Source organism: Lonchura striata, chromosome 36 (assembly GCF_050655825.1).
Source record: "Lonchura striata isolate lonStrDom1 chromosome 36, ASM5065582v1, whole genome shotgun sequence".
In the NCBI taxonomy this organism is placed as follows: domain Eukaryota; kingdom Metazoa; phylum Chordata; class Aves; order Passeriformes; family Estrildidae; genus Lonchura; species Lonchura striata.
In genome coordinates, this window is record NC_140738.1 from 9,871,932 (window position 1) to 9,943,142 (window position 71,211).

Below are 71,211 nucleotides of genomic sequence, written 5' to 3' on the forward strand. Positions count from 1 at the left end.
GGCTCTGATTCCGAGGTGGTGCGGGGCGGAGCGAGGCCAAAGCATAGCCAGGGTCGGAGCAGGAGCGTTCACTCCCCTGAGATGACACAGGCAGGGATGGGGCGTGGCCAGGAGGTAAACATTCCTCAGGGCACCGTTCCATCACAGTTCCCATGGCAACAGACAGCCCAAGCCCACGGCCAATCCCTGTCAGCTTCTGACATGACCAAATTTGAACAGTTATTACAAGAGTCAGTTTCACCAACTGCAGGGATCGCAAACGTGAATCGGTTATTAGGAGAAATGCTCAAAGGTTTATCGGGAATTAGTGCGGGATTTGCAAATGTAAATCAATTGTCAGAAGAAATGCTCAAATGTTTATCGAAGTGCAGATTGAAGAGCAGAGTGCGGTTCCCACCTCAGCTGGTCAGGCGGCAGCGCCATCTAGCGGCGGAACCACAACATTGCAACAGGCGGCACAGAACTTGTCCGGTGAAGGCACTGCGCCACCCAGTGGTGGGACTGTGACATTGCAGGACTTTTTTCCAGTCTCTTATAAGAAAAACTCCAGGGTGAAAAAGGTCACATCTGCACGGCAGCAGGAACCTCCACTGACACCGGAACCGTGCGGGACTCAGGACACTTCTGCTGAGGCGCAGCAACGGGAGGAAACGATACGCATCACCGCGTCGGAGGGTGTTCCAGCTTGGACAATTCCAAAATCAAGGTCTGCCAAACTTTCAGGGCAGGGAGAGTTAATCTTAATATCAAAGGGGGTTGTTGAATTTCTTTTACGATATTGAAGCACAGCCTTGGAGTCACAGCCAGAACTGTTGGTTCATCTTCCAAAAATTTTCCAAATAATGCAGGGCAGTCTTGTGTTCTCCTCCACAGCAGATGCTTCACTTTTCTCCAGAGGCTTCCAGCCTTCATCTTCTCAGATGCTGCAGACGCCGTTGGTATCGGTGAGTGCTGCTGCACCAGAACTGCAGCCACAGCAGATGACTCCACTCTACAGGCAAGTACCCACTGAATTTACAGCTTTGCAGAGCACAAAAGTGGACTGGCAGGACATTCGAGCAGAGTTGGAGAAAGAGAAAGGTTTATTGCAGGGCTCGGGAAACATAATAATGCCAGTGAGCTATGACGCTCAGGGCCAAAACCCGAGATGGGAATGCCTGGATCGTGGAGCAATCAAAGATTTATCTAAGGCCATTCAGGACAATGGGTTGTCATCACCATATTTCAAGCAGATGTTAAAAAGCATTTTTGGCATGTATGATTTAACACCATATGATCCTAAATATCTTGCAACATCAGTTCTTACAGACACCCAAGCTCTTGTGTGGCAGAAGGTGTGGAGGAGATCCCTGGAGGAGCTGAGAGCCAGATACCAGGGCGGGCCGAATGCGAACCTCACCATGGCACAGCTTGCTGGTGATCCTCCTGAGGATGATCCAACTCAACAGGCGGTGAGGCTCCCGCGTCACGTGCTCAGCGACATCAAAGAGGCATCACGGAGGGCAATTCTTCAAATTGCTCCAGCGGGGGTCCAGGACACCATCTACACCGAGATCAAACAGGGTCCTTTGGAGCCGTTTTCTTCATTCGTGGATTGTCTTTCTCAGGCGGTGGAGCGGCAGGTGACTGAGGAGGAAGCGAAACCACACCTGGTCAAAAGCCTCGCGTTCTCCAATGCCAATCCGGAGTGCAGACGGATCATCAGCATGATGCTGCACCAGGCCACCTTGGCAGATATGATCGAGGCGTGCAGCAAGGTGGGGACACCACAACATGTTGCTTCCATCATGGAGGAACACTTGGGGGATCGAATTGAAAAACGTGTTAGGGAAGCTCTTGCAAATTATACAAAGGGCAACTCCAATGCAGAGAGACGGTGCTTTGGGTGTGGGGCACAAGGACATATTAAAAGGAATTGCCCACAACTTGCAAAGCCCAACGAGCCACCAGACCTTTGCCCTTGATGCAGGAGGGGGAAACATCTCACAAGTGAGTGTCACTCACAAACAGATGTGGATGGGAAACTTCTTCCTATTCTGGGAATCGGAAAAAAGAGCACGAATCAACGCCAGCGCGCTCAGACACAAATCCTGGCAGTGACACAGAACCAACAGGGACAATCCTCGGGGAGCAACAAACAGAACCCCTCAGCAGAGCAATCTCCAAAATCCCCAGCGACCCAGACTTGGTACCACCCGGATTCCAATGCGTCTTGGCAACCTCCAAATTGACGTGTCTTTTGGACAATAGCCATGCAGTGATACCTACAGGTGTCACAGGGACTTCTTGGAAAAGACAGGATTTTTTAATAATGGCCAGGGACAGGAGCAGTATCCTTGGACTTGTTGTTTATCCATCTTTGATTTCAACAAACCATAATGAGGAGTTGATGGTCACGGCAAAAGCCCTGCGACCACCTCTGACAATTCCACAAAACACACCGATTGCTCGAGCCATGGCTTTGCCATCTCACCCAGAAAGGCAAGCCATGCCGGTGTTCAACAAACGGGACTCTTTCCCTGGTGATCAAGCAGAAGTGCATGCATCTTGGGTGAAACATTTGAGCCGGGATCGGCCCATTGTTACTTGTCAGTTGACTTGTAACGAGAAGACAATTGCTATTACAGGGATGCTTGACACAGGAGCGGATGTTACAGTTATTTCATACATTTTTTGGCCTTGGGAATGGGGCTTGGTTGCACCTTTGGGTTCTCTCACAGGCATAGGGGGGAGTTCCCTGTGCATGCAGAGTGAGAACGCAATTGTTGTCACAGGTCCAGGAAAAAAGACAGCAGTTATCCATCCTTTCATCGTGCAAAAGCCCATCACAGTATGGGGAAGGGACCTTTTGGCACAATGGGGACTGAAATTAGAATTGGATTTTTAACAGGGGTCACTGTGGCACTCGCCACTCTGAAATTGACCTGAAAAACAAATGATCCTGTTTGGGTGGATCAGTGGCCCCTGGAGCGGAAAAAATTGAGTGCATTGAAAAAGTTGGTCCAGGAACAGCTGCAGAAGGGACACATCAAACCAACAGACAGCCCATGGAATTCCCCGGTGTTTGTCATTCACAAGAAAACTTCAGGGTCTTGGAGACTGCTTCATGATCTCAGGAAAATCAACGAGGTCATCAGGACATGGGGCCACTGCAGCTTGGGCTTCCATCTCTCTCGATGATCCCGAGGGACTGGTCGCTTGTGATCATTGATCTCAAGGACTGTTTTTTCAGCATTCCACTTCATCCAGATGATGCTCCACGCTTTGCATTTTCTGTCCCAAGCATCAACAGAGAAGAACCTCTGCAAAGATACCATTGGACGCTTCTTCCTCAGGGACTCAAAAATTCTCCAAGTATTTGCCAATGGTACGTGGCCCAAGCTTTGCATCCAGCACGAGAAAAACATCCAAAACCAAAAATTATCCATTATATGGATGATTTGCTCATTGCGGCACCAACAAAACAAGAAGTGCAAGAAATTCGTGACTGTGTGATTGCGCAGGTGCAAAAATCAGGACTGGAAATTAGTACACCAAAAATACAGGAAATTGCACCTTGGAAATACCTGGGATGGAAGATCACAAAGCAAATGATAAGGCCACAGAAACTGGAAATCAACACAAAGGTCACCAATCTCCAGGACTTGCAACAGCTTTTGGGGGAGATCAACTGGATGAGACCGATCCTGGGAATCACCAATGATGACATCTCGTCGTTGCTCGACCTTTTGAGAGGGGACAACAACATCAAATCTCCCAGAACTCTGACGCCTGAAGCAAAAAGGGACCTTGAAAAGATCACAGACATGATTCAGCAGAGACAAGCACATCACTTTGTAGAATCATTGCCTTTTCATTTAGCAGTGTTGGGGGAAACAGCACAGTTATATGAGTTGATTTTTCAATGGGATTTGTCTCAAATGGACCCTCTTTTGTTGTTAGAGTGGGTTTTCTTAGCTTACAGGCCTTCAAAAACAATTCTTACAGATTTAGAAATGGTAGCACAAATTATTATTAAGGCGAGAACCAGGTTGCTGACAATGTCAAGCAGAGATTTCTCACTTACTCATGTACCTTTAAAGAAAGTGTATTTTGAATGGGTGATGCAAAAATCACAGGATTTTGCAATTGCTTTTTTAGGATATCCAGGAGTTTGTACAGTTCATTTCCCAGTTCACAGGATGTTGAATGCAAAAGTAAGTTTCAGGGAAAAACCAAAAATAAGCCAGGAACTGGTGGAAGGGGTGACAGTGTTCACTGATGGTTCGGGAAAAACTCACAAATCAGTGGTCACATGGCAAAATTCAAAAACAGGGGAGTGGGAATCAGATATTAAAATAGTACAGGGTTCACCACAAATTGTGGAATTGGCAGCAGTGGTCAGGGTTTTTCAATTGTTTCAGGAACCATCAATCTGATCACAGATTCAGCATAGGTTGCAAATGTGGTCAAACGGCTAGAGGGATCACTTTTGAAACACACTGACAATGAAATTTTATATTCATATTTGTCATGCATGAGGACAATCCTAGAAAGTAGAGAACATGCATATCAGGGCACATTCATCACTCCTAGGGTTCTTAGCAGAAGAAAATGCTAATGCAGACAGACTCACAATGACTATGTCACAGACATTGCTGGATATTTTTGAGCAGGCAAAATTGAGCCACGCATTTTTCCATCAGAATGCACAGGCATTGATGAAATCCTTTCGCCTTTCTAAAAGTCAGGCAAAGGAGATCATCAGTGCTTGTCCAGACTGTCAGCTTGTGCAGCCTCCTGCGTCTACAGGAGCTGTCAATCCAAGGGGATTGCAGAGTCTTCAGCTCTGGCAAGCTGATGTCACAAAATACCCATCCTTTGGTGCTGCATCTCTCCCTCGAATCCACGGGGATAAAACCCCTGTGGAGCCCGGCCAGCTGGGCAGTGGGGCGAGGCGGGCAGAGGGAAGGAACTTCTCCTTGGATCCCGGGGGGTTTGGAGAAGCTCCCTCATGAGTCCAAAGACGAGCTGGTCCCACAAGCAAAGGAAAGAGGCACTCCCCCTCAGGATTAGTTCCAAAGTTTAATGAGAGCCTGGATATGTACCAGGCCACATGTGGCTTCGAAGGACCTCCCGAGAAAGAGAGGGAGCCCCGCCCAGAGCAGCCAGGTATAGGGGTGTGGGGAAAACCAAACAGCCAATGGGGGAAGGACATGGGAGCGGCTCTCGGGGGGCAAAGGAGGGGAAAACTGGGGTGGACTACACAGGTACAAAGAGGGGATATGGAGGGATAAACCAATATGAGGGGATATACATTGGAAACACAACTCAACACTTTGGTAGGCTCAAAAATATCCATGTCTCAGCTGACACATTTTCAGGAGCGATTTTTGCATCATTACATACAGGGGAGACCGCAGAACATGCCTGCAGACACTTTCTACAAGCATTTGTGTCACTCGGGGTACCACAAGAAATATAAACAGATAATGGTCCAACTTATACAGGCAAGGTGCTTGACAAATTTCTGAAAAAAATGGGGAGTGAAACACATTTTTGGTATTCCTTATTCTCCCTCAGGTCAAGCAATCATTGAAAGAACACATCACACCCTGAAATCCCTTTTTGATAAACAGAAAAGGGGAGAGGCAGACTCAACACCGTATATGCGGCTGAACAAAGCTCTGTATGTATTAAATTTTCTAAATGGTTCTTTCTCAGAGCCCACACCACCAATTGTCAGGCATTTTACAAATAGTGCACAAGCAAAGTTAAGGGAAAATCCTTTAGTTTTGATCAGAAATCCAGAATCAGGACAAATTGAAGGTCCATTTACATTAATAACTTGGGGCAAGGGTTTCACTTGTGTTTCCACAGAGTGAGGACCGAAGTGGGTGTCGGCGAGGCACGTGAAACCTTTTCGAGTGCAGACGCAGGTGGACGCAGACCCGAGGAGCAAAGAAGAGAGCACGCAGACGGAGGCAGACAAGGACGCTGCAGATGTCTCATCAGACAATGATTGATTACCCAAAGACTTGGGTTTTTTTGGGGGAAATTAAGTGTTTTTTGAGTGTTGCTGTATTGCAGGGTTTCTCGCAAGAGGTTGGGGACATGGACATGGGGTTCAGACAGGCAGTGTTCATGTGCTTCATTCTCTCACCTGTTGCTTTGGGCAATGAGACAGACTTTCCCATGAAACAACAAAGGGAAAATGTGTGGGAAACTCTGGCAAAGGCAGCGGGTCTGGACAGTATTTGTCTGACTCATTTAAAACCGGGGAAACCATTTTCAACATGTTTGGTAGGGATCTTTTTTCCCTCAAACAATATAGTCCGAATTGTGATGATGATGTTTATACCTGGGACAAGGCTCAGAGAATTGCAGTTGCAATTTTCTCACCCCAAACAGCATCAGGGGTGGCCTTGACAGAATTGGACCACATAGCTTGCTGGATTGAGCAAACACAGTCATGCCATTTCGTCTGCATTGAGTGACATGTTAACAGACATCAGCAGTGCAAGACAGGCAGTGCTTCAAAACAGGGCAGCAATTGATTATTTGCTGCTGTCACATGGGCACGGATGTGAAGAATTTAAGGGGATGTGTTGCATGAACTTGTCAGATCATTCAAAATCTATTCATGAATATATAAAACAGATAGAAAGTAGTATCACCAAGTTGAAAAAGGTAACAGGATCCTGGTGGGATGATTTCTTTAACCTTTTTGATCTCTCACCAGTGTGGAAAGAAATTTTAAAAATAATATTTTACATTCTTATAGGGCTTGCAGTTCTTCTGCTTGTTCTGCCATGCATTTTCATGTGCATTCGAAGGACCTTGAACAAAGTGGCAAGGCAGGTGTTTTTGGTTCAAACAGGGAGGGGAGATGTGGGAACTCAAAATGTCTCTCAGACATTTTTAGAGGTTCCAGGCCTTGGTCAGAAGCATTTTAGATCACAGCAGGCAGCTGGAAACAGCTGTGATTTTGAGTTTGAGCCATGGAATGAATTACCAACTTTGAAGGTGGAAAAAGCAGTCACAAAGGGTTAGATAGTATAGTAAAAGTAGCTACAAAGCAGAGGGGAATTTTTTTTTAGTATTGTACAGGGGGTTTTTTGCACATGTACAGGGGGGTTGTTATTTTGTACATGGGGGTCAGAAGTTCTAAGATGGAGGAAAGTGGGATGATCCTGTTCTTCCTCCTTCTTCATCCTTGCCTCCATGTTCTTGGTGATGTTGGCACTCACAGATTGGATTAGATTAGAAAAGCACTTGGTAATATAGGTAGTAGGTATTGGGGAATAACTGTAAACATGTTATACATAATATATCTTATAAAAGATAGCAGCAGCCCTGGGCGGGGAGGGAGAAGAAGAAGACACCAGACAGTGAGGGTGTCAGGAGTGTGTGCTTCTCTGCCTGGGCCGCTGACCAAAGGGCTGCAAACAGAGAACCTAATCTGTTAGATAACTAGCAATAAATCGTTTTGAGACCGAACAAGAAGAGGCTGCGGAGTTCTTCTTTGGACGCACGGGTTGGAGGAGAGACTTTACTACCACATGAGACCCCAAACTAAACCCGGGGTTCTCACAATGAAGTTCTTCAGTGTCACAATGGCCACCTCGCTCCATGAGCTTCCACAGAAGCACAACAGAAAGGCAGCAGATCTATAGAAAGACACGCACACAGGCACAAACTTCTCGGGTTCCAGTGTTGCCAACAGAGGAACCCCAGGAGAAGGCAGGATCCAGACCATGGGCTGGCCTCGTGCTCCGGCTTTTAACCCCCTGGGCCTCCATGGGCCCGCCCCTGGGGTGGGACTGCCAGGTGATTGACCAATCAGAGTCAGGGTAGGCACCAGCTGCTGGTGTGTGATTGGTTGACAGCTCAGCCAATCAGCACCGTCCCTGCTGTGTGATTGACAGCTCTGCCAGAACAGGCTGGGGGCGGGGCTCTGTCCCACCACAAACCAAGGCTGGACCCGCCCCCGGCCCCACACGGGCATTCCGAGCATCCCAAGGTGTCTCGGGACATGGATCTCATCCAGCCTCTGACAGCGACCACGGGGACACTGGGGAACCTCATGGAACCAAGGGTCAGTTGTGACAGTCCAGGTCCAAGGACACCACGGTGACACTGCAGAAATTCATGGAACCAAGGAGCCATGGTGACACCATGCTCCATCATGGAATCAAGGAGACCATTGTGGAACTCAGAGACCCCAAGGTACGAAGGGTCCATGGTGACCTTGTGCAGTCGCAGTGTCACAGTGAGGGTACACGGAGCTGAGGGGCCATTGTGACACATCAGGGCTTTGTGGAACCATGAAGCCATTGTGATATTGCAAGGGCTCATGGAATTATGGGGCCATTGTGACACTGCAGAAGCAAGGGGAACATTGTGACACTCCAGGTTGTCATGGAACCAAGGAGATCATTGTGACATTGTGGGGTCCCACAGAACCAATGGAACATAGAACAGGTCTGGCTGCCTGGACCACCCAGGGGCCAATTCTCATCTGCCTATGAAACACTGGGACCATGTAGTTTTCTTTCTTATGGGAAAAAAACATTCACCTCAACTAGGCGCACATGGCCAAAATTGGGCATCTGACACCAGAATTCCCTATATCTAAGGATAGCTCTCAGAAAAAAGGTGCCAGGACTGACAAGTTTGGCTGGCCTTGTCTTCCTGAGGGCTGGCACCTATTTGCTTCAGAAACACGGGGGCTCTGTGCTTTCCTTCCTAATGAAATGGCCAAAATTGAGATTCCACCTCCAAAATGCCTTATGTCCAAGGATAGCCTCTAAACAAAAGGGGCCAGGAGAGCCAGATCTCGCTGGCTTGGCCTAAGGCAACCTCTCATCTTCTTCCAGAACACTTGGACTTCACGCTTCTCTTACCCATAGGAAAAAACCCATCCATCTTGACCAGGCGCGCATGGCCAAAACTGGGATTCCACCTCCAAAACTACATACCGCCAAGGATTTCTCCCAAGTGAAATGCCAGGAAAGACAATTCTGTCTGCTTTTGAACCCTTGGGGGCTGCCTCTCACCTGCCTCAAAACAGTGGGGCTTGCTGCTTTCCTTCCTATGGAAAAGAGCTGTCCTTATGTATGAAGAAATGACCAAAAATGGAATTCAACCTCCAAAATTCCTTCTATCCAAGAGTTGCTTTCAGAAAAAAGCTACCAGGACAGAGAGGTCTGGCTGCCTTAGGCCTCTAGTGGCTACCTTTCATCTGCCCCACAAACACCGGTGTTCTGTGCTTTTTTTCCCTTGCAAAGAACAGCCCTTCTCCTCCGGGTGTCCATGTCTGAAACTAGGATGCCACCTCTAAATATCCCTATATCCAAGGGTTGCTCCCAGACAAAATCTGCCAGTACCATCAAGTCTGGCTGCCCTTGGCCTCTGGTGGCTGCCCCTGCCACACTGGGGCTCGGTTCTTTCATTCCGATGGAGATCACTGTGACACTGTGGGCACCTCATGGAACCAAGGGGATCCTTGTGGCACCACTGGAGCCCATGGAACCAAGGGGCCATGGTGACACCATGGGGCTTCATGGACCCAGAGACCATTATGACTCTGTGGGGCCTGGTGGAACCATGGGGACCTTTCTGACCCTTCAGGGCCTGGTGTCACCAAGGGGGCATTGTGACACCTCAGAGCCTCCTGGAAGCAAGGGACCATTGGGACACTGTGGGGCCCCATGGGATAGGAGAACATGGACCAGGTCTGGCTGGCTTGGCCTCCCAGGGGCCACCTGACAGGTCTGGCTGATCTTGGAATGTCAAGGCCTGCCCCTCATCAGCTCCTGGAGCACTGGGGCTCAGTGCTCTTCTCTGTATGGAAATAACTGTCTGCTATTTCAGATGTCCATTGCCAAAATTGGTACCCTCTCTAAAAAATTTCCTATTTGTAAGGGTATCTCTTAGAACACAATCAGGCAGCTCTGGATGGCCTTTGCCTCTGGTGGTCAACTCTCATCCACCCCTAAAACAGTGGCACTCTGTTTCTTCATTCATATGGAAAAGAACTGGTCTTCATGTCCAGGGACCATGGCCAAAATTAGAATTGGCCACCAAGCTCAGCCGGGCTCACGGAACCATCTGCAGCCCCGGGAGATATTGACTCTGCCAGTGCTGCCATCCTCCCTCCCGTGAGAGAAAAGGACACAGGGCAGGCACACAGAGGAGCAACATGGACACACCGAGGGCAGGGAAGAGGAAGTTGAGACCCACATGGGAGGGATGAGGAGATGCCTTGATCTTGGTGCTGAAATCCTCTGCTAAAGCTGTGGAGAAGGATGTCATTGATACATCAGACTCTCTTTTTGGCTATAAGGCATTGAAAACTATGGGGAGATGACTTGCTCAGCAAAGGCCGCCATGCTAAAGTAAGCAAATGTTGCAGTAGCTGTGATCCCACGAGAAGTTTGAACAGAGAAAGAGAGCACAGTGATGAGACACTGTGCCCTCAGGGAGAGAAGAAGACCTCTGTTCCCAGAGATGAAGATGATTTTAGAAATAGAAGGAGAGAACTTTTGCTTTTAACAGCTCTTCTTTAAACTAATACCCCATAAACTGACATGGCCCATAAACACAGCTGTGAGAAAGCCTGTGAGAAAATTGGAGGGACTTCACAATTGCAGATTTTTCTGAGCAGCTGCTATTTGTGGAAGCTAAAAGCCATGCGATAACTGTTTTCTTGTGGAGATGCCTCCATAACATAAACAAGAGGAACTTCTCTACCTAAGTGAACAGAAGAAAGACAATTCTAGAGATGGTAAACTGACTGAAAATATTTGGTTTTTTCTCTTTACATTTTCAGGTTGTCAGGAGAGAGGAAGTGTTCTGAAAGTTTTGTTCTGGTCCTTAATGTTCCTTCTTTTATTTACTGTTAGTAAACTTTTCTTTTTACTCTAAAAGTTTGACCATTGCCTTTCTCCTAATCCTACCTCACAGCAGGAATTGAGTAAGTATATTCTAGTGTGTGCACTGATAATTAGCCAACACTGAACCCACTACACTAGTCGATGCATTAGCCAGGAAATCTCAAATTGGTGAAGCAAAACCAGTAAAGGAATGTTCATGATGAACTACATTACAACAGTGGCAAATCAAGGCAGAAGCGTGGTTTGTCAGGACTTGCTTGATCCTAATGAGCCCCGTGGTGCACTTGGAGCTGAGCCTTGGAACCTCAGGGCCTGAGAGGAGATTGCAAAAAACCTTCCAGAAGTTAAAATCAAGAGGAAAAACCCCAAGTGTCACGAGGTACTAATGGGACTTACTTAGGTCCATCCCCAACACAGGCTCCTCATGGACTCCTTGGAGGAGAGAACTGGAGGCCAGGATGGCACAAAAACTTCTCAGTCTGGAAATGAAAATTCCAAAGTAGCTTACAAAAGTTAAGTATCTCAAAGCATTAAAGAGCTCCTCTGAGTGTCAGTGCCAAGCTCTCAAGGGACTCCTTAAAGCAGATAATTGGGGCCATGATTCCACAAACCTCCCACAGAGTCTGTATCAAAAGGGAAACACCAAGTACCTTAAAAGAACTGAAGTACCTTGAAGCATTAATGAGTGTTGTTCCTGACAAAGCCTCTCCAGGGACTAATTACAGCAGATAATTGGAGGCCATGATTGCACAAAGCTCTCAGAGACTCCAAGGCAAAAGGAAAAGCCAAAGTCCTTTGAAAAGCCTGCAGTCCCTGGGAGCATGAAGGAGCCCCCAGGGACATTCTTGACCAGGGCTCCCCAGGGACTCCTTCCAGCAGATCCTTGAGGCCACTGGGATGTGGGCTAGGGGGGGATGCTGAGGGCAGGACCAGGGGCTGACAGTGCCCAGCCTGGCTGGGGCTGTGCCAGGAGGCCCCAGGGCCTCAGGACAAGGTGTCTCCTCACAGCCCTTGGTGGCACAGACCCTGCTATGCCCCAGGGCACCAAGACTTGGCTTCTCTTTGTCCCCACCTGGTATCAGTGCCTCCAGTTCTCTGCTCTGCCTGGGGCCTGGGGACACTTTCTCAGTCGTTTCTCTCAGTGGGACCCATTAAAAGTCAGAGAAACTTTGGAGTTGGATTCTGACATGGAGTTCTCCAGAGGTTTCTGCAGCTCCATCTCAGGGCCTGATGTTCAGGGCTGAGCACAAAGCCCCAGAGGGTCATTAAAGTCCTTGTGCTGTGTCTGTGCTGCTGAGCTGGGCCGGGCTCCTGGCACAGAGGGAGATCCTGGTAACCAAGCAGAGCTTCAAAAGCACATTTCTCATGCTGAGCAGCTCTTCTCCCAGCCCAGCAGGGCTGGGGCACTGCCTGCAGCCAGCCCGGGCACAGCACAGAGGCACAGAGAGCTTCAATCAGTCAGGGCTGGGAAGGGGCTGAGAAGTGCCTGGGGCAGAATCACTGCCAGCCCTTGGCACAGGAACCTCTGGCTGCAGGACAATGCAGCTGCAGCTCCTGGAGAGATCTCCTAAAGCTGGAACATCCCAATGCCCACAGACCCTGTGAGTGCATTCTCTGCTCATCTCCTGTGCAGAGCAGCCAGGGGTGCCCAGGGCTGTCCTGCAGAGCAGGGTCCTGCAGCCCAGGGCGCTGTGCTGGGCCAGGGACTCTGCTGCCTGCCAGGGACAGCTCTCAGCTGGCCCTGGAGCTGCTCCCAGCGCTGGCCAGGAGCTGTGGGGGGAAGGAGCCACCCTGAGCAGGGCAGGTGCTGCTGCTGAGAGGGGCTGGCTGGGGCAGGACTGCTCCAGCTCCAGACCAGCTCCAGAGGGCACTTCCCAAAGAAGGTAAGCCTGGGTTTGCTGTAAAGGTCAGGAGCTTTCCTGAGAGTATTTTCAATTTTCTGCTTGGAGAAAGATGATGAAGTTGTGATGATGATAAAAATATTTTTGCTTTTATATATTTTTCATATATTCATAGTTCTGTAAATTACTGTTATGTAGTTTTAAAATTATAATCCTTAACTAACTCTATTAAACTCTTAAATAACTCTTTTTAACTACTATTATATATTTAATGTATTTATGATCCTTAATTAACTCTAGTATGTTTCCTTACCTTCTCTTGGATTTTAGAACTATAACCTGTCTAAATACATTTTTAAAGTGCTATATAATCTTTTTATCAGAGAAAGAACCCACAAGAAGAGTATTTTGGGATTTGAATGTGAGCAGTGATAAGAAAAACTGGGACAAAGAAGGCCCTGGACTTATTCCAGTGGGTTGAGCCAGGGGTGTGTAACTGGGTACTGAATCTCCCATTGGATGTTCCTGTTAAATATCCTAAATAATCAACATTAACAAATTGTTGAAATCAGGGGCTGGGTGTGCCTCATCCCCACTGGGACACCTGGAAGCTTCCAATAAAGGTCTGGTTTTTACTTTACTGTTCTAATACTGTTGCAAGGTCTTTTTTTCTCCTTCAATTATAGACAAGAGGGGGTTGAGAGAAGCAGAACAGGAATTGAAATCCCAGAATAACAGAATATTCCGAGTTGAAAGGGATACACAGGATCATCAAAGGAATGTTCGAACATGTCCAGAGACTCCAGAACTGTGACTTTGGGTGGTCAGTGTCTCTGCTGGGAGCCTCCCAAAGGGCCTTCAGCCACTCCTCAGCCCTGGGCAGCAGCAGCATCACCTCTGCAGGGCCCAGCAGGGCTCTCCTGAGCTGCCCTTGCCCAGCTGCACACAGAGCCTGCCCCAGCCAGGGCCCTGCACACAGGCAGGTTTCTGTAGGGACGGGCCAAGGGCACACAGGGTGGGATGGGCTCTGTGAGCGCTGGCAGGGACAAGGCACCTCTCAGGAGGGGATGTCCAGGCCCAGGGAGATGCTCAGGGAAGCAGAGGGGGCTGAACAGAGCAGTGCTGGGGGAACAAGCCCATCCAGCCCCTCACCTTCCCTCAGCCACAGGGAATCCTTTGCCTCTCACATCTCTCTGTGGCAAACTCTGAGTGCAGCAGGAAAGCTGGGGATTTCTGACCTCAGAGGGCCAGGAATGGTGAGTGGGTAAGAAAACAATTCCTAAAACCAGCTCCTGCCATCTATTTCCTATAGAAATAAAGTGAAATTCCTTTAGAAGTCTGAATGCAGATGGTACCAAGCCTTTCTGCATCAGGAGTTATTCCCCTGACAAATCCTGAATATCCAGCCTTGTCCCTCTGCCACATGGCCACAAACCCAGGGCAGCAGGGCAGGGATGGCTCCTCGAGAGCCCCCACGCACAGCCCTGGCTGCTCCTGGCACACTCAGCCAGCACAACTGGAGCTCAGGCAGGGACCTGGGTGAAGGTTTTCCCAGAGCAGGAACAAGGGTGGGTGAGTCCCAGCAGGACAGGCTGCAGGGAATGGCCCAGGTTCGGCTCCAAGCAGCCTCTCCTGACTTGTCCCTGTCCTTTCTCCATGAACAGGTGCCCATGTGCAGCCACAGCAAATGTCCAACAGCAGCTCCATCAGCCACTTCCTCCTGCTGGCACTGGCAGACACGCGGCAGCTGCAGCTCCTGCACTTCTGCCTCTTCCTGGGCATCTCCCTGGCTGCCCTCCTGGGCAACGGCCTCATCATCAGCGCCATAGCCTGTGGCCACCACCTGCACAGGCCCATGTTCTTCTTCCTGCTCAACCTGGCCCTCAGCGACCTGGGCTCCATCTGCACCACTGTCCCCAAAGCCATGCACAATTCCCTCTGGGACACCAGGAACATCTCCTACACAGGATGTGCTGCTCAGGTTTCTCTGCTTATCTTCTTCCTTGGATCAGAGTATTCCCTCCTGACCATTATGTGCTATGACCGCTACGTGTCCATCTGCAAACCCCTGCACTACGGGACCCTCCTGGGCAGCAGAGCTTGTGCCCACATGGCAGCAGCTGCCTGGGCCAGTGCCTTTCTCAATGCTCTCATGCACACAGACAATACATTTTCCCTGCCCCTGTGCCATGGCAATGCCCTGGGCCAGTTCTTCTGTGATATCCCACAGATCCTCAAGCTCTCCTGCGCCAATTCACACCTCAGGGAACTTGAGCTTCTTGTGGTTACTAGCAGTTTATCTTTTTGTTGTTTTTTGTTCATTGTTTTCTCCTATGTACAGATCGTCAGGGCTGTGCTGAGGATCCCTTCTGAGCAGGGACGGCACAAAGCCTTTCCCACCTGCCTCCCTCACCTGGCTGTAGTCTCTCTCTTTGTTAGCACTGCAGAATTTGCTCACCTGAAGCCTGCCTCGATGTCCTCCCCATCCCTGGATCTGGCCCTGTCAGTTCTGCGCGATGAAATCCTGCTCAGCGTGGGCAACTGAGCCCTTGAAGGGCTTAGTGTCAGGTCAAGGCTTGCTTTCCCTCCCAAAGCCTTCCCTTGTCAGCCTTGGGCAGGGGATTCATCCTCCCTCCCTCCTCCTTCCCACAGACCTGCTCGAAACCACTCCGTGGGCACTTTCCATTCTCTGTGTCTGTCCTCAAGTGCAGTGCCAACCTGGGTCAGTCCTGGCTCTGTCCTGAGCTCCCAGGAGCTCACAGGCTGAGATGGCAACGCTCAGCCAAACCAGGGCCCTGCCCCTGCCAGCAGCACCCCGACAAGCAGCAGCAGCAGCGGCAGCAGCAGCAGAAGCAGCAGCAGCAGCAGCAGCTGCTGCAGTCGCCTCTCAGCTGATGGTGCCCCTGCACTGCAGCCCCTCCCGCTGGCACCAACGTTCCCTTGTGGCCTTGGAGACAGTCCTGAATCCATCCATGGGGTCACAGAGCCATGGAACGCCAGAGTTCCAGGTTCCTGGAATTCTAGAGTCATTGAATCTTGAGAACCACACACAGACGAGGAGGAGGAGGAGGAGGAGGACGAGGAGGAGGAGGAGGAGGAGAGGGAGGAGGAAGAGGAGGAGGACAAGGAGGAGGAGGACGAGGGGGAGGAGGAGGAGAAGGAGGACGAGGAGGAGGAGGATAAGGAGGAGGAGGAGGAGGAGGAGGAGGAAGAGGAGGAGGAAGAGGAGGAGGAGGAGGAGGAGAAGGAGGAGGAGGAGGAGGAGGAGGAGGACAAGGAGGATGAGGAGGACGAGGAGGAGGACGAGGAAAACGACGAGGAGGAGGACGAGGAGGACGAGGACGAAGAGAAGGACGAGGATGAGGAGGACGAGGAGGAGGAGGAAGAGGAGGAGGCGGACGAGGACGAGTAGGACGAGGATGAGGAGGACGACTAGGTGGAGGAGGAGGAGGAGGAGGACGAGGAGGAGGAGGATGAGGATGACAAGGACGAGGAGGAGGAGGAGGAGGAGGAGGAGGAGGACGAGGAGGACGAAGAGGACGAAGAGGACGAGGTGGAGGACGAGGAGGATGAGGAGGAGGACGAGGAGGAGGACGAGGAGGAGAAAGAGGAGGAGGAGGATGACGACGACGACGACGACGAAGAGGAGGTGGAAGATGAGGAGGAGGAATAGGAGGAGGAAGAGAGAGAACAAAAACATGAGGATGATGAGGACGAGGAGGAGAACAAAGAGGAAGAGGAGAATGAGGATGAGGAGGAGGATGATGAGGAGGAGGACGAGGAGGACGACGAGGAGGACGACGACCACGACAATGACGACGAAGAGGAGGTGGAAGCTGAGAAGGAGGAATAGGAGGAGGAAAAGAGAGAACGAGGACAAGGAGGATGATGAGGAGGAGGAGGAGAACGAGGAGGAAGAGGAGAATGAGGATGAGGAGGAGGAGGAGAAGGGGGAAAATGACAAGGAGGATGAGGATGAGGAAAAGGATTAAGATGCAGAGGACATGGAGGAGGAGGAGGAGGAGGAGGAGGAAAAGGAAGATGAACAGGAGGAGGAGGAGGACAAGGTGTGAAGAGAGCCTGACAGAGGAATGGTTGAACGACAAGGGACATGATACTGTAAAATTAATCCAAATAGGGAGGGCTACGTGGCTGCTGCAAAGTTCGCATGGCCCTGAAGAGTAGATGGTGTGCAGAAAGCAGGATATTGAAACTGCTTGGTATGTAGAAGTAGATAGAGAAGAACAAAGGGGGTACTAAGCTGTTCTAACTGCAAGGCCAGCCGGACAGGCATGTATCGATCATAAAGATACTTTTAAGATAATAGTACAAGTCACATAGCAACCAATCATGAGCTTGGCTTTTGCAATATGTATGAGCTAATTAACGAACATATATAAACTGTGTAATCTGTTACAATAAACTGAGACTTGATGATCATGATATCATGAGTCTTGTCTCCCGCGGCATTCCCTCTAACACCAAAGAGCTAATTTTTATCTGCCTTTGAAACACTGGGGCTTTGTGCTTTCCTTTCTGACGAAAAGAACTCTTCTTCCGGCCAAGGTGCCCATGGCCAGAACTGAGATTCCACCTTCAAAATTCTGAATATCCAAGGATTTCCCCCAGATGAAAGGTGCCAGGAGAGACAGGTCTGGCTCTCTTGGCCTATGGTGACCACCTCTCATCTTCTTCCAAAACACCTGGGCTCCACGCTTCTCTTTCCTGTGGGAAAAACCATCCATCTTGACCAGATGCCATGGCCAAAGTTTGGAATCCTCCTCCAGAATTCCCTAGGTCCAAGGATTTCTCAATGACAAAGCTGCCAGGACAAACAGGTCTGGCTGGCTCGGCCTCCCAGGAGCCTTCTCTCTCTGCTTCTGCCCCTGCAACACGGGGGCTCTGGGCTTTCCTTCCTATGGAAAAGAACCATCCTTCTTAACAATGCAGAAATGGCTGAAATTGGGGTTCCACCTCCCAAATTCCTTATATCCAAGGGTTGCTTTCAGACAAAAAAATACCACAACAGAGAGGTCTGGCTGCCCTTGGCCTCTGATGGTCACCTTTCATCTGCCCCTGAAACACCGGTGTTCCGTCCTTGCCTTCCTATGGAAAAGAACCATCCTTCTCCTCCAGGCAGCCAAGTCTGAAACTGGCATTCCACCTCTAAAATTCCCTATATCCAAGGACAAAATCTGCCAGCACCATCTGATCTGGCTGCCCTTGTCCTCTGGTGGCTGTGGCTCATCTGCCCCTGCAGCACTGGGGCTGGGTTGTTCCCTTCCTGTGGAGACCATGGTGGCACGGTGAGGACCTGGTGGAACCATGGAGTCCATTGTGACACTCTGGGGCCATGGTGACACCGCGGGGCTCCATGGAACCCAGAGACCACCATGACTCTGTGGGGCCTTGTGGAACCATGGAGACCATTCCGACCCTTCAGGGCCTCGTGTCACCAAGGGGGCATTGTGACACCTCAGGGCCTCCTGGAAGCAAGGGACTACTGGGACACTGTGGGGCTCCAAGGAATGAGGGGAACAGGGAACAGGTCTGGCAGGCTTGGCCTCCCAGGGACCACCTGACAGGTCTGGTTGATCTTGAAATGTCAAGGGCTGCTTCTCATCTGCCTATGAACCACTGGGGCTCCGTGCTTTCCTTGCTATGGAAAAGAACTGTACCTCTTTTCAGACACCCATGGACAAAATTGGTACTTCCCCTCAAATTTTCCTGTATGCAAGGGTATCTGCCAGAAAAAAAACCTTCCAGCTCTGGCTGGCCTTGGCCTCTGATGGTCGCATCTCAGTTGCCTCAGAAGCACTGGGGCTCTGTGCCTTTCTTCCTGCAGAAAAGAACTGACCCTCTTGTCCAGGGGCCATGGCAGGAACTGGAATGTGGCCGCCAAAATTCCATCTATCCTAGGATTGCTCCCAGACAAAAGCTGCCAGGACAGACAGTTCTGCCTGACCTTGGCCTCTGGTGATATGAGCAGAATGTTTTCCTTTGCAAACACCTTGGAGAGGGCCCAGAGATTTCCCGAGCTGGGTTTTGCAGGCCTCAGGAACATAACCCATGTATGGAGGCTGATGTGCCTGGGCTCAGCTGTGAAGAGACTGAGGACAGATCAGGAGTGGCCTGGCAGGGCTTGAAGGGTGGATGTGGAAATGGTGGAGCTTTTCTCCATAGTGGGAATCAGGCAGGGAGAGAAATTATGCCCTAAATGCAGCTGGGGAAGTCCAGACTGGACACCAGGAGAAGGGAATTTCCCTCCCAGGGCAGGGCTGTGGTGCAACACGTCCCCAGCAGGAGCCTGGAGCAGCCCAAGGCTTTGTGTGTCCAGGCAGGGGCAGCAGGAGGCAGAGCTGCCAGCAAAGGAAGGGCCAGCGAGGTGGGGCAGCCGGGGGTGACGACAGCCTGCAGGGACAGAGGCGCAGGGCAGGGACACCGTGGGACAGCCTGGGCTGCAGAGGGCTCAGGGATGTGCAGCAGCTGCAAGGCCCTGACAGAGCCAACCTGTGCAGCCCTTTGGCCATGGCTGCTGGCCCTGGGCCTGAGGCCACGAGGGGACAAGTGACCCTTGCAGCCCTGGGGCCTCAGTGCCTCCTTGTCCCTGCTCAGCAGCCTGGCAGGGGCCGCCCCATGGTCCTGCCCTTGGCACTGCACATCCCCACATGCCAGTGCCCATCCCGGGAAGAGCTCTGAGCAATGAGGGAGGGCCAGGATCTGCCTTGCCAGGGGCTGGGGCTCAGGCCTGGGCCCTTTGCACTCCTGAAACACATCCAGGTTTGCTCAGCACCAGAGCCACCTTCCCCTTGCTTGTCCCTTGCTTTCATCTCTGCTCCAGCATTATGCTCTACTTGGGGACACTTTCTCAGTCGTGTCCCTCAGTGGGACCCATTAGAAGTCCAAGAAACTTCAGTGTTTCAATCACACTTTGAGTTCTTGAGAAGTTTTTTGAGCACACTCTCTGGGAATGAGAGTAATGAAAACAACAGCAGCCCCTGAGAGGGTCATTAAAGTCCTTGTGCTGTGTCTGTGCAGCTGAGCTGGGCCAGGCTCCTGGCACAGAGGGTGATGCTGGTAACCAAGCAGAGCTTCAAAAGCACATTTCTCATGCTGAGCAGCTCTTCTCCCAGCCCAGCAGGGCTGGGGCACTGCCTGCAGCCAGCCCGGGCACAGCACAGATGCACAGAGAGCTTCAATCAGTCAGGGCTTGGAAGGGGCTGAGAAGTGCCTGGGGCAGAATCACTGCCAGCCCTTGGCACAGGAACCTCTGGCTGCAGGACAATGCAGCTGCAGCTCCTGCAGTGATCTCCTAAAGCTGGAACATGCCAATGCCCACAGACCCTGTGAGTACAACTCTGAGTATTTCTGGTGCAGGGCAGGTGAAATGCTCATGAAGCTCTGACATGCTGAGTGGTTCGGATTAGTCACTGAATATTTCCAGGAGAAGGATTTGATAAAAATTAGATTTCCTAAGAATTTGTATTCAGTTGCCTACTATTGGAGAATGGAAGAGAGGCTGGGATAAGTATTAAAGGTTGATTATGAATTTTGACAAGTGCCTGAGATATCTGGACTGTTACTTTTGTGATCAGTAGGTTCACAGGATATCCCTAATGTTCTTGCAGCCACTCTGCCCATGGACAGCAGCAGCATCACCTTTGCTGGAGCCATCAGGTTCAGTCTGAGCTGTCCTTTCTCCCAGCTGCAAACAGAACCTGCCCCCAGCCAGTGCCCTGCAAACAGGCAGGGTTCTGTCAGGCCAAGGAGAGTGCACAGAGATTTGGGGTCTGGGAGTGCTGGCAGGGAGAGATCGGGCACAGGGAAACACCTGCAGGAGGAAAATCTCCAGGAAGCAAAGAGAAAGAGGATCAGAGAATAAAAAAACACAAAACCCAGAAATGCTGTGGCAGGGAGAGTTTAGAGATATCCAGAGGATCCCCTCCAGTGCAGCCCCTCCCTCTGCACAAGTCCCCTCCCTCCTGTGCCCCAGCCAAGCCTCTGCCCTCAGGGCCGGGGCTCCAAGGTGTGCAGCCCCTCCTGTGCAGGCAGAGCTGCAGCAGAGCCGTGGGGCAGCTCTGCAGCCCCGGGCCCAGTTCCCTCTGCAGAGCACAGGGCTGGGAGCAGCTGCCCGGCACTGGGGGCTCTGGCAGGGGCACAGCTGGCTCAGGGTGACACAGCTGTCCCCAGTGCCCAGCTCTGGGCAATGCTGGAAGTGCAGCCAGGGAAGGAGCTGCACCTCCCTTCATCCAGTGCCATCAGAAGGACACTTGGAAGTGTCCCTGAGATTTCAGTCCAGCCTCGGAGCTTCAATCCAAGGTGAAAAGCTGTCCTAGAGCATCTCTGATTTATAAGATTGATGGGAAAAGGCAGACGTGTTGTGACACTGAAAATGCTGCTGGGTGGGTGAAATGAGCATCCTCAAGTTGAGCATCCTAAGTCCCTGTCTCTAAATGCAGAGCTGGGCTGTTGTGGATCCATCTGCTCTCAGCAGTACCTGGTGATCTTTAAGGAAAACTTGGGACTGTGAACATACTTTATTTGAGAAATGTGAAAGCCCAGAGAAACTCCTAAGAGAGTAAACTGAGAGACAATCTCCCCTCACTCTCCACTCATCCTCTTGCCTCAGGGAAATCACTTTGTACTACCATGGGCAGCAGAAATGCTGATGGCTTCTGATATCCAAAAACATCAGGACAGATACAGGGAAGATTATAAAGGAAACATCAGAATTTTTAAACACAGAACTGTGTCTGTGTGTGTCACAGAGGAGAGATGTGTATGTGAAATGGCTTTGATTTTGGTTACAGCTATCTCCTCCAACACTTCACTGTCAGTTTCTCCATGAACAGGTGCCCATGTTCAGCCACAGCAAATGTCCAACAGCAGCTCCATCAGCCACTTCCTCCTGCTGGCACTGGCAGACACGCGGCAGCTGCAGCTCCTGCACTTCTGCCCCTTCCTGGGCATCTCCCTGGCTGCCCTCCTGGGCAACGGCCTCATCATCAGCGCCGTAGCCTGCGGCCACCACCTGCACATGCCCATGTTCTTCTTCCTGCTCAACCTGGCCCTCAGCGACCTGGGCTCCATCTGCACCACTGTCCCCAAAGCCATGCACAATTGCCTCGGCCCTGGGGCCCTCCAGAGCTGCTCCTGCTCCAGGCCCAGGGCCCATCCCAGAGCTGGGGCAGCCACAAAGCTGTGCCCATTCCTGCTCATTGCTGCTCTGATGGGGATGCATCCTCAGACACTTAGGGGCTGATGATGAATTTTACTGCTCCAGAGACTTCTTTCTTGAGCACAGCTGCTGTGCCAGCACTGATCTGCCCCAGCTCTGCACGCAGACATTGCTGCTGCAGCTCCAGAGAAGGCAACAAAAGGGCATCTCTGCAGAAAACTCTGCTGGGAGATCCTTTAGTTCCTTTAAAGCCACTGAGAGTACAGACCCTCATTGACACAGTCGGCGGCCACAGGGAAGGTGGAGAGAAACAAAATGAGAAATGGCACAAGGAATGACATTTATTTGTGGACAATATCAAAATGCAAAACAAAGAAAAAGAACCTAAAAGAGGAAAACAGCAAGAAGTACCAAAGATTACTTTTATTACAAGTGATTTGCAGAAATTGTCCAGCACTTTAATGTCCCTGAAAGCATCCAGTCATCAGTCTCCTCACTCTTTCTCTGGCTGTTCTCTGCTATGTCAGAAGGTTCCACCATCTCTGAAATCACCCTTCAATCCCTCCCAGGGCTCTCCTCTGCTGTCCTCAGTCTCCACCCCACTGAGCACAGAGCTCCTTTGTCCCTGTAGAGTGGTCAAGTGCCTGAGGACAAGAGCTTCTGGACAAGAGGGACAGTTCTTTTCTACAGGAAGGAAACCACAGAGCCCCAGGGCTTTGAAGGCAGATGTGAAGCTGTCACCAGAGGCCAAGGCAAGTCTGACCTGTCTGTAACTGCAGCTTTTGTCTGAAAGCAGCCTTCGGATATATGGGGAGTTTTAGGGTTGGAATTCCATTTCAGCAGTGGGTTCCTGGAATAGGAATGACAGTTCTCCACCTGAAGGAAAGGATGCAGTCTGAGTGTTTCAAAGGCTGATTAACGGCAGCCCCAAGGAGGCCAAGGCAGCCAGACCTGTTTTCAGGGAAGAATCCTTGGGCAGACAGAATCTGGGAGGCCAAACCCCACTTTTGTCTATGGCAGTCTGGATAAGGACAGTTTTTTTCCATAGGAAGGAAAGTACAGAGCCCCGGTATTTGAATGACAGAGGAGAGTTGGCCCTCAGGAGAACCTGGACAGTCCTGGCAGGTTTTGTCTGGGAGCTGTCCATGTATATAAGGAATTTTGGAGGCAGATTCTCAATTTTGGCCATGGATACCTGGACTTGAAAGATGGTTTCTTCCATGGGAAGAAAAGCACAGCCCCCAGTGTTTTGAAGGCAGATGAGAGGTGGCCCCAAAAAGGCCAAGGCCAGCCCAGAGCTGTCTGTCCTGGCAGGTTTCACATGGGAATAATCCTTGGATATAATCAAATTTGGAGGAGTAATCCTAATTTCAGCCATGAATAACTGGAAGAGAAGGACAGTTCTTTCCCACAGGAAAGAAAGCATGGAACTCTAGGGTTTAAGGCACAGATGAGAAACAACCTTCAACATGCAAAGGTCACTTGGACCAGACATGCAACCCCCCGGAGGCCCAGCCAGCCAGACCTGTTCCATGTTCTTGGATCCTTGGGGCCCTGCAGCATCACAATTTCTCCTTGGTTCCATGAGGCCCTGTAGGATCACAACAGATCTTTGTTTCCATGAGGCTAAGTGATATCACAATGGTCTCCTTGGCTCCACAGTGGCACAATGGCCCCTTGCTTCCATGAGGCCTTGCAGTGTCAAAATGGTTTCCTTTTTTCCATGGGAAAATGCCACAATGGCCCCTTGGTTCCATGAGGTCATAGAGTCTCAAAATGGCCCCTTGGTTCTGTGGGGTTCCCCAGGATCACAATGGCCCCTTGGATCCACCAGGCCTGGATGTGTTACACTGGGCCCTTGCTTCCATGGGGAAGCAGTGTCACAATGGCCCCTTGCTTCCATGAGACCTGGCAGTGTCACAGTGGTTGCCTTGGTTCTGTGAAGCCCTTTGGTGTCACAATGGCCCCTGGGTTCCATGGGGACTTGGAGTGTCAAAATGGTCTCATTGGTTCCATGGAGCCCCGCAGTGTCACAATAGTCTCTTTTGGTTCCACAGTGTCACACTGGCACCTTGGTTCCCTGAAGCCCTGCAGTACGGAATGGATCCTTGGTTCCATTGGGCTCCTCACTGTTCCACGAGTCCTCAGTGCCACGGAGCCCTGCAGTGTCACAGAGCTCTCCTGGGTTCCATGGTGCCACACAGGGTCACCACGGCCCCTCAGTTCTGCAAGGCCCCACAGTGTCACAAGGCCCCCTGCTCCCATGAGGCTGGGCCATGTCGCAATGGTCTCATTGGTTCCATGAGGCCCTGCAGTTCCACAATGGCCCTTGAAGTGTCACCATAGTCTCTGTGGGTTCACCCACTGGTTCACAATGTCCTTGGTACCATGATGCCCCATAGTGTAACAATGGTGTCCTTGGTTCCACAGTCAGAATGGCTCCATGGTCTCATGGTGCCCCACAGCCCCTTATGGAGCCCCATGGCCCCTTATGGAGCCCCACATTGTCACTGTGATCCCCTTGATTCCATGAGACCATGTCATGCTACAATGACCCCTCGGTTATACAGTATCACAATGGCCCCTTTGGTTCCAGTGAGTCATGAAATGTCATAATTTTTGGAGAATGGTTGTTGGAACAAGGCCATGAGTCTATGGAATACTTGTTTCAAAAAACCTCTGTTTAAGATTTCAGAATCAGGCTGTGTCTGACCTGGGAACAGAACTTGGGAACCAGGCTCTGTGTCTAGGCCTGGGAAACCGCATTCTGTACAAGGTCTAGGAATGAGATAATAAGGACAGGCATAGCCTTGAAGATATGCTTGTACAAGAACAGGCTGTAAGACATGTTCAACAAAGATGAAATGTCCTTGGAAGATGTGACTTAGAGATGAGAATTTACCTTGAGAAACTTAGCTGCAGTTGTAACTGCACACAGGAGAAATAAAACAAAGACCTTTGTAAATTAACTAATGAGAGCTTACTGCTGATTATGCTTGTAGAATACCTATATAAGCTAAGTGGCTTTTTGATTAAAGTTGGAGCTTGCTATCAATCATATTGATTGTGTGCCTTTTTCCCCACCGCCCATGTCACATAATGGTCTCCATGGTTCCATGAGTCCCCACAATGAACTTTTGGTTCCATGAGCTTTTGTACTGCCAACAACAGGCTCCTTGGTTCCACAGTGTCACAATGGACTCTTGGTTCCATCAGGCTCAGTAGCATAACATGGACACCCTGATTCCATGGGGTTGTGTGGTGTCACAATGATCTCCTTGGTTCTGGGCCCTGCTGTGGCTGCTGTGTAACAATGGACCTGTGGTACCATGAGGTTCCACAGTGCCACCATGGTCCCTTTGGTTCCACAGGGCCTTGCTGTGCCAATGGCCCCTTGGTTCCATGAGGTTCAGTACTGTCAGCAATGATCTCCTTGGTTCTGCAGTGTCAAAATGGACCCTTGGTTCCATGAGGTGCCTGGCCTTTCACAGCCCCTCATGGCCCCTCACAGCCCCAGTTGTGGGGCTCCTCCCCAAGGAGAAGGGGTCGGGCCCTGCTGTTCTCCTTTAATTTCAGTCCCTTCCCAGTGCCGAGCAAAGGAAGGCTGGAATGGAGCCTTTCCCAGCCTTTTGCTCTGGGCTGGCTGCGGGCTGAAGCTCTGTGCCGGCGCTGGCCGAGCACCAGCAGCCCTGCAGCCCCGGCCTTTGCTGTGCCGTGTCCGTCCCTGTCCCGACCCCGCCCGGCTCTGGCAGCAGCAGCAGCCGCAGCGCAGCGGGCGCCGGCCCGGCCCGGCCGGGGCTCCCGGCAGGAGCAGCAGCAGCGCCGGCCCCTTCCCGCCTGCTCCTGCCTCGGCTGCCGAGGGCTTTTCCAGATGGACTCTGGAGCAGAGCAACAAGCACCCGCACACAGCCCTGGCTCCCCAGGGCCCGCCTGTGCTGCCCCGAGCCAGCCCCCAGGGGAAGGAAGGATCGGGTTCCAGCGCTGTTTTCAGCGCTGTTTTACTCACCCTGAGCTGACAGCAGGAGGCTGCTGCTGCCTTCGCCTTGGGAATTGCAGATCACGGCTGCTCTTGCCCTTCTACTTACCACCTGAATTTTATCCATAAAACTGCAAGTGCCTCTTTCAGTTGGTGCTACCCACAGTGCTTTCATGACAGCAAAGTCAGTATTTTTGTTGCAGGCATAAAGATCAGCAGATACTGGAATGCCCACCAGTTCCTGAGCACTAAGGTGAGGGGAATTAAAGCCACACAGGTCACATTTGCAGTACTCGAACACAGCCCTGTTGCTGGTGCTGATGAAATAGAATAAACTGACAGAGGCCATTACAGAAATTGCCTCTGCAGTGTGGAACTAAATTTAAACATCCACCAAAAGAAACAGAAACCAGAACTTCTCAATTTGCTTCAATTATTCTTCCCAGCAGCAGGAAATGTCAATGCCCAGAGGTGTTTTCCCTGCTGGTGAGCACAGTGAGAGCCCAGCCTGTGCCCAGTCCCAGCGGGAGCCTGAGCCCAGCCCAGGGAGCTCAGCGCACGCGGGGCCAGGCCCAGAGCCCCGGGCACGGCCGCCCATTGCGGGGCAGCGGCGCAGACGGAATGTCCTGCGGCCCAAACCTCCTGCTCCTGCCACACAGCGCCAGCCTTCTCCCCTCCTCCTCCTCTCCCAGCACGGCACAAATTCCAGCTCAGAGGAGGCTTCCCCAGAGTGGGCTCTGGCTCCTGCTCCAGCCTGAGTGTCCCTGCAGAGGAACAGGGCATCTTTCAGGCACTTCCACAAGCTCAGGCTTCTCATTTCATGGTGAATCTGGGATGGAAATGTGCTTGTTAATAAAGCCAAAAGCCATGGGAATGGACTAGTAATTATTAGAAGAAAAACACCTTTCTTCCAGGCAAGGTTCACCGAGTCATTGCCTGCATTTCTCCTTTTCAGATTCTTTCAGTCGGCTACTCTGAGAGGTCCAGCTTGTTCTAGTGCTTATCAGGAACTGATTGTACTCTTGATTTATGCATCAATGCACCAGATGTGGAATCATCTACACTGAACTCAGAAACAAACTCCCTCTATCAGAGCATTTTCACATTCCAGATCATTTTCAAGATGTCCACTGACAGGCTGGAGTTATTATTATTACACAACTCTCCACTTTGGGCTGCAGGCTCGAGATTATTTCTCTGAATTCAGACAGGTTTGTATTTCCTAACAATTCCTGGTACCACCTCCTGTTTTCATAGCCTACAACAGTAACAATGAAAACGTTACCCCCAGCACAACTCCCCAGTCCACCAGTTAAAGAAAGGACAAGCTGTCAACTTATCCAAACCTTTGTCCTGCTCTGCTGCAAGAGTCCAGCAGCACACAGGGTGTGGAAAGCCAAGAGAAGCTGCAGTTGGTGGCACATCCTGTGACAGGAGCTCGACCTCATTTTCCAGGAAGGGTTCTTGAGAAGAGCAAAGAGGACTATGGAGAAGATTCCTGAAAAACTAAAACAGCTTTCCAGAAGTGAAATGAAAATGAAAAGAAACAATCTGAAATATTTTCCCCTATTTATTTCTATGCTCCCCTTTTCCATCTTGTTCTCCATCTTATAAATTCCAAATGCATGTCACCTCTAAGACTGGTGACTTACCAAGTTTTAGACACTCTAACATACCATGAGCTACACACAGTTTGCCTTCCCCTGTGTTTGTTGGAAAGCAGTGCTGGAGCCATAAGAGCAGTGCTTGGGTCGGGCACGAATCCTGCAGCCAGGGAATGTGCCCCGCCGGTGTGTGACCCTCAGCAGGGAATATGCACAGCAGCGTTGCTGGGCTGGGTCTCCATGGAGCCATCCCAGGAGCAGCTGCTGAGCTCAGAAGCCATCGCAGCCACCGCCCAGCTCCAAAGGCCCTTGGCAGGGTGGGCTCCTGGCCTGGCTCTGTGTGCCAGGAGCCGGCAGCGCTGAGTGCAGGAAGCCCAGGGAGGGCACAGAAACGCTGGGTGAGAAATGCTGGGGCACAGTGAGATGGGCGAGTGCAGCCGGCCAGGGCAGAGGAGCAGCGTGCACAGGGGGCACAGCCCCAGGACAGATGGGCAGGGCTGGGCAGGGCTGGGCAGGGCTGGGCAGGGACAGAGGCACCCAGGCCTTTGTCCCTGGGCTCGGGCAGCACCTCTGGAGGGCCCACAGAAGGAACTTTCCTCGGAGGCTGTCATGGTTTGACACTGGCACAATGCCAGTGCCCCCATGAAAATGTGATCCCTCCCTTGAATGATGTGAAGTGGAATCTAAACAGAGCAAAGCAGGCCCAAGCTTAATAACAGAAAAAAACTTTATTAAACTACTACTACAAAAGAAAAGAGAAAACTAAAGAAGGGAAAAAAAAAAGCACACAAAGATCAAATGAAAACCTTGCAAAACATTCCTCCCCCCACCACCCAACTCCAACAAACCACAGTGAGACACAATCTGGACCCCAATCAGGTTTCCACCCTCCAAACAATCGATACTCAGTCCATCGAGGGAACAGAGTCTCCCCTGTGCCACAGACCCCCCAAGAAACACACTCCACATCCTGTGTTTCCATGTCACACATGGCACCGCCCAGAGAAAAAGTTTGCCATGGTGACCCTTCTCCTTTCCATGCACAGTGCTCTCACCACCAATGCATGGATGGACAGACTGCTTTTAGGATTTTTCCTTTCAAGGATGCCCTGCCAAGAGGGGAGAAAACAACAGTTCAATTTTTCATTGTTTGGGACCACAGTCCCCCCCATTTTCCCCTGGGGCCGAGGGCTCGAGAGCAGAGATCTTCTTCTCTTCTCTTTCCTTTCCAGGACAAGGGGGCGACACCACAAACCCCCTAACATTTCTCTGTTCACTTTTGTCTTTTTCCCAGCCGAAGCAGGTCTCTTGACTCACTGGCATCCTCCCAAAACACAGTCCCTCTTGAAGGAGAAGATTGGTTCAGGTTGTGGCTAACACGGAAAAGTCCAGCCAAAAGCCACTCCTTGTCCCCCTCCCATCTAGAATTCCTCCTTCTAACATCCCAGGGTCCAAGGTGTCCCTCTTCCTCTCTTTCAAACCGAGGAGGGGAAGGAAAAATTCACAAGCTTTCATTTCTCAAGGAAGGGTTAAAAGTCCGAACTCCCAGGGATGGCTCGATGCCCGGACATCCAGCAACTCCCACGCAACTGGGCACCTTGCAGCTTCCCCCCGCCGCTGACTGCCACTGTCTCTTTTCTCTCTCCTTCTCGGGAGAGAAACTCTGGGGTGGGGGGGGGAATGGAGATATCCCAGATTTCTTCCACCCTTCCATCTGCAGGGGCCAGCCCGGTTCCAGTCCTTCCACCACCCTTGGGACCTACCTTTCAGGCCATGGGGCTTCCCCTCTCCCACCCAGCTCGTGGCTGGGCAGGGGAGAGTTTGCACTGCACGCTGACCAGAACCAAAGAGAGCGAGTTCCCCTGGGAATTCTGCTTTTAACTCCTCTGTGTTCTCAGAGGCGTGTTCAACTTCAATTGGTCAATATCTAAATTGACCTCTTCCTTCGGGAAAAAAATTCTCTTTCTGTGTCAAACCACGACAGAGGGGCTGCACCTTGGTTCTCCCGTGCCCCTCCCTGAGGAGACTGGCAGGGGTTGCAGATTTTTGGCATTTGTCCTTGCTGCCCCTCACATCCCCCTGCCCCACAAACAGCCCCGAGCCACCCGTGAGGGACAGGCCCTGCTGTGCCTGGCTGGGCTCAGGGCTTGGCCTTTCTGCTTCCCCCAGCAAGCCCAGGCCTTGCTCAGCATTGCAGTTCCCTGCTCTGAGCCTTGGGCTCCCTGCAATCCTGGCCTCAAGGATCTGCTCTCACCAGTCCCTGGGAGCCTTTGGCAGTCCCTGCCCTAATTGGGGCTCTGTGATGCTCCAAGGGACTTGGAGTTTTGCTCCTGACTTCATGAGCAGCTTCTTCAGCTTTCTCTCAGTGCCTGAGGGTCCTGGACTCAGCTGAAGATCCATTGTAGGGCTCATTAAAGTACACAAAGCCCTCGGTGGGGCGGGCTTCCTCTTCCTGCAATTGTCTACAAGTTTTCAGGCCCTGTACAGCAGATTGGAGTCAGTTTAAAGATCCTTTAAGAAAAGAGATTTAATGGAACATTAATTATTTATTTTAACAGAGTATTTTTTATTTTCCAGTTCAGAGAAGAGCTGATAGAAGTGATCTTGATGCTCACTGTCTCCTTAGGAGGTCTGGGCATGTAGAAGAATGAGCCCCCTGAGGGCTGACCCTGTTTGGACAAGCTGCTCCTCACCCCCAGCCTTACCATGTCTGACATTGCCCACCTGGCACTGACATCCCTGTGCCCTGCAGCAGAACCTTGTCCCTGAGCTCTGCAGCTCCATGTCCCAGCCCATTACACCATGTCCCACCTGCTCTCCTAAGGGCTCTGCTTGCACACACGTCCAGGAGAAGTTTTCCTGTTGAGAAAGAAAGAATGGAAAAGCTTGAGCAGGTTTCCTAAACAACAAACCCCACTCAGGAGCCACCTGCTCAGTACAGGCTGCCTGGAGTGGTGTCACCTTTCTAAAAGGGACAGTATGACCAGAGCTGATCTCTGGAAGCAGAATTCTCTGAGTCTCCCAGCTGAATTATCTGTCCCTGTCCTTTCCCTGGATCTCTGTTGCAGATGGAAGCTGCTGGTGCCAGCCTCACCTTTAACCTCTCTTTGGAATGCAAACAGATGTTCCCAGCTGTGTTAAGCAGGATTTGCTCAATGTTTCTATCAATCTTTTGTGTTCCACATGGAACAAATTGGCCATTTTGGCACTGAGGGTGTGACATGGAAGCAAGGAGTCAATTGTGACCCTGGGGACCCATGAAACCAAGGGGCCATGGTGACACAGCAGGGCCACGTGGATCCAGTGGTCCATTGTGACACTGTGGATCCAAGGAGACCATGGAGACACCCCCAGAACCTCATGGAACCAAGGAGTCCATGGTGACCCAGCGGGGCTGCATGGAGCCAATGGTCCATGGTGACACTGCTCGTCCAAGGAGCGCATTTGTACACTGCAGAAGCTCATGGAGCGAGGTGGGCATTGTGACACTGAAGAACTTCATGGCACCAAATATCCATGGGGACACAGCAGGGCATCATGGAACCCAGGAACCGCTGTTGGCAGTGCAGAAACTCCTGGAACCAGGGGCCGTTGTGGCACTTGAGCACCAACACAGCTGCTGCACCTTGTCCCCTGCCCTGCAGAGCTCCTTGGGAGGTACGGCAGGAGCAGAACCCTGGGAGCCTCGGGAATGCCCCTCTGGGATCCATGGCACACACTCCCAGGGGCTGGAATTCCAGTTCCCAGACAGGAAAAGATGTTCCTGCTCTTGAAGGCAAAGCTCTTAACTAGGAGCCACAATCCAAGTGGAGCAAGATCCTACAGTGACATTTCACTACCAGCCTTCCTAACTTCACCCATGGTTGTTGCATCTCATGGATTGGGAATGAAATCAGGGCAGGGTCTTTGGTGGGAGCTTCCCTGGCTCAAGGGAGACACTGAGAGAGAAACAGAGCAGGCAAAGGAAGGCAGGAGAGAAAGGAGGTGTTTTGGTTTGGAAAGACAGGTGTCTTCTAAGGAAGGCAGGAGCCTCCCCTGAAATGAAATAATGTAGGCTCTTTCTTTCTGAATTGTTATAAATTTGAAATTAAGGGGGGCTCTCAGGTAAAAATATGGGAGGAGGAATAACAGTTTTTTATTAGGGAAGAAGATGAAAATATGAACAATGCAGTGAACCAGAACAACACTGAGAGAGCCAGAATACAACCTGACACTCTGTTGAACAGGTTGTTGGTCACAGTCCAATTGGAATTGTGGCTGCAGTCCTCCTGGAGTGATAGGTGTGGTTCTGTTGGAGTAGTGATCCTGTAGAGAAGAGTGTCTTCTCCGGAAGAGGCAGTGCAAGAGGCAGCTGTTCCTCTGGAAAATCCAGCCCAGAAAAGCTGTGTTGGTGGGCCAGAATCTCAAGACTGGATGCAGGTAGGAATGCTTGGCTCCTCCCTCTGGGTGGAGCATCTCACAACAGTTCTTATCAGTCATGCAGTGACATTCAATAGCCCATTATCAGCAGATGTCTCCCCTGAGGGAGGATTGATTGTGGAAGAGATAAGGAAAAACTGCCCACTTAACACAGGACAACTGCCATGCAGATGGCAAATAGAACACATCTTGCTTTTCAGTCTGGGACAGGAGGTCACAAAATCAGCTGAGAAGGCAGCACTCTGAAAAGCAAACCAGAACTGACAGAAAATGAATGGGACAGAAATCAATAATTCTGATAGTTTTATTTATTATCAAAATAAATCACAACCACCCAGCCCCACACAATTCTGATCCCACAACCTCAAATTTGGATCTCACTTCTCCCAATCTCCTTCCAACCCCATCTCATCCTGGAGACTGTGAATTGAGTAATTTTGGCATGGGGCTGAGGTGGGAACCAGCCATTTTGAGGTGGGATTGAGCAATTTTGGGGTTAGATTGAGGGGTTTCCAGTGGGATTCAGTCATTTTGAGGTGACAGACAAATCCACCTTGTTATTTGGAGTGCAAAGATATGGAGAATACTACCAGATATCCCCCAAGAAGCCACAAATCCTCCAGAATATGTTCCCAAACAATAAATTCCACCTCAAATACCTCTTAAATGGTGGGACTTTTGACATCTCTGGTCAATAACAATTTTAGTTATTTTTCAAGTGCTTTTAAGTGATAAAGACAAATTGGAAGAAAATTAGGGACAAACCAAAACCAGAGACCCCTTGAGCATCCTCTGAGCACTGGACAAAACAAACTCAGCAGAAATCAAATTTAACCCTCCATAAAATGCCTTGAGGAAGATTTGCTCTTCCCACAAGTCACTTGTATTGAAAATGCAAACAAATCCCAAACATTAATAAACCAACAACAGAGGCAATTCTGTGGCAATTCCAAATTTCATCAGTTCCAGCACAGTTCCAGCTCAGATGCTGGCAGGTTCTGATTAAAGAAAAGTCGAAATTTGTCCCAATACAGATTATTAAAAGGAAGGGAAAGGTCTGTGTAGCTGTCACAAAGGTGAGAGGGACCAAGAAAATAATGCTTCTCCCCCAAAAGCCCGTGAATTCAGGAGTTATTTGGGAATTTAGCTACTTGAGCTGGGCTTCTTGTAGGACTTTAGTAGCCTTGTGTTCCTCACCGCGTGGTGAATGATCCTTGTCAGTCTCGTTGGTATCATTTGTTCCCTTTCCTCCAGTGATTTTAACAAACTTTTCAGAGAAGGACAACAAAATATTTTCTTTACAATGGCCACCCACAAAAGCAATTTTCCTCATAAGTTCTCCCAAAAGTTGCTCAGGGTGTTATGAACAAAACAGCCTGGCAGGGACACTTGGCTCGAACTAAGTACTGACATTGAAATGTTAATTAGCTAATCGCTCCTGGGAATCACCTACACCCCCACCCAAACTAGGACTAGAATGCAAAATAAGCCAGTGGAATCATGGGAGAGGGTTTTTGGGGATGAAAAACACCCCAAAATGAAAAAGAGGGGCACAGTGGAGGGGGCTGGATGGGTGTGCTGGTTGGGGAAAAGGGAACCCCATCCCTAGTCTGTGTTTAACCTGTCACTATAACCTGCAGAGAACCAGATTGGACTGGGCTGTGGGAAGCAGGCACAAGGAATCAGACACTCTTCCTGGTGTTACCAGGAGGGAAGGAGAGGGATAGCTGCTGCTGGACCTCGGCAGCAGGCTCTGCACATCCCCCCACCCTGCAGCTACCAGTGTGCCAGGAGGAAAGGAGAGAGGACGCTCTGCTGATCCGGACTTCAGATACAGACTGGACACCTCTTCACCTCTGGCTACCAGCATGCCACGGAGACTCCAGGGACAGACTCTGCAGCCTTCTCACCCTTCGGCTACCAGAAGAAGCTACAACTCCCCCCCCAGCCGAGCTGACTTTTTAATAAAGAGATGAACACTAATAAAGGCATAGACCCTGTTCATTTCAAGAGGAAGCTACATTGTAGTTTCTAAGATTTCCTCCAGAAAGAGCCACAAGCTCCTCAGAGGAGGGAACCAGGCTGTTGTCAAAGGCACTTGGAATCAGACAACAGTGCCCTGAAGTCACTCTGCCAAAATAATGTTGCAATCTGGTTAACAAAATTGTTAGAGAGATGCCTCTGCCCCAATTAAGGTGCTAACAAGACCAAATCCAAAGTGGATTTTATTGAACAGTACATGTGAGGTACAGAGAGATGGAAAGAAAGAGAAAAGGGGGGAGAGCAAGGGAGTGACAGGGACAGAAATGTCCCATGGGGCGGGGCAAGTGTGCCATTGTCCCCTGTGTGCGTGGCCTTCCCAGGGTGGGGGTTTTACACCTGAGCCAGTTTGGGTAAGGGGGGTGGTGTTCACCCCCCACCCCGAGCAGGGATTGCCTCACTGTTTCAGGTTACAGTGTCAGATGTAACCAAAAGTGTTTTCAGTCCCCATCTCCATAAACTGTTATCAACAGGTGGGGCAGTGTTCTTTATCTCTTCCATGGCTCAGCCCTGATAACGCTCTCCAGGGGCCATCTTCTGTTAATGGGCCATTGAGTGTCACTGCAGGACTGATAAAATTACATCATCCCATTGTGGGATGCTCCGCCCAGGGGGAGGAACCAAGCATTCCTATGTGGATATAATCTCACCCTTGCAACACCACAACCACCTTGACTACTGGATTCCCAGAGGACAAGAGCTCCATAAGCACCACTGGACCTTCAGAGCCGGATTGCAGCCCCTAGTTCATCAGACAGCTACCACCACCCTGAGCAACGGCGTGTCAGGTTATATCCTGATTCTGTGAGTTTAAACCAGCGTTTCTGTATCATTGCTTTGATCTTAATTTTCTTATTCAATTGTCATTCTGGCTAGACTCTCCCCCTGGTTTGCTTTGAAGCCAGTACAAAACTGACTTTGCTCATCACTTGTTTTCCTCCCAAAACAGGATTTCCCATACCCAAACATTCGCCACATGGAGAAGGTTGTGAGGAAGAGGAAGATGCCTCAGGACCCACAAGCAGGTGAGGAGGAAGTCAGTGCCCCTTTCCCCCTCTCTCCTGCTCCATCTCCCAGCCCAGCACAGCCCCCGGCTGCAGGACAGCCCCGCTGCTGGTGCCCTCCTGCTGGGGATGCCCTGGGGGGATCTCCTTGCCCTTCCCTGTGGCATGGAGGCAAATACCATCCTCTCTTTGTCCTTCCTACCCCAGAGCAGGAGCTGAGGATGGAGACCAGGAAGGATAAATCCCTGCAGCAGAACCTTATGGAAGAAGCTGTTTTAAGCAACTCCACAGCGCAGGAATCCAACAGGGAGGAAAATCCCCAGCGACACCACAGGAGGAGGGGCTGCAAGCCCAGCCCAGGATGCTCTGAGGAGGAAAGACCCACTCTGGGCCAGGAAGGTGGACAGAGCTTCAGCCAGAGCTCCAGGCAGAGCTCGGAGCTGGTGGTCCCTGAGCAGCAGCATGATGGGGAGAAGCCCTACGAGTGCTCAGAGTGTGGGAAGAGCTTCAGGCAGATCAATAATCTGAAACGACACCTGATGATCCACACCGGGGAATGGCCCTATGAGTGTGGGGAGTGTGGGAAGGGCTTCCGCTGGAGCTCCCACCTCATCAGGCACCAACGCATCCACACTGGGGAGAGGCCCTACGAGTGTGGGGAATGTGGGAAGGGCTTCAGCTGCAGCTCTGCCCTTTTCAGCCACCAACACATCCACACTGGGGAGAGGCCCTACGAGTGTGGGGAATGTGGGAAGGACTTCAGCTGCAGCTCTGCCCTTGTCCGCCACCAACGCATCCACACTGGGAAGAGGCCCTATGAGTGTGGGGAATGTGGGAAGGACTTCAGCTGCAGCTCTGCCCTTGTCCGCCACCAACGCATCCACACTGGGAAGAGGCCCTATGAGTGTCCCAAGTGTCAGAAGCGGTTTCACAGCAGCTCCAGTCTCCTTGTACATCAGCAGATTCACACGGATGAGAGGCCCTTCCGCTGCCCTTACTGCAGGAAGGGCTTCAAGCAAAACTCCCACCTCATCATGCACCAGCGCATCCACACTGGGGAGAGGCCCTACATGTGCCCCACTTGTGGGGAGAGGTTTCACAGCAGCTCAAATCTCCTCCTGCATGAGCGGGTTCACTCCGAGGAGAGGCGTTTCCTCTGCCCCGACTGTGGCAAGGGCTTCAAGCAGAACTCCCATCTTGTCAGCCACCAACGCATCCACACTGGGGAGAGGCCCTACTTGTGTCCCCAGTGTGGGAAGAGCTTCACCCGGAGCTCTCACTTGACCAAACACCAACGGAGCCACTGGTAAGGGAAGTCCTGAAAATTCCCCAGCTGCAGGAAGAGCTTTGTGCACTGATCCATATTCATTCCCCATTGGAGGACAATGTTGGGAAGAGCCCTGGTGATCCATGTTCCCTGTGATCCATGCTGGGAAGACATATGTCCCTTTTCTTGCCCCTACCAATGACCTGATGTGGGATTGAAGAACATGAGGGTCTGGCCATGGCCCTGTCACTACATTCACTCCCACCTCAGGTCATTGCCAGGGGCAGGAAAGGGACTCTCTCTGTCTTTCCCTGAGGAGACGGGTGTCCTTTCCATGCAGGAGGAAACACGTGGCCAGGAAGATACAATTGATGGTGATGTAGTTTTCCCTGTAAATAGTTTTCTTATCCCTTCTGTTGTCAATTTTTTTTCTATTCCTGTTTGTTCCTCATCTCGTTGCTATTCCCAGTAAATTGTTCTTATCCCAGCCTGGGATCTTTCCCTTTTTTCATTCAATGGAAGGTGGGAGGGCAATGAGTGCATGCAAGGTTTTAGCAGGAGCAGGAAATTGAGAAATGCCATTCCTGAACCCCAGCCCGTGGAAACCGAGCATCCCAGCTGGTGCCAGCCCTGGTGGCCATGGCAGCAGCCTTGGGAGCGGGTCCCTGGCTGGGGCTGAGGGAACCTCTTCACTCTGGTGCCCAGGGACAGGAGTGGAGGGAGCGGCTGCAGCTGAGTTGGGGCCGGCTTACGTTGGATCTCAGGAAAAGGTTTTTGCCCAGAGGCTGCTGGGGCACTGCCCAGGCTCCCCAGGGAAGGGTCCCAGCTCCAGGGCTCTCTGAGCTCCAGCAGCGTTTGGACAGCGCTGCCAGGCCCAGGCTGGCAGTGTTGGGGTGTCCTGTGCAGGGCCAGCAGTTGGACTCGAGGATCCTGATGGATTCCTCCCAGCTCAGCCAATTCTGTGGTTCTGGGATCCATGACCCTGGGGATGGGAGTGCCAATGGTTGCCATGGCAACGGGCTCCAGGCCTGAGCTGGTGTCCATGGCAACCACCCCTGGCATGGGGTCTCCATGGAGCTGCCCAGGGACTGACCATAGCAACAGGGGCTGGGGATGGTTGCCATGGAAACTGACCATAGCAACAGGGGCTGGGGATGGTTATGATGGAAACTGACCATAGCAACAGGGGCTGGGGATGGTTGCCATGGAAACTGACCATAGCAACAGGGTTTCCTGGTGATGGTTGCCTCCTTAGGATGAGATTTGTCACAGGCCCTCAGAGGGGTTCCATGGGGACTTTCCAAGAGTCTCCAGGCTGTTTTTAAGAGCTGGAGTGTCACACACAGAGACAGGGGCTCCATGGAGCCCTCTCAAGGGTTTCTGGGGATGGCAAGACCCGTGTGGTCAGAGGCAGTCACAGCCATTCCATGGTGACATCCCAGGAAACCTTGGGCTGCAAAGGCACTGATGTGTCACAGGCACTCACGGGGGCTCCACAGTGACATCCCAGGAGTCCCCAGGCTGCCAAAGAGCCGGGATGTCACACATACTCCTGTCATGTGCAGAGTGGGAGCTTCAGGCAAAAGCTTTATTTCATTATTGGAGAAACTCCTGCTGAGTCATGAGATGGAAAAATGACACCCAACAGCCACCATGGATCCTCAAACCCCTGCAGGGCCTCCAGACTTCTACAATTCCTTTTAAGAGAAGAGACTGGGAGTGACTGAATCCACACCCAGCCCCAGAATTTGTCAAAGGTTTATGTATAAATGATTGGACAGGATAGAATTGAACAATTTGTCAATGCAATTTTCTCTACAGGATTAATGATGGAATACCAGATATATTTATATAAATACAATCTGATAATGACTAGACAGTAAGCTCTTAACCAGAGTTATTTACTCCACAGTCCAGAATCTATAACAATTATAGGATATTCTGCACTAGGAAGCAATTTTGAAGTCAGCAGGGCCTTGCTGGAGTGGTTTGAGCCCATTGCAGGCAGAGCCTCCTGCTCCAGCAGGAACTGCCTTTCCTGTGCCAGGAGCAGGGCAGGTCCCGCTGCAGGAACAGCCCCAGGCCAGCCCCAGCACAGGAAAGGCCTCGGGCACAAGGGCAGAGTGCCGTGCTGGGAGCTGTGCCAGGGACAGCCCGAGGCACCAAAGGCACCTTGGCAGCAGCAGCTGCTTGCAGGGCATGGCCAGAAGCCTCCCTTGGCACCCGGCCTGGTGGCCAGCGCTGCAGAGCTGCTGCCTCAGGGCTCAGTTCTGGCTGGGCTCTGAAAAGCCACTTCTGCTCCAGGAGCCTGACTGGGAAGCCATTGGCCCAGCACCTTGGGGACAAGATATTATCAACAAACTCTTCATGCCAGCAGAGACAAGGCAGGGGCAGAGGAAAGGGGAGAGCCAGGCCCAGGGGACAGGGCTGCCATGGTGATGGCTGTGAGGTCACTGCCCTGCAGCAGCCTGGCTGCCCTCAGCAGACATTTTGGCCAGAACTGTTGTGAGGGCACCCAGCACATCCAAGAACCCACACAACAGGAATTCCATCCTTGGGGAGGGGAGGGGATTTCACTGGGTCAGGTTGCACACACTCCCTGATTTTTGAGCATTCCTGGGATGGGAAATCCACTTCTCTGGAAAAACATTTGCCATTTTGTGCCACTCTCATCACTGTAAATATTTCCTCCTTCTAACAAATTTAAATGCACTCTCATTCAGTTTAAAGATATTGACCATTGTTCTGTCACTGCTAGACTTGGGAGAAAATAACTTTGATAACTATTTTTCCATTTTCACAGACCTTGGGGAGGACCCAAATATCTCCCAAGATGGGGTTTGAAGGCTTCATCACATAACGAACACGTAGAGGCTGCAGGCTCTGGGCTCAGTTGTGTGCAGACTGAGGACAGAACAGGAGTAGCCAGGGAAGGATTGAAGGGTGGTTCCACAGATGCTGGAGTTTTATTTCATTGCATAAAACAGCTGGAGAAAGAAATAATGGCACCAAAGGTGTAGAGTGCCCCTGCCCAATGAGGTGGGAATTTTACCCAGACACAGCATCCGGCGAGAGCGTGACTTAAAGAAGATTCCACCCCTCCACGCTGTGGGGTGTGCCCTTGAAAACCTGGGAAAAGACACTCTACCCTATCTGATCAAATGAGGAATGGCCCCAGAATGTTCTTATTTTTCTGTACCCTTATTGGCTTAAATTGTGCTGCAATGTCCCCATTGTAGTTTTTTCCATTGATTGTCCTCCTCAATCCACCCCTTTGCAGTCTCCTGCTCCTCTTAATATTGGACCTTGATCCTAAACTCCACCCCTACCCTGTAATATAAAAGTCTTGACCCTACCACCTTGTTTCTTGTGTATGTCCCTGGGAAAATGAAGAATCCTCAGTTTTCTAAAGCAAGACCTGTCCTGTTGCCTTCCTTTCCCTGTTGGTCATTGGTGTCTGCCTGAGGTCTGAGACTCTGGGGCCTGGGGCAGTTGTTGTGCCTTTTGCTGCAGCAGAACACAACAGTGCTTTCCTCCCTATGGAAAAAAGAACCGTCCTTATCTATGCAGAAATTGCGGGAATTGGGCTTCCACCTCCCAAATTCCCTATATCCAAGGGTTGCTTTCAGACAAAAGCTACCAGGAAAGAGAGGTCTGGTTGCCCTTGGCCCCTGGTGGCCGCCTTTCATCTGCCCCTCTAACGCTGGTGTTCCGTGCTTTCCTTCCTTTGGAAAGAACCATCCTCCTCCAAGTGTCCATGTCTAAAATTTGGATTCCACCTATAAAATTCCCTATATCCAAGGGTTGCTCCCAGACAAAATCTGCCAGTACCATCAAGTCTGGCTGGCCTTGGCCTCAGGTGGCTGCCCCTGCCACACTGGGGCTCAGTTCTTTCCTTCCCATGGAGATCACTGTGACACTGTGGCACCTCATGGAACCAAGGGGCCATGGTGACACCGCGGGGCATCATGGACCCAGAGACCATTATGACTCTGTGGGGCCTGATGGAACCATGGAGACCATTCCTACCCTTCAGGGCCTCATGTCACCAAGGGGGCATTGTGACACCTCAGGGCCTCCTGGAAGCCTGCAAGCTCTGGCTGTCCTTGTCCTCTGGTGGTCACCTCTCATTCCCCCAGGAAACATTGGCACACTGTTCCTTCATTCCTGTGGTAAAGAACCGGCCTTCATGTCCAGGGACCATGGCCAAAATTAGAATTTGGCCTCCCAATTTCCGTGTATCCAAGGATGCTCCTACACAAAAGTAGCCAGGACAGACAGGTCATGCTGGCCCTGTCATCTGGTGATTTTCTTAGACTCTGATCTGAATGTTTTCATTTGAAAACACCTTGGAGAGGGCCCAGAGATCTCCCAAGGAGGGGTTCTGAGCCCTTGGGCACATAGCCACTACATATGGACAAAGGAGCTCTGTGCTCTGTGCTGCCATGGTGGTTTTGCATCACGGAAGGGATGTCCTGGGAGAAGCTTCTAGCAGTTTCCTCTGTGTCTGACAAAAAACAATCAGTAATTAGCTTTGAGAGCTGACAGTCTGTTAAAGCACTAAGGAAGCTGCAGACGCCTCTGTGCAGACACAAGTTACAGATGAGAAAGCCTGGCTGGGTCTCTCTCCCTTCTGGCCCCACAGAGGTGCCGAGGCCGGCCCAGCCCCGTCTCGGCCGTGGGGCCGGGCGGCTCCTGCCGTGGGGCCGGGCCCCTTCCCAGGGAGCCGCCAGGCGCCATCGGCTGCCGGGCAGGGCAGGGGAGGCCGCGGGGCCGAGGCCGGGCCGTGGCTGCGGGTGCTGACATCTGGCCCTACCGAGCCCTGCCCCGCCGCCAGCCCGGGCCCGGCCAGGATCCGCCGGGCCCCAGGAGCAGCCCCGGGCCGGGCCGGCTCGGCCAAGGCTCTGCCGCCCTTGGGCTTCGCCCGCAGCCGGCGGGCAGGGCAGGAGAAGCCATCGGCCCCGGCCGTGCTGCTGCTGGGCTCTGGCCTGGCTGCTGAGATCCTGGCCCTGCCCCAGCGCGGCCCAGCCTGACACAGCCCCAGCGCAGCCGCTGCAGAAACCTCCATGGCAAAACAGCTCTGGCCGCAAGCACCGAGCCCGGCCGGGCTCTCGGAACCATCTGCAGCCCCGGGAGATACTGACTCTGCCAGTGCTGCCATCCTCCCTCCCGTGAGAGAAAAGGACACAGGGCAGGCACACAGAGGAGCAACATGAACACACCGAGGGCAGGGAAGGGGAAGTTGAGTCCCAGATGGGAGGGATGAGGAGATGCCTTGATCTTGGGGCTGGAATCCTCTTGTAAAGCTATGGAGAAGGATGTCACTGATGCATCAGACTATCTTTTTCACTATAATGCATTGAAATTATGGGGAGATGACTTGTTTCAGCAAAGGCCTCCATGCTAAAGTAAGCAAATGTTGAAGTAGCTGTGATCCAATGAGAGGTTTGAACAGAGAAAGGGAGAACAGTGATGAGACCCTGTGCCCTCAGGGAGAGAAGAAGACCTCTGTTCCCAGAGATGAAGATGATTTCAGAAACATATGAAGAGAACCTTTGCTCTTAAACAGCTCATTTTGAAACTAATACCCCATAACTTGGCCTGGCCCATAAACACAGCTGTGGGAAAAAGTGGGAAAAGATGAGAGGGAGTTCACGATTGCAGATTTCTCCAGGCCACTGCTATTTGTGAAAATGAAAACTCATGAGATAACTGTTTTCTTGTGGATAAGTCTCCATAACATTAACAAGAGGAACTTCTCTTCCTAAGTGAAGTGAAAAAAGACTATTTTAGAGGTGGTAAACTGACTGAAAATTTTAGGTTTTGTCTCTTTACATTGTCAGGTTTTATGGAGAGAGGAAATGTTCTGAAAATTTTGTTCTGATTCTTATTACTCTTTCTTTAGTTATTGTTAATACAATTTTATTTATACCCTTTTAAAATTTTGAAACCACTTTCCCTTTCTTCTAATCCTATCTCACAGCAGGAAATGAGTAAGTATATTCTAGTGAGTGCACTGGTAATTAGCCAGCACTGAGCCCACCACACTAATTGATGCATTGGCCAAGACATCTCAAAACGGTGAACCAAAACCACTACAGAAACTTTCTGATGAACTGCACCAGAGCAGAGAGAAAACAAGGCAGAGCCATGGTTTGTAAGGAATTGCTTGACCCTAATGAGCCCCGGGGTGCATTTGGAGCTGAGCCCTGGAACCTCAGGGCCTGAGAGGAGATTGCACAAACCTTTCCCGAAGTCAAAGTCAGAGAAAAACCCCAAAGTGGTTGGAGTCTAAAGCATTAATGGGAACTGCAAAGGTCCATCTATACCACAGGCTCTTCATGGAGTCCTTGGAGGAGAGACCTGGAGGCCAGGATGGCACAAAAACCTCTCAGAGACTGAAAATGGCGCAAAGAACTCTCAATGTGGAAAGGAAAATCCAAAGTACCTTACAAAAGTTAAGAATCTAAAAGTATTCATGAGCTCCACTGAGTGTCAGTATAAAGTTCTAAAGGGACTCATTAAAGCAGATAATTGGGGCCATGATTGCACAAACCTCTCATAGAGTCTGTAGAAAAAGGGAAACACCAAGTACCTTAAAAGAACTGAAGTACCATGAAGCATTAATGGGCCCCACTGAGTGTTGTTCCTGACAACGCCTCTCCATGGACTAATTACAGCAGATAATTGGAGGCCAGGATTCCAGAAAACTCTCAGAGACTCCTAGCCCAAAGGAAAGGCCAAAGGAAAAGCCAAAGTCCTTTGAAAAACCTGCAGCCCCTGGGAGCATGAAGGAGCCCCCAGGGCCATTCCTGACCAAGGCTCCCCAGGGACTCCTTCCAGCAGATCCTTGAGGCCACTGGGATGTGGGCATGGGGGGGATGCTGAGGGCAGGAGCAGGGGCTGACAGTGCCCAGCCTGGCTGGGGCTGTGCCAGGAGGCCCCAGGGCCTCAGGACAAGGTGTCTCCTCACAGCCCTTGGTGGCACAGACCCTGCTGTGCCCCAGGGCACCAAGACTTGGCTTCTCTTTGTCCCCACCTGCCATCAGTGCCTCCAGTTCTCTGCTCTGTCTGGGGCCTGGGGACACTTTCTCAGTCGTGTCTCTCAGTGGGACCCATTAAGAGTCCAAGAAACTTTGGAGTTGGATTGTGACTTGGAGTTCTGGAGAGGTTTCTGCAGCCCCCTCTCAGGGCCTGATGTTCAGGGCCTGAGCACAAAGCCCCAGAGGGTCATTAAAGTCCTTGTGCTGTGTTTGTGCTGCTGAGCTGGGCCGGGCTCCTGGCACAGAGGATGATCCTGGCAACCAAGCAGAGCTTCAAAAGCACATTTCTCTTGCTGAGCAGCTCTTCTCCCAGCCCAGCAGGGCTGGGGCACTGCCTGCAGCCAGCCCGGGCACAGCACAGAGGCACAGAGAGCTTCAATCAGTCAGGGCTGGGAAGGGGCTGAGAAGTGCCTGGGGCAGAATCACTGCCAGCCCTTGGCACAGGAACCTCTGGCTGCAGGACAATGCAGCTGCAGCTCCTGGAGTGATCTCCTAAAGCTGGAACATCCCAATGCCCACAGCCCCTGTGAGTGCATTCTCTGCTCATCTCCTGTGCAGAGCAGCCAGGGGTGCCCAGGGCTGTCCTGCAGAGCAGGGTCCTGCAGCCCAGGGCGCTGTGCTGGGCCAGGGACTCTGCTGCCTGCCAGGGACAGCTCTCAGCTGGCCCTGGAGCTGCTCCCAGCGCTGGCCAGGAGCTGTGGGGGGAAGGAGCCACCCTGAGCAGGGCAGGTGCTGCTGCTGAGAGGGGCTGGCTGGGGCAGGGCTGCTCCCAGCTCCAGACCAGCCTGGGCACAGCTCCGGAGGACACTTCCCCAAGGAGGTAAGCCTGGGATTGCTGTAATGATCAGGAGCTTTCCTGAGACTGTTTTCAATTTCCTGGTTGGAGAAAGATGGGAATGTTGGGGTGATGACATAAACATTTTTACTTTTTATACATTTTTCTTATATTTGTACCTCTGTAAATTACTATTTTATAATTATATACCATTATATAGTTATAATATTATAATCCTTACTTAACTATTAAACTCTAATTAACTCTATTAACATACTATTATATAACTGTAATCCTTAACTATCTCTAGTACATTTCCTTACTTTTATCTTATATTTTAGAACAATAAACTGACTGTCTAAACACATTCCTGAAATACTGCATAGTCTTATTATCAGGAAGAGGACCTACGAGAATAACATTTTGGTTTTTGACCAAAATATGAGCAGTCACAACAAAAAGTAAAGGCATAGTAGCCCTTGGACCCACTCCAATGGTTTGAGCCTGGGGAGTGTAACTGGGGCAACTGAATCTCCTATTGGATGTTCCTATTAAATACCCTAATTAATTAACCTTAATAAATTGTTGAAATCAGGGACTGGGTGTCCCCTGGGGACACTTGGAAGCTTCCAATAAAGGTCTGTTTTTTACTGTAGTCTTCTAACACCGTTGCAAGGGGTTTTTTGGGTTTTTTTTTCTCTTTTGATTATAGACAACAGGGGGTTGAGAGAAGCAGAACAGGAATTGAAATCCCAGAATGACAGAACATTCTGAGTTGAAAGGGACACACAGGATCATCAAAGGAATGTTTGAACATTTACAGAGACTCCAGAACTGTGACTTTGGGTGGTCAGTGTCTCTGCTGGGAGCCTCCCAAAGGGCCTTCAGCCACTCCTCAGCCCTGGGCAGCAGCAGCATCACCTCTGCAGGGCCCAGCAGGGCTCTCCTGAGCTGCCCTTGCCCAGCTGCACACAGAGCCTGCCCCAGCCAGGGCCCTGCACACAGGCAGATTTCTGTAGGGTGGGCCGAAAGCAGAGGGGGCTGAACAGAGCAGTGCTGGGGGAACAAACCCATCCAGCCCCTCACCTTCCCTCAGCCACAAGGAATCCTTTGCCTCTCACATCTCTCAGTGGCAAATTCTGAGTGCAGCAGGAATGCTGGGGAGTTCTGACCTCAGAAGGCCAGCAATGATGTGTGGGTAGGAAAACAATTCCTTAAACCAACTCCTGACATCTGTTTTGTTTCCCTTAGAAGTATGAGTGCAGATGGTATCAAGCCTCTCTGCAATAGGAATTACTCCCCTAATAAATCCTGAATATCCAGCCTTGCCCCTCTGCTAAATGGCCACAAACACAGGGCAGCAGGACAAGGATGGCTCCTCGAGAGCCCCCACACACTGCCCTGGCTGCTTCTGGCACATTCAGCCAGCACAACTGGAGCTCAGGCAGGGACCTGGGTGAAGGTTTTCCCAGAGCAGGAACAAGGGTGGGTAAGTCCCAGCAGGACAGGCTGCAGGGAATGGCCCAGGTTTGGCTCCAAGCAGCCTCTCCTGACTTGTCCCTGTCCTTTCTCCATGAACTAGTGCCCATGTGCAGCCACAGCAAATGTCCAACAGCAGCTCCATCAGCCACTTCCTCCTGCTGGCACTGGCAGACACGCGGCAGCTGCAGCTCCTGCACTTCTGCCTCTTCCTGGGCATCTCCCTGGCTGCCCTCCTGGGCAACGGCCTCATCATCAGCGCCGTAGCCTGCGGCCACCACCTGCACACGCCCATGTTCTTCTTCCTGCTCAACCTGGCCCTCAGCGACCTGGGCTCCATCTGCACCACTGTCCCCAAAGCCATGCACAATTCCCTCTGGGACACCTGGAACATCTCCTACACGGGATGTGCTGCTCAGTTTTTTTTTTTTCTTTTCTGTGCTGCAACAGAACATTTCCTGCTGACCATCATGTGCTACGACCGCTACGTGTCCATCTGCAAACCCCTGCACTACGGGACCCTCCTGGGCAGCAGAGCTTGTGCCCACATGGCAGCAGCTGCCTGGGCCAGTGCCTTTCTCAATGCTCTGCGGCACACAGCCAATACATTTTCCATGACCCTGTGCCATGGCAATGCTCTGGGCCAGTTCTTCGGTGATATCCCACAGATCCTCAAGCTATCCTGCTCCAATTCCCACCTCAGGGAACTTGGGCTTCTTGTGGTTACTAGCAGTTTATCATTTTGTTGTTTTGTGTTCATTGTTTTCTCCTATGTACAGATCGTCAGGGCTGTGCTGAGGATCCCTTCTGAGCAGGGACGGCACAAAGCCTTTCCCACCTGCCTCCCTCACCTGGCTGTAGTCTCTCTCTTTGTTAGCACTGCAGAATTTGCTCACCTGAAGCCCGCATCAATGTCCTCCCCATCCCTGCATCTGGCCCTGTCAGTTCTGCGCGACGAAATCCTGCTCAGCGTGGGCAACTGAGCCCTTGAAGGACTTAGTGTCAGGTCAAGGCTTGCTTTCCCTCCCAAAGCCTTCCCTTGGCAGCCTTGGGCAGGGGATTCATCCTCCCTCCCTCCTCCTTCCCACAGACTTGCTCAGAACCACTCTGTGGGCACTTTCCATTCTCTGTGTCTGTCCTCAAGTGCATTGCCAACCTGGGTCAGTCCTGGCCCTGTCTTGAGCTCCCAGGAGCTCACAGGCTGAGATGGCTACGCTCAGCCACACCAGGACCCTGCCCCTGCCAGCAGCACCCCCACAAGGAGCAGTTGCAGCAGCAGCAGCAGCAGCAGCAGCAGCAGAAGCAGCAGCAGCAGCAGCAGTGGGGCTGTCCTGCAGCTGGGAGCCAGGCTGAGCTGGGAGATGGGGCAGGAGAGAGGGGGAAAGGGGCACTGACTTCCTCCTCACCTGCCTCGGTGTCCCAGGGCATCTTCCTTTTCCTTGCAACCTTCTCCTCCATCTGGCGAATGTTTGGGTATGGGAAATCCTGTTTTGGGAGGTAAACAAGGGATGAGCACTATGAGTTTGTTACTGGTTGGAAGGCAAACCAGGGGGACAGTCTAAGCCAGAAGGACAATTGAATAAGATAATTAAGATCAAGGCAATGATGCAGAAACACTGGTTTAAACTCACAGAGTCAGGATATAACCTGACACCCCGCTGGTCAGGGTGGTGGTAGCAGTCTGATGAAATGGTGGCTGCAGTCCGGCTGGAGTGATGAACGTGATTCTGTCAAAGTGGCGATCCTGTAGAAGGGTCTGGTCTTCCTCTGAAGGTCCAGTGGTGCTTATGGAGCTCTTGTCCTCTGGGAATCCAGTAGGCAAGGTGATCGTGGTGTTGCAAGGGTGAGATTATATCCAGGCAGGAATGCTTGGTTCCTCCCCCTGGGCGGAGCATCCCACAATGGGATGATGTAATTTTATCAGTGCTGCAGTGACACTCAATGGCCCATTAACAGAAGATGGCCCCTGGAGGGCGTTATCAGGGCTGAGCCATGGAAGAGATAAAGAACACTGCCCCACCTGTTGATAACAGTTTATGGAGATGGGGACTGAAAACACTTTTGGTTACATCTGACACTGAAACCTGAAACAGTGAGGCAATCCCTGCTCGGGGTGGGGGGTGAACACCACCCCCCTTACCCAAACTGGCTCAGGTGTAAAACCCCCACCCTGGGAAGGCCACGAACACAGGGGACAATGTCACACTTGCCCTGCACCAGGGGAGATCTCTGTCCCTGTCACTCCCTTGCTTTCTCCCCTTTTCTCTTCCTTTCCATCTCTCTCTACCTCACATTTACTGGTCAGTAAAATTCACTTTGGATTTGGTGTTGTTAGCACCTTATTTGGGGCAGGGGCATCTCTCTAACAATTTTATTAACCAAACTGCAATATTACTTTGCACAGTGAGTTCAGGGCACTGTTGGCTGACCCCAAGTGTCTTTGACAACAGCCTGGTTCCCTCCTCTGCAGAGGTTCTGCTTCTTTCCGAAGGAACTCTTGGAAACTTTGATGCAGCTTCCTCTGAGCAACTTTTGGGAGAACTTATGAGGAAAGTGGAAGCTGTGGGTGGCCAGGGTAAAGAAAATATTTTGTTTTCCTGCTTTGAAAAGTCTGTTAAAATCACTGGAGGAAAGGGAACAAATGATACCAGCAAGACTGACAAGGATCATTCACCCCAAGGTGAGAAACACAAGGCTACTAAAGTCCTACAAGAAGCCCAGCTCAAGTTATTCCGAAATAACTCCTGAATTCACAAGATTGGGGGGAGAAGCATTATTTTCTTCATCCCTGTCACCTTTGTGACAGCCACACAGACTGTTCCCTTCCTTTTAATAATCTGTATTGGGACAAATTTCAATGTTTTGTTTTTTGGAACCTGCCAGCATCTGAGCTGGAGCTGTGCTGGAACTGATGAAATTTGGAATTACCACAGAATTGCTTCTGTTGTTGGTCTATTAATATTTGGGTTTGTTTGTGTTTCCATCAGAAGTGACTTGTGGGAAGAGCAAAACTTCCTCAAGGCATTTTATAGAGGGTTAAATTTGATTTCTGCTGAATTTGTTTTGTCCAGTGCTCAGGGGATGCTCAAGGGGTCTTGGGTTTTGGTTTGGCTCTAATTTTCTTCTGATTTGTCTTTATCATTTAAAAACACCTGAAAAATTACTAAAAAGAGTATTGACCAGAGATGTCAAAAGTCCCACCATTTAAGAGGTATATGAGGTGGAATTTACAGTTTGGTAACATATTCTGGAGGATTTGTGGGTTCTTGGGGGTTATCTGGGAGTATTCTCCATATTTTTGCGCTCTAAAAGCCAAGGTGGATTTGTCTGTCACACGAAAATGACTCAATCCCACCTCAAAATGGCTGGTTCCCACCTCACTCCCATGCCAAAATTACTCAATTCCTCAGCCTCCAGGATGAGATGGGGTTGGAAGGTGATTGGGAGAAGTGAGATCCAAATTTGAGGGTGTGGGATCAGGATTGTGTGGGGACGGGTGGGTGTCATTTATTTTGATAATAAATAAAACTTTCAGGATTACTGATTTCTGTCCCATTCATTTTCTGTCAGTTCTGGTTTGCTTTTCAGAGTGCTGCCTTCTCAGCTGATTGTGTTTGTGTCCTCCTGTCCCTGACTGAAAAGCAAGATGTGTTCTATTTGCCATCTGTATGGCAGTTGTCCTGTGTTAAGTGGGCAGTTTTTCCTTATCTCTTCCACAGTTAATCCTCCCTCAGGGGAGACATCTGCTGATAATGGGCTATTGAATGTCACTGCATGACTGATAAGAACTGTAACACCCCATTGTGAGATGTTCCGCCCAGAGGGAGGAGCCAAGCATTCCTACCTGCATCTAGTCTTGAGATTCTGGCCCACCAACACAGCTTTTTCTGGGCTGGATTTCTCAGAGGAACAGCTGCCTCTTCCTCTTCAGAAGAAGACACCCATTCCTACAGGATCACTTCTCCAACAGAACCACACCTAACACTCCTGGAGGACTGCACCCACAGTTCCCATTGGACTCCAGCCAACACCCTGTCCAACAGGGAGTCACATTGTATTCTCACTCTGTCATTGTTGTTTTAGTTTACTGCATTGTTTATTTTATAGTTCTATTTTCTTCCCTAATAAAAAACTGTTATTCCTGCTCCCATATTTTTTTACCTGACAGGCCCCCTTAATTTCAAATTTATAACAATTCTGAAAGATTCTACATTTTTCCATTTCAGGGGAGGCTCCTGCCTTCCTTAGAAGACACCTGTCTTTCCAAACTAAAACACCTCCTTTCTCTCCTGCCTTCCTTTGCCTGCTCTGTTTCTCTCTCAGTGTCTCCTTTGACCCAGGGCAGCTCCCACCAAAGACCCTGTCCTGATTTCATTCCCAATCCATGAGCTACGACAACCATGGGTGAAGTTAGGAAGGCTGGCAGTGAAATGTCACTGTAGGATCCTGCTCTACTTGGCTTTTGGCTCCTTCATAAGAGCTTTTCCTTCAAGGGCAGGAACATCTTTTCCCGGCTGGGAACTGGAATTCCAGCCCCTGGGAGTGTGTGCCATGGATCCCAGAAGGGCATTCCCAAGGCTCCCAGGGTGCTGCTCCTGCCGTGCCTCCCAAGGAGCTGTGCAGGACAGGGGACAAGGTGCAGCAGCTGTGTTGGTGCTGCAGTGCCACAACAGCCCCTGGTTCCAGGAGTTTCCACACTGCCAACAGTAGTTCCTGGGTTCCATGATGCCCTGCTGTGTCCCCATGGATATTTGGTGTCATGAAGTTCTTCAGTGTCACCATTACTTACCTCGCTCCATGAGCTTCCACAGTATCCAAATGGCCTCCTTGGATGGGCAGTGTCACCATGGACCATTGGCTCCATGCAGCCCCGCTGGGTCACCTTGGACTCCTTGGTTCCATGAGGTTCTGGGGGTGTCTCCATGGTCTCCTTGGATCCACAGTGTCACAATGGACAACTGAATCCACGTGGCCCTGCTGTGTCACCATGGCCCCTTGGTTCCATGGGACCCCAGGGTCACAATTGACTCCTTGCTTCCATGTCACCCCCTCAGTGCCCCTTCGTTCCATGGGGAACACAAAAGATTTATAGAAACATTGAGCAAATCCTGCTTAACACAGCTGGGAACATCTGTTTGCATTCCAAAGAGAGGTAAAAGGTGAGGCTGGCACCAGCAGCTTCCATCTGCAACAGAGATCCAGGGAAAGGGCTGGGATAGAGAATTCAGCTGGGAGACTCAGAGAATTCTGCTTCCAGAGATCATTTCTGGTCACACTGTCCCTTGTAGAAAGGTGACACCACTCCAGGCAGCCTGTACTGAGCAGGTGGCTCCTGAGTGGGGTTTGTTGTTCAGGAAACCTGCTCAGGCTTTTGCATTCTTTCTTTCCCAACAGGAAAACTTCTCCTGGGCCTGTGTGCAGGCAGAGCCCTGAGGAGAGTAGGTGGGACATGGTGCAATGGGCTGGGACATGGAGCTGCAGAGCTCAGGGACAAGGTTCTGCTGCAGGGCATAGGGATGTCAGTGCCAGGTGGGCAATGTCAGACATGGTGAGGCTGGGGGTGAGGAGCAGCTTGTCCAAACAGGGTCAGCCCTCAGGGGGCTCATTCTTCTACATGCCCAGACCTCCTCTGGAGAAGTTCAGTGTCAGGATCACCTGGGGAATGCTTCTATCCGCTCTTCTCCAAACTGGGAAATAAAAAACCCCACTCATTTGATTGAAGAATAAAAGGTCATGAGGTGCACGTGGAAATCTTCCTCCTTAACAGAACTCCAGACTGACTCCAGTCAGCTGCACAAGCCCTGGAGGCTTGCAGACAATTGAATAAAGACAAAGCACCCGTGAGGGCTTTCTGTATTTTGATGATCCCCACTGTGGTTTTGGGACGGAGTCCAGGACCCTCAGGCACTGAGAGAAGGCTGAAGAAGCTGCTCAAGGAGTCAGGATCAAAACTCAAAGTGACCTGGAGCATCACACGGCCCCACTGAGGGCAGGGACTGCCAAAGGCTCCCAGGTTGTGGGAACTCAAAATGTCCCTCAGATATTTTTAGAGGTTCCAGGCCTTGGTCAGAAGCATTTTTGACCCTGGCAGACAGCTGGAAACAGCTGTGATTTTGTGTTTGAACCATGGAATGAATTACCAAATTTGAAGGTGGAACAAGCAGTCACAAAAGGTTAGATAGAATAGTAAAAGTAGTTACAAAGTAGAGGGGAAATTTTTGTTAGTATTGTACAGAGGGGTTTTAGCACATGTACAGGGGCGGGGTTTTCTATTGTACATGGGGGTCAGAAGTTCTAAGATGGACGAAAGTGGGCTGATCCCATTCTTCCTCCTTCTTCTTCCTTGCCTCCATGTTCTTGGTGATGTTGGCACTCACAGGTTGGTTTAGAGTAGAAAAGCACTTGGTAATATATGTAATAGGTATCGGGGAATAACTGTAAACATGTAATACATAATATATCTCATAAAAGATAGCAGCAGCCCTGGGCTGGTAGAGAGAAGAAGACACCAGACAGTCAGGGTGTCAGGAGTGTGTGCGTCTCTACCCAGGCCGCTGATCAAAGGGCCGCAGTCCAAGAACCTAATCTGTTAGATAACTAGCAATAAATCCTCTTGAGACCAAACAACAAGAGGCTGCAGAGTATTTCTTTGGACGCACGGGTTGGAGGAGAAGCTTTACCACCACACGAGACCCCAAACCAAACCTGGGGTTCTCACGTCTGGCGTCCCTGTGCGGGCATCAGCAAGAAGACCGAAAAGAAACATCAAACAACCTCCAATCTGCATTAGCGGAGAAGAAAAAAAAGAGAAGAGCAGAGCACACACACTTGCAGCAAATTCCAAGAAGAGAGGGAGCAGACAGCTCGAGATAAGAACCTGACCTTCACTGAAACAACTTGTCTCAGGGACTTTCCAGGGAGGAGATGACCCAGAAGTGTACCTGGGATCTCTCACCTGTGACCTGCTGGACGGTGATCAGTGCCATCTCCGGACTGACCTCAAGCCGACACAGCTTTTGGTGAGAACGGTCAAAATTAAGAACATGGGGGGGAATTCTCCCAAGAGGAAAAAGAAATAGTATCTGCCTTCCAGGGCATCATCTCTGCCCATCCGGTGGAGATTGCTCAAAAGGAGATGAAAGATTTATTATTGTGGGTGAGGTGTAACTTCCCACACTCAGATCCAGATTTATCATTTGAGCCAAATTTTTGGCAGGAAATTAATAAGCAATTATATTATCAGGCTACAAGAAATAATAAGCTTGCCACAAAACTTTTATCTTCAGCAAGAACAGTTTTAGAGTCACTCTCACAACGCGGCAGCTCAAGCCAGGCAGCTACGGCTCCTGGTGACAAACAGAGCGGGGGACAGTCCAGCCAGCAGCTTGGGACAGCCCCTCTCACCACAGACACAGGACAGGCAGGATTGCTTCCTGTGGAACATCAGGGAGATGATACCCCATCGCGTCCCGTGTCCCCGGGCTCTCACTGTTCCTCAGTTTCCCAAGAGTCCCTAAGCTCCTCCGATGCAGAAATTCCCCAGACAGAGGCGGGCGAGCCAGGCACAGCCGCCACCCTCGGTGGGAGGAAGACATTGCCCAAATCCAAACTCATGGCAGGGGTGGCAGCGGTGGCGGCTCCGGTGGGGGAAGGTGCGAACGTGAGTGCAGAGCAGGGGGAGGAGGGAGAGGAAAGCGCCTCCACATCTGCGCAGGCTGGGAGTTCAAAACAGCCCGCGCAGAAAGCGAGGCCGGGGAGAGCGGCGGGGGCAGGACGGATCGGGGCGAAAGCGGGGGGTGCGAGTGTGGCGGTGGTACGCTCGGAGCGCCCGGGGACGCGTTCGGTGTCGAGAATCCGTGAGGCCGCAGAAGTGGCCGCCCAAAGGGTGCGGGAACTTGGCTTCCTGACCACGGCAGCCAGGGCTGCTGAGAAAGCGGCAGAGGGACAGCGGGAGGCGTTCCTCACTGCAGCTCAGGCGGCGGGCACGTGTGTGAAGGTCGAGCAAAACCCGACAGCCACGGGTGGAGGGGATTTCTCACATTTCGAATGCGCGGGACGGGCACACAGGGGGCGGAGCTGGCGCGCGCGGGCTGTGGGTGCTGGCATGGAGCCAGGAGACGGGCAAAGCGAGACGGAGACATCAGGGCTAGAATGGAAACAAGAGGGTGGTTGCGTCAGCCTTGTGGGGGACGGCAGTGGCTCTGATTCGGAGGCGGTGCAGGGCGGAGCGAGGCCAAAGCATAGCCGGGGTCAGAGCAGGAACGATCACTCCCCTGAGATGACGCAGGCAGGGATGGGGCGTGGCCAGGAGGTAAACATTCCTCAGGGCACTGCTCCATCACAGTTCCCATGGCAACAGACAGCCCAAGCCCACAGTCAAACCCTGTCTGCTTCTGACATGACCAAATTAGAACAGTTGTTACAACAAGAGTCAGTTTCACCAACTGCAGGGATTGCAAACGTGAATCAGTTATTAGGAGAAATGCTCAAAGGTTTATCAGGAATTAGTGCGGGATTTGCAAATTTAAATCAGTTGACAGAAGAGATGCTCAAATGTTTATCGAAGTGCAGATTGAAGAGCAGAGTGCGGTTCCCACCTCAGCTGGTCAGGCGGCAGCGCCATCTATCGGCGGAACCACAACATTGCAACAGGCGGCACAGAACTTGTCCGGTCAAGGCACTGCGCCACCCAGTGGTGGGACTGTGACATTGCAGGACTTTTTTCCAGTCTCTTATAAGAAAAACTCCAGGGTGAAAAAGGTCACATCTGCACGGCAGCAGGAACCTCCACTGACACCGGAACAGTGCGGGACTCAGGACACTTCTGCTGAGGTGCAGCAACGGGATGAAACGATACGCATCACCGCTTCGGAGGGTGTCCCAGCTTGGACAATTCCAAAATCAAGGTCTGCCAAACTTTCGGGGCAGGGAGAGTCAATTTTAATATCAAAGGTGGTTGTTGAATTTCTTTTACGATATTTAAGCACAGCCTTGGAGTCACAGCCAGAACTGTTGGTTCATCTTCCAAAAATTTTTCAAATAACGCAAGGCAGTCGTGTGTTCTCCTCCACAGCAGATGCTTCACTTTTCTCCAGAGACTTCCAGCCTTCATCTTCGCAGATGCTGCAGACGCCGTTGGTGTCAGTGAGTGCTGCTGCACCAGAACTGCTGCCACAGCAGATGACTCCACTCTACAGGCAAGTACCCACTGAATTTACAGCTTTGCAGAGCGCAAAAGTGGACTGGCAGGACATTCGAGCAGAGTTGGAGAAAGAGAAAGGTTTATTGCAGGGCTCGGGAAATATAATGATGCCAGTGAACTATGGCACTCAGGGCCAAGACCCGAGATGGGAACGTCTGGACCGTGGAGCAATCAAAGATTTATCTAAGGCCATTCAGGACAATGGGTTGTCATCACCATATTTCAAGCAGATGTTAAAAAGCATTTTTGGCATGTATGATTTAACACCATATGATCCTAAATATCTTGCAACATCAGTTCTTACAGACACCCAAGCTCTTGTGTGGCAGAAGGTGTGGAGGAGATCCCTGGAGGAGCTGAGAGCCAGATACCAGGGTGGGCCAAATGCAAACCTCACCATGGCGCAGCTTGCTGGTGATCCTCCTGAGGACGATCCAACTCAACAGGCGGTGAGGCTCCCGCGTCACGTGCTCAGCGAGATCAAAGAGGCAGCACGGAGGGCAATTCTTCAGATTGCTCCAGCGGGGGTCCAGGACACCATCTACACCGAGATCAAACAGGGTCCTTTGGAGCCGTTTTCTTCATTCGTGGATCGTCTTTCTCAGGCGGTGGAGCGGCAGGTGACCGAGGAGGGAGCAAAACCACACCTGGTCAAAAGCCTCGTGTTCTCCAATGCCAATCCAGAGTGCAGATGGATCATCAGAATGATGCGCACCAGGCCACTTTGGCAGACATGATCAAGGCTTGCAGCAAGGTGGGGACACCACAACATGTTGCTTCCATCATGGAGGAACACTTGAAGGATCAAATTGAAAAACGTGTTAGGGAAGTTCTTGCAAATTATACAAAGCGCAACCCTAATGCAGAAAGACGGTGCTTTGGATGTGGGGCACAAGGACATATTAAAAGGAACTGCCCACAACTTGCAAAGCCCAGCAAGCCACCAGACCTTTGCCCTCGATGCAGGAGGGGGAAACATCTCACAAGTGAGTGTCACTCACAAACAGATGTGGATGGGAAACTTCTTCCAATTCTGGGAAACGGGAAAAAGAGCGCGAATCAACGCCAGCGCGCTCAGACACAAATCCTGGCAGTGACACAGAACCAACAGGAACAATCCTCGGGAAGCAACAAACAGAACCCCTCAGCAGAGCAATCTCCAAAATCCCCAGCGACCCAGACTTGGTACCACCCGGATTCCAATGCGTCTTGGCAACCTCCAAATTGACGTGTCTTTTGGACAATAGCCATGCAGTGATACCTACAGGTGTCACAGGGACTTCTTGGAAAAGACAGGATTTTTTAATAATGGCCAGGGACAGGAGCAGTATCCTTGGACTTGTTGTTTATCCATCTTTGATTTCAACAAACCATAATGAGGAGTTGATGGTCACGGCAAAAGCCTTGTGACCACCTCTGACAATTCCACAAAACACACCGATTGCTCGAGCCATGGCTTTGCCATCTCATCCAGAAAGGCAAGCCATGCCGGTGTTCAACAAACGGGACTCTTTTCCTGGTGATCAAGCAGAGGTGCATGCATCTTGGGTGAAACATTTGAGCCGGGATCGACCCATCGTTACTTGTCAGTTGACTTGTAACGAGAAGACAATTGCTATTACAGGGATGCTTGACACAGGAGCGGATGTTACAGTTATTTCATACATTTTTTGGCCTTGGGAATGGGACTTGGTTGCACCTTTGGGTTCTCTCACAGGCATAGGGGGGAGTTCCCTGTGCATGCAGAGTGAGAACGCAATTGTTGTCACAGGCCCAGGAAAAAAGACAGCAGTTATCCGTCCTTTCATCGTGCAAAAGCCCATCACAATATGGGGAAGGGACCTTTTGGCACAATGGGGACTGAAATTAGAATTGGATTTTTAACAGGGGTCACTGTGGCACTTTGAAACTGACCTGGAAAACAAATGATCCTGTTTGGGTGGATCAGTGGCGCCTGGAGTGGAAAAAATTGAGTGCATTGAAAAAGTTGGTCCAAGAACAGCTGCAGAAGGGACACATCAAACCAACAGACAGCCCATGGAATTCCCCAGTGTTTGTCATTCACAAGAAAACTTCAGGGTCTTGGAGACTGCTTCATGATCTCGGGAAAATCAACGAGGTCATTGACGACATGGGGCCACTGCAGCTTGGGCTTCCATCTCTCTCGATGATCCCGAGGGACTGGTCGCTTGTGATCATTGATCTCAAGGACTGTTTTTTCAGCATTCCACTTCATCCAGATGATGCTTCACGCTTTGCATTTTCTGTCCCAAGCATCAACAGAGAAGAACCTTTGCAGAGATACCACTGGACGGTTCTTCCTCAGGGACTCAAAAATTCTCCAAGCATTTGCCAATGGTACGTGGCCCAAGCTTTGCATCCAGCACGAGAAAAACATCCAAAACCAAAAATTATCCATTATATGGATGATTTTCTCATTGCAGCACCAACAAAACAGGAGGAGCAAGAGGTTCATGACTGTGTGATTGTGCAGGTGCAAAAATCAGGACTGGAAATTAGTACACCAAAAATACAGGAAATTGCACCTTGGAAATACCTGGGATGGAAGATCACAAAACAAACAATAAGGCCACAGAAACTGAAAGTCAACACAAAGGTCACCAATCTCCAGGACTTGCAACAGCTTTTGGGGGAGATCAACTGGATGAGACCGATCCTGGGAATCACCAATGATGACATCTCGTCATTGCTCGACCTTTTGAGAGGGGACAATAACATCAAATCTCCCAGAACTCTGACGCCTGAAGCAAAAAGAGACCTTGAAAAGATCACAGACATGATTCAGCAGAGACAAGCACATCACTTTGTAGAATCATTGCCTTTTCATTTAGCAGTGTTGGGGGAAACAGCACAGTTATATGGGTTGATTTTTCAATGGGATTTGTCTCAAATGGACCCTCTTTTGTTGATAGAATGGGTTTTCTTAGCTTACAGGCCCTCAAAAACAATTCTCACAGATCTAGAAATGGTATCACAGATTATTATTAAGGCAAGAACCAGGTTGCTGACAATGTCAGGCAGAGATTTCTCAGTTATTCATGTTCCTTTGAAAAAAGTGTATTTTGAATGGGCGATGCAGAAATCACAGGATTTTGCAATTGCTTTGTTAGGTTATCCGGGAATTTGTACAGTTCATTTTCCAGCTCACAGGATGCTGAATGCGAAAGTAAGTTTCAGGGAAAAGCCAAAAATAAGCCAGGAACCAGTGGATGGGGTGACAGTATTCACTGATGGTTCGGGAAAAACTCACAAATCAGTAGTTACATGGCAAAATTCAAAAACAGGGGAGTGGGAATCAGACATAAAAATGGTACAGGGTTCACCACAAATTGTGGAATTGGCAGCAGTGGCCAGGGTTTTTCAATTGTTTCAGGAACCTCTCAATCTGGTCACAGATTCAGCATATGTTGCAAATGTGGTCAAACGGTTAGAGGGATCACTTTTGAAACACACTGACAATGAAATTTTATATTCATATTTGTCATGCATGAGGACAATTCTGGAAAATAGAGAACATGAATATTTTGTTACACATATCAGGGCACACTCATCACTCCCAGGGTTCTTAGCAGAGGGAAATGCTCAAGCAGACAGACTCACAATGACCATATCGCAGACATTGCCGGATATTTTTGAGCAGGCAAAATTGAGCCATGCTTTTTTCCATCAGAATGCACAGGCATTGATGGAATCCTTTTGCCTCTCCAAAAGTCAGGCGAGGGAGATCATCAATGCTTGTCCAGACTGTCAGCTTGTGCAGCCTCCTGCGTCTACAGGAGCTGTCAATCCAAGGGGATTGCAGAGTCTTCAGCTCTGGCAAGCTGATGTCACAAAATACCCATCTTTTGGGAGGCTCAAAAATATCCATGTCTCAGCTGACACATTTTCAGGGGCGATTTTTGCATCATTACATACAGGGGAGACCGCAGAACATGCCTGCAGACACTTTTTACAAGCATTTGCATCACTCGGGATGCCACAAGAAATAAAAACAGATAATGGTCCAACTTATACAGGCAAGGTGCTTGACAAATTTCTGAAAAAATGGGGAGTGAAGCACATTTTTGGTATTCCTTATTCTCCCTCAGGTCAAGCAATCTTTGAAAGAACACATCACACCCTGAAATCCCTTTTGGATAAACAGAAAAGGGGAGAGGCAGGCTCAACACCTTATATGCAGCTGAACAAAGCTCTGTATGTATTGAATTTTTTAAATGGTTCTTTCTCAGAGCCCACACCACCAATTGTCAGGCATTTTACAAACAGTGCACAAGCAAAGTAAAGGGAAAATCCTTTGGTTTTGATCAGAAATCCAGAATCAGGACAAATTGAAGGTCCATTTACATTAATAACTTGGGGCAAGGGTTTCGCTTGTGTTTCCACAGAGCGAGGACCGAAGTGGGTGTCGGCGAGGCACGTGAAACCTTTTCGGGTGCAGACACAGGTGGACGCAGACCCGAGGAGCAAAGAAGAGAGCACGCAGACGGAGGCAGACAAGGACGCTGCAGACGTCTCGTCAGACAACGACTGATTATTCAGAGACTTGGGGTTTTTTCAGGGAAATTAAGTGTCATTTGAACATTGCTGCATTGAGGGGTTTTTCACAGAGGTTGGGGACATGGACATGGAGTTTAGACAGGCAGTGTTCATGTGTCTCATTTTCTTGTCTGTTGCTTTGGACAATGAGACAGACTTTCCCATGAAACAACCGAGGGAAAATGTGTGGGAAACTTTGGCAAAGGCAGCGGGTCTGGACAGTATTTGTCTGACTCATTCAAAGCCAGGGAAACCATTTTCAACATGTTTGGTAGGTGTGCCAGTGAAGGAGTGGCCAATTCCAAAAAATATCCCTCCAAAGGTTTTGAAAACCTTTTCGGATCCTGTGGAAGGGTGGCATGTTTGGACACAATACCTTCCTGTGGCTCACCTGGAACCCCCAGAGTTAGACATTTTTGGGTCAACAAAAATGAAATACTGTATCAAATTTAATCCAGTGGGAGTGGCAAAGACAGATAATCACACAATAGATGTCACTTCGAATCAGTCTTTTTATAAAAATGCATCATCCTGGTGCAATTACACCAAGGTGACAAGCAAAGCATCCTTTCAACACCCAGTCACTTTACCAAAGGGAGTGTTTTTGATTTGCGGGGACAGAGTTTGGCCTGCTATCCCTGCAAAAATCAAGGGCGGTCCATGCAGCATTGGGGAGCTCTCATTGATAACACCTGATTTGAAAACTTTAAAGGAGCAGACACACAGGGGAAAAAAGATCCCTTGATCAATATAGTCCGAATTGTGATGATGATGTTTATACCTGGGACAAGGCTCAGAGAATTGCAGTTGCAATTTTCTCGCCCCAAACATCATCGGGGGTGGCCTTGACACAATTGGACCACATAGCTTGCTGGTTGAGTAAACACAGTTGTGCCATTTCGTCTGCACTGAGTGACATGTTAACAGACATCAGCAGTGCAAGACAGGCAGTGCTTCAAAACCGGGCAGCAATTGATTATTTGCTGCTGTCACATAGGCACGGATGTGAAGAATTTGAGGGGATGTGCTGCATGAATTTGTCCGATCATTCAAAATCCATTCATGAAAATATAAAACAAATAGAAAGTAGTATCACCAAGTTGAAAAAAGTAACAGGGTCCTGGTGGGATGATTTCTTTAACCTTTTTGATCTCTCACCACTGTGGAAAGAAATTTTGAAAATAATATCTTACATTCTTATAGGGCTTGTAGTTCTTCTGCTTGTTATGCCATGCATTTTCATGTGTATTCGAAGGGCCTTGAACAAAGTGGCAAAGCAGGTGTTTTTGGTTCAAACAGGGAGGGGAGATGTGGGAACTCAAAATGTCTCTCAGACATTTTTGGAGGTTCCAGGCCGTGGTCAGACGCAGTCTGGACCCCGGCAGGCAGCTGGATTTAGCTGTGATTTCGAGTTTGAACCATGGAATGAATTACCAACTTTGAAGGTGGAACAAGCAGTCACAAAATGCTAGATAGTATAGTAAATGCAGTCACAAAGAAGAGGGAAAAAAATTTGGTAGTGTACAGGGGGGTTTTAGTGCATGTAGAGGGGGGTTTTTACTTTGTACATGGGGGTCAGAAGTTCTAAGATGGAGGAAAGTGGGCTGTTCCTGTCCTTCCTCTTTCTTCTTCCTTACCTCCACGTTCTTGGTGATGTTGGCACTCACAAATTGGTTTAGAATAGAAAAACACTTGGTAAAGTAGGTAATAGGTATTGGAGAATAATTGTAAACATGTTATATGTAATATATCTTATAAAAGATAGCAGCAGCCCTGAGCTGAGAGAGAGAAGAAGAAGACACCAGACAGTCAGGGTGTCAGGAGTGTGTGCCTCTCTGCCTGGGCCGCTGACCAAAGGGCCGCAGCCCGAGAACCTAATCTGTTAGATAACTAGCAATAAATCGTCTTGAGACCGAACAAGAAGAGGCTGCGGAGTTTTTCTTTAGGAACACGGGTTGGAGGAGAAGCTTTACCACCACATGAGACCCCAAACCAAACCCGGGGTTCTCACACATGGGTCCCACTGAGGGACACGACTGAGAAAGTGTCCCCAGGTTCCAGGAACAGCAGAACACTGGAGGCACTGGTGACAGCTGGGGACAATCAAGGGAAAGGTGTCTCTGCTGCTGAACAAACCTGGATGTGTTTCAGGAATGCAAAGGGCCCAGGCCTGAGCCCCAGACCCTGGCAAGGCAGATCCTGGCCCTCCCTCATTGCTCAGGGCTCTTCCCGGGATGGGCACTGGCATGTGGGGATGTGCAGTGCCAAGGGCAGGACCATGGGGCGGCCCCTGCCAGGCTGCTGAGCAGGGACAAGGAGGCACTGAGGCCCCAGGGCTGCAAGGGTCACTTGTCCCCTCGTGGCCTCAGGCCCAGGGCCAGCAGCCATGGCCAAAGGGCTGCACAGGTTGGCTCTGTCAGGGCCTTGCAGCTGCTGCACATCCCTGAGCCCTCTGCAGCCCAGGCTGTCCCACGGTGTCCCTGCCCTGCGCCTCTGTCCCTGCAGGCTGTCGTCACCCCCGGCTGCCCCACCTCGCTGGCCCTTCCTTTGCTGGCAGCTCTGCCTCCTGCTGCCCCTGCCTGGCCACACAAAGCCTTGGGCTGCTCCAGGCTCCTGCTGGGGACGTGTTGCACCACAGCCCTGCCCTGGGAGGGAAATTCTTCTCCTGTGTCCAGTCTGGACTTCCCCAGCTGCATTTAGGGCATAATTTCTCTCCCTGCCTGATTCCCACTATGAAGAAAAGTTCCACCATTTCCACATCCACCCTTGAAGCCCTGCCAGGCCACTCCTGATCTGTCCTCAGTCTCTTCACAGCTGAGCCCAGGCACATCAGTCTCCATACGTGGGTTATGTTCTTGAGGCCTGCAAAACCCAGCTCAGGAGATCTCTGGGCCCTGTCCAAGGTGTTTGCAAAGGAAAACATTCTGCTCATATCACCAGAGGCCAAGGTCAGGCAGAACTGTCTGTCCTGGCAGCTTTTGTCTGGGAGCAATCCTAGGATAGATGGAATTTTGGCGGCCAAATTCCAGTTCCTGCCATGGCCCCGGGACAAGAGGGTCAGTTCTTTTCAGCAGGAAGGAAGGCACAGAGACCCAGTGCTTCTGAGGCAACTCAGATGCCACCACCAGAGGCCAAGGCCAGACAGAGCTGGCAGGTTTTTTTCTGGCAGATACCCTTGCATACAGGAAATTTTTTAGGGGAAGTACCAATTTTGAAGGGTTGGAATGGTCTCCATGGTTCCACAAGGCCCCACAGAGTCATGGTGGTCTCTGGGTTCCATGGAGCCCCGCGGTGTCACCATGTCCCCAAAGTGTCACAATGGACTCCATGGTTCCACCAGGTCCTCACCGTGCCACCATGGTCTCCACAGGAAGGGAACAACCCAGCCCCAGCGCTGAAGGGGCAGATGAGCCACAGCCACCAGAGGCCAAGTGTAGCCAGATCAGATAGTGCTGGCAGATTTTGTCCTTGGATATAGGGAATTTTAGAGGTGGAATGCCAGTTTCAGACCTGGCTGCCTGGAGGAGAAGGACGGTTCTTTTCCATAGGAAGACAAGCACAGAACACTGGTGTTTCAGGGGCAGATGAAAGGTGACCATCAGAGGCCAAGGGCAGCCAGACCTCTCCGTTGTGGTATTTTTTTGTCTGAAAGCAACCCTTGGATATAGGGAATTTGGGAGGTGGAACCCCAGTTTCAGCCATTTCTGCATTGTTAAGAAGGACGGTTCTTTTCCATAGGAAGGAAAGCCCAGAGCCCCCGTGTTGCAGGGGCAGAAGCAGAGAGAGAAGGCTCCTAGGAGGCTGGGCCAGCCAGCCCTGTTTGTCCTGGCAGCTTTTGTCACTGAGAAATCCTTGGACCTAGGGAATTCTGGAGGAGGATTCCAAACTTTGGCCATGGGCATCTGGTCAAGATGGATGGTTTTTCCCATAGGAAAGAGAAGCGTGGAGCCCAGGTGTTTTGGAAGAAGATGAGAGGTGGTCACCACAGGCCAAGAGAGCCAGACCTGTCTCACCTGGCACCTTTCATCTGGGGGAAATCCTTGGATGTTCAGAATTTTGAAGGTGGAATCTCAGTTCTGGCCATGGTCACCTGGGCAGGAAGAAGAGTTCTTTTCATCAGAAAGGAAAGCACAAAGTGCGGTGGTGTGTTTTTCTTTCATTTGATATTTGTTTAATATCTGTTTCCCCCCCCCAACCCCCCTTTCCCTGCCCCTTTCCCTAGAACCTTCCCTGTCATTCATTCTAGCCCCCTCCTCAGCTTCCAGATGTTAGTTCTGCCCTAAACTCCTCCCCTGCTATTCCCTCATTGGTTACTCTTCCTACACCCGTCCTCCTGAGTTCTGTATAAAACCTTTGCCCCCCCGCCCGCCGGGGTCTTGGGGCTCATAGAATAAAACCATCTCGTTCCCCCCCCAAGTCCCGTGTCGCCTTCGTCTGTCCCTGCGCGCCACGAACTGAAACTGCAGAGCTTGCGGGGGAAAGCGGCCGCCCGTTCTCTTCCCTCACCGCCCAGCACGGCACCGCTCGGGGTGCCGCGGCGAGGAGCGCATGCCGCGCCTCAACAACAAAGCCCCAGTGTTTCAATGGCAGATAAGAATCAGCTCTTTGGAGACCAAGGCCAGCCAGACTTGTCTCTCCTGGAAGGTTTCACCTGGGAGAAATCCCTGGATATAGGGAATCCTGGAGGCGGATTCCCAACTTTGGCCATGGGTGCCTGGATGTGAAAGGTGCTTTTTTCCCATAAGAAAGAAAAGCACAGGGTCCCAGTGTTTCACAGGCAGATGAGAGGTGGCCCCTGGGTGCCCAAGCCAGCCAGGTCTGTCTGTCCTGGCAGGTTTCATCTGGGAACAATCTTTGCATAGAAGCAAACTAAGAAGAGGAATCCAGATTTTGGCCATGGGCACCTGGAAGAGAAGGACAGTTCTTTCCACAGGAAGGAGAGCACCGAGCCCCGGTGCTCCAGGGGCAGATGAGCAGCAGCCCTGGACATGCCAAGGTCAGCTGGACCTGTCAGGTGGCCCCCAGGTGGCCCAGCCAGCCAGGCCTTGATGCCTTGAGAGGCCACCTAGAGCAGAGGCTGGACAGTGTTACAGGAGTAAAGTGGGGATTTATTAAAAAGGCCTTCAAAGGATTCACCTGGGCAGTACAAGGGCCTGGCTGAGGGTACACCCAGGATGGACGCCAGGTCACACGTTTTCACAATTTTGTAAGATTTGGTTCATTTCCATATTGGGGTTCATTGTCCAATTACACCTTCAGATTATGCAGCCCCACCCTCCCAGTCTGCTCTCCTCAATTCGCTGCTGTTTTCACTTTTTGGGCCTGAAGCTGCAGCGGTGTCTATGGTTCTCGGGCAGGAAAAGGATTGTTTTGTCTGACTGCACTGTAAGAGAACTTGCTGACACTCTACATGAAGTTCAGAGTTACAGACTGATACAGCACAGAATTGGGAAAATATGGAAGCTAAAACTTAAGGCATCAGCCTGTCCCATGTTCCCTTGGTTCCATGGGGACACACAGTGTCACAATGGCTCCTCGTGACACTCTGGGCTCCACAGTGTCACCCTGGGCCCTTGGATCCATGAGAGCTTCGCAATGGTCCCCTCTTATTCCATGAGGTCCCCACAGTGTCACAATTGACCCATGGCTCCTTGAGGTTCCCTGGTGTCACCAGGGTGTCCTTGGACCTGCCTTGTCACAACTGACCCATGGTCCCATGAGGTTCCCCAGTGTCACCAGGGTGTCCTTGGACCTGCCTTGTCACAACTGAGCCACGGTCCCATGAGGTTCCCCAGTGTCACCGTGGTCGCTGTCAGAGGCTGGATGAGATCAATGTCCCCAGACACCTTGGGCTGAGCTGTCAATCAGTCACACAGATGGGACAGCGCTCACCCAGCTCTGAACACCTGAGATATCAGAAGTCCCAGCTGGGGGGAGGCCCACGAAGGCCCAGGGGCTTAAAACCAAGGAGCACAAGGTCAGCCCCTGGTATGGACTCTGCCTTCTCCTGGGGTTTGTGTCTTGCCCACACTGGAGCCCCGGGAGCTCGGAGCCACATATGTGTCTTTCTGTGGAGCTTCTGTCTTTCTGTCTCTCTCTCTCTTTCCTCTTCTTCTAATGCTCTTTATATGGAACAGTTTTGGGTACCTGAACAACTTCAGTGTTTAGGGCTTTCCAGGCTAAATGGGCTGAGTGAATGAAGTTACTGCTATGACAAGTGATTTAAGTTGGATTGGATTTGTATTAAACGCTTTTCCAAAGTTTCTTGTTCTTTTGCACTTTGCCAGTAAAATTTTGGGGGTCCCGAATGGGCGCTGAGGGCACTTGGGGGTCCCGGAGGGTCAGGGGGACACTGATGGGACAGATGGGGGCGGTACCGGGGTTCTGTGGAGCGCGGGGCATGACGGGCGTTGTAGTCCCGGCTTTAATGGGGCTCTATGGGGCCGCAGAGCATGACGGGAGTTGTAGGCAAAAGAAAAGATGGCGGGGCCCCCAGGCCCCGCCCACAACGCCATGATCCCTGGCGCTGATTGGTTGAAGCCGTGATCGGCGGGAGCCTCGGCCAATGGGAGCCAGTGCGGGCGGGAACAGCCCATTCAACCCCTCCAGTCCCTCTCAGCACAGCCCAGTTCATCCCCAGTACAGCCCAGTACAGCCCCAGTGCCCCTCCAGTCCCTCCCAGTACAGCCCAGTTCATCCCCAGTACAGCCCAGTACAGCCCCAGTGCCCCTCCAGTCCCTCCCAGTACAGTCCAGTCCCTCCCAATACACCTGAGTTCATTCCCAGGCCCTCCCAGTTCTCCCCAGTGCCATCCATATCCCGCTCCAGTGTCCCCCAGCCTTCCCCACAGCGTTCCTGCCCATTGCGGGGCAGCGGCGCAGACGGAATGTCCTGCGGCCCAAACCTCCTGCTCCTGCCACACAGCGCCAGCCTTCTCCCCTCCTCCTCCTCTCCCAGCACGGCACAAATTCCAGCTCGGAGGAGGCTTCCCCAGAGAGGGCTCTGGCTCCTGTCTCAGCCCGAGTGTCCCTGCAGAGGAACAGGGCATCCTTCAGGCACTTCCACAAGCTCAGGGTTCCCATTTCCTGGCGAATCTGGGATGCCGGGGGAGAACGCCGGGGCATGGCCGGCCCGGGGCGCTCGGGCGGCGCTCGGGGCCGCTCCTGGCCCGGGCCGAGCGCTGACAGCCGCGTCCCGCCCGCAGGGAAGGCGCAGGAGGCCCGGCAGGAGCGGCCCCGGCGGGTTCGCTGCTGGGCAGCGGCGGCTGCGGCGGCGGCTGCGCGGCCACGCGGCTCTCGGACGGCGCCCGGGGAGCGGCGGGGCCGGCGGCGGGCACGGAGGAGGGGAAGGAGGAGGAGGAGGAGGGAGAGAAGGAGAAGGAGGAGAAGGATGGGGCTGTGCGGGGCAGGCGGCGAGCTCAGCCCGCTGCTGCCCTCGGCTCGCAGGTGGCCATCAAAAGGGTGCCAGGGAACCGCGTCCGGCACCGGGGCGAGCTGGTGATGAGCGGGGCCAGCGGCAGAAGCCGGGCCGTGCCGGGATGAGCCGGGGCCCGGCAGGGTGGGAGCTGCCAGGACGCCTGGAGGGAGAGCGGGCGTGGGGCCAGCGCAGGGCGCAGAGCATCCCGGGCTGGCCGAGGGGTTCCCGACCCCCGGCACGGCATCAGCCCCACGGACGGCATCGTGCTCCTCCCGCAGCCCCACGGCACCAGCGCAGCCCTGGAGATCGTGCTGCTGGACAAGGTCTCCTCTGGCTATGCTGGTGTCATTCAGCTCCTGCAGTGGCTTCAGCTCCCCGACAGCTTTGTGCTGGTGCTGGAGCATCCGGAGTGGTGCCAGGACCTGTCGGGTTTCCTGGCGGAGCGGGGGTTCCTGCCGGAGGAGGAGGCACGGGGGCTGCTCCGCCAGGTGCTGGAGGCTGCAGCATCCCCCTGATGAACTGTGTCTGTGTTCCACAGGAACCCTGTCCTACAGCCCACCAGAGGGGATCCACCAGCAATGCTACCACGGTGAGGCAGCGACGATCTGATCCCTGGGCCTCCTGCTGCACCACCTGGTCACGGGGAAGCTCCCATTCAGGAGGGGCCAGGAGATATCTGGGGTCAGTTCTTGTTCCCACCATGGCTCTCTCAAGGTGGATCCTCATCTCTGGCCTCGGGAGCAATACCAGTGCTGGGAGACAGCAGCAGCTCATGGGCATTCTGGTCTGGCAGCTGCTGAGGAGGTGGCACATGTCCTGCTCTCCTGCTCTCCTCCAAACAGAAAATCCATGGGGAAGTTTAGGCCCACCTCTAAGCACACCCAGCATGGCCTGGGCACGGGAAAAGGGGGCAACTTCTCCAAATGACTGGTGATTTCTGGTTTCTCTCCCCAGAGTGCCAGGATGTCATTAAGAGGTGTTTGTCCATGCAGCCCTTGGACAGGCCATCCTTAGAAGAGATTTTCCGTGATCCATGTTCCTCTGCCCTAGAAGATGGGAGAGATCCACATGCACAGTTGGATCCAGGGGCCTGGGGCAGGTAACAGCTCCACACATCTCTTGGCACTAAGTAGCAAAGCCAACCAGACAGGTTTTGTCCTGCCTGTAGCTCTGAGCAGGGGTCAGCAGGAGGGAACACAGCTCATGGGCTGGAGCTGAGCTGGAGACCTGGTGTGGCAAGCACTGGTGGCCAACATCCCCCTGGTTTTGCCTGCTATGGCTCATGGATGGCTGGGGCCCTGGGCAGAGCCCTGACAGCCTGGTCTGGCCCAGGGAAGAAGGAGCCCCTGGAGAAGCTGTCCCAGGTGGGGCTGCTGCTGGGGACAGTGAGGACACAGGGGAATGCTCCCAGATTTAGGCATTGCACAGCCTGGCCGGGAACCAAAGGTTCCCCCTTTGCTGGGGCGGATGCAGCTGATCCTTCAGTCGGCTGCCAGGCTGCTTTTGGCAGGGCTGGGGGCATGGGATGGGGTGGATATGAAATGGGAGTGGGCTCCTGGCCCTGCCAACAGCCCCCAGCACCCACCGTGCCCCGGACTGGGGCTGGGCTGGGGCAGCCAGCCCGACACAAACAAACCCCCATGGTGGGAGCAGAGGTGGGACTCCAGACCCTGTGCAGGGGCTGCTTTGCTTTGCAGGCAAGGAAGGGCTTGGGCTGCTCCACTGCCCTTGTTTGCTTTGGGATCACCATGGGGGCAGTGCAGGGGAAGGGAGAAAGCCTGGGATTCCCTCCCCCATGGTGGGTTTTTCCCTGGCACGCAGGGGTTGGGCCTTCATTAGGCCCCTGACAGAGATAAGATTTTTGACCTTTTTTCTTGTTCCCCTTTTTCTCTGTAACCTATTTTCCATAATTTGATGTTTGTCTTTCTAGAGGAAGCATTTCAGGTGGAGTCCAGTCTGGATCAGGACGTGCTTGGGAGCAGCTGCAGCGTGGATGGGCTGTGCCCTTGGAGAAGGCTGAGGGCATCGTTTGGGAGCAGCTTTTCTTCCAGCGGGGGATGGCGTGAGGTGGGTCCTGTCTGCTGGGGATGGTGGGATCAGAGCTCTGGGGAGATGGCAGCGAGCACAGAAGCGTCCTGCTCTGGGCAGCTGCTGAGGGCTGGAGGTGCCGTGGCCGGCTGCAGGCTGGGCACATGTCCTGCCCTCCTGCTCTGCTCCCAAAGGCAGCAGTGATGGGCAGCTCTGGGCACAGCTCTGGCACGGCCAGCATGGCCTGGGCACCGCGGGCGGCTGGGACAAGGGGACAGGAGCCTTCAGCTGATGGGGCTTTCTCGTTTCTCTCCTTGCAGCTGGGCTCTGTGGGTGCAGAGGCTGCTCTGGGCTCTGCCAGGGCCCTGCTGGAGCTCAGCACCGGGCTGCAATCAGCCAAAGGAGAAATGGGGTGCCCTGCAGCACAGACTGGCTTGAGCATTTCAGCAACACAGCTCAAGTTTGCAGAGTGTACACCTCCAAGAGAAAACATGCCACCACCCAAAAAATAAGCTTGTTCAATAACTTCTGAAATTGAATCAATCTGGGATGACCCCAAATGACTTTTTGCAGCTTGCTCAAGCAGTAGCTCAGCCCTTCTCTGAACTGTTCTCTCTTCTCCCTGCCTTTTACATCCCAACTGCTTCCTCTTTTCCCCCAGTGAGTTCCCAGCCTATTCCAGTCTCCATCACACTGTTCCCTTCCTTGGTGCCCCTCGCCATGAGGAAGGCCAAGCCCCAGGCTAAGGGACTCATCCTGTCACTGGCTGAGGAGCAGCAATGTCTCAGAGGTCTGGTGGGATTTTAGTGTCATTCAGAGCTGCTCTCCAGCCCCCAGCTCTCCTCACTGCTGAGTTCCCGCTCCTTTTTCCTCGTCCTTGCAGCAGGATGAGCTCTGTGAATCCCCTGGAGCCTCCCCACTCTTTCCAGCCCACGCACCCACCTCAGCTAGGCTGAAGCTGCAGCTTCTCTGTCTCCTCTGGCACACCAGTGCAGTCTCCTGTGCGGGGAGCCCCAGCCCCAGAGCACAGCACTCAGCAGTGCAGTCGGGGCTGGAGCAGCTGCCCTGCAGCCCTGCCTTGGCTCTTTGTGGCAGGGAATGCTCCCTGTTTGCAGCTGTCCCTGCAGGATGGCCCCAGGGCAGAGCCCAGCCGGGCTCCCACTGCAGCCCCTGAAGCTTGGGGCAGACAGTGGTCCCAGAGCTGAGGTTCACGGGGAGCTCCCGGAGCTGTGCCTCGCACTCTGTTGCCGTGTCACCGTGCAGGCTGGCTTGTACGGGGTGAATGTACCAGCCCTGCTTTGACTGACAGGGGCCGGGCCCATCACATCTCTCCCAAGGCTGCAGGCATTCCCCAGGCCAGAATCTGAAGGGGCACAGAGATCAGAGCAGTGACATAATCCAGACCGGGTTTTCAAAGGCCCTTTAGAAGGAAGGGCTTGAGAATAAACGTGCTCTGTTTGCCACACAAACATCAGGGTGAGTGGTCTCTTTGGCTCCAACCCACTTTCCTCCCTGAGCCAACGTTACCTTCTCCCTCACACGTCCCCCTCGTGCCTTCCCACTGCCTTGTCCTGTCAGGGCTTCCGCAGCCCCTCATCCCTTCATGGCCCCGTCCCCTCAGGGTCTCCCCAGCCCGGCCAACCTGCCCGGCAGCAGCGCCGCAGCCCCACAGGAGCTCCAGAGGAGCCCCACCAAGAGGCACCTGGGAGCCCTCAGCAATCCAGCCAGCAACACACGGGCAGGAGGACACGGATGGCGCTTCCTGCCTGGGACAGGGCTTGTGGCCATCTCCAGGCACCGCTCTCACAGTGATCCCCACAGCTCCAGCCCCCGCCCATCTGCTCTGTGGGCAGCACAAGGGCTTCATCAGAGCCACCAAAGGCCAAGGGGCTTCTGGCCATTTTCCCTGCAACCCTGCAAGCCTGGGCAGCTTGCTGAGCCCAGGAACCCTTTTCTCCCTCTTCCCCTTGGCCCTGCAGAGCCTGGGCAGCCAAAGAAAGATCCTGGGAGTCTGTCTATAGCAACACATCCTATATTAACATGCTAAAAAAAAACAAAAAGAAAGAAAAGAACAATCTTAACGAAACAAAACATTCCTGCTGGCTCAGGTGGCCCCAGCAGACAGAGCCTCTGGAATCAGCTCTCTGCAGAGCTCCAGCAGCGCAGCCAGCCGAGCCCCGACAGACGAGGCCGTCTCCTCCATGCCCTGCAGAGCCGATCACGCAGGCTGTCAAAGATGGAATATGGAGCTCTCTCTGCTTCCTGGACGATGTACGGTGTTTGAACTGCCAGGCTTGCGACGGCGTCACTGATGTCATTGGTCAGGCCTTCAAGGGCTGAAAGAGAGAGGAACAGAGCCATGGTCAGTTCCCACATCTGACGGGACCCGAGGGGACTCTGTGCCAGGGCCATCCCAGCTGGCTCTGGCCATGGCCAGCAGGGAGCAGGGACCAGCCGGATCAGCCCGAAGCTGCTGGCCACGAATCCCCCAGGTGCCCTGAAAGC

The 71,211-nt window shown here is 51.7% G+C and overlaps 1 protein-coding gene across 1 annotated transcript; it reads left to right on the forward strand.

Annotated features, from left to right (window-relative positions):
* Positions 1–34,864: 34,864 nt before the first annotated feature.
* Positions 34,865–36,249, forward strand: LOC146764136 (uncharacterized). The gene has a single exon (XM_085565458.1). The coding sequence runs from the start codon at positions 34,912–34,914 to the stop codon at positions 36,247–36,249; it is 1,338 nt and encodes a 445-aa protein (XP_085421584.1). The 5' UTR covers positions 34,865–34,911.
* The last annotated feature ends 34,962 nt before the right edge of the window (positions 36,250–71,211 follow it).

Coding starts and splice junctions, on each gene's coding strand:
- LOC146764136 (XM_085565458.1), top strand. CDS start 34,912: ATGGAGAAGGTTGTGAGGAAGAGGAAGATGCCTCAGGACCCACAAGCA.